The sequence below is a fragment of the Gigantopelta aegis genome, chromosome 6, assembly GCF_016097555.1.
Source record: "Gigantopelta aegis isolate Gae_Host chromosome 6, Gae_host_genome, whole genome shotgun sequence".
Classification (NCBI taxonomy): domain Eukaryota; kingdom Metazoa; phylum Mollusca; class Gastropoda; order Neomphalida; family Peltospiridae; genus Gigantopelta; species Gigantopelta aegis.
In genome coordinates this window covers 23,202,128-23,274,216 of record NC_054704.1, presented here as the reverse complement: position 1 = coordinate 23,274,216, position 72,089 = coordinate 23,202,128, and the positions used below count along the sequence as shown (strand labels likewise).

At 35.4% G+C, this 72,089-nt stretch overlaps 2 protein-coding genes and 1 long non-coding RNA gene across 3 annotated transcripts in view; 1 reads left to right on the top strand and 2 right to left on the bottom strand.

The window, feature by feature from the left end:
• Nucleotides 1-1,150, bottom strand: part of LOC121374430 (uncharacterized mitochondrial protein AtMg00860-like) — a 1,311-nt gene extending 161 nt beyond the window's left edge. The window contains exon 1 of the mRNA XM_041501532.1: nt 799-1,150. Within this exon, the coding sequence (XP_041357466.1) occupies nt 799-1,150 (352 nt within the window). The remainder of the gene's footprint in view (nt 1-798) is intronic.
• Nucleotides 1,151-19,826: 18,676 nt separating this feature from the next.
• On the bottom strand, nt 19,827-24,986 carry LOC121376406. The gene is made up of 2 exons (XR_005958440.1): nt 24,756-24,986; nt 19,827-20,007 (listed from the first exon to the last, which is right to left on the bottom strand). It is a non-coding gene; the product is annotated as an uncharacterized LOC121376406 (long non-coding RNA).
• Nucleotides 24,987-34,533: 9,547 nt separating this feature from the next.
• Nucleotides 34,534-65,426, top strand: LOC121376405 (sulfate transporter-like). Its single transcript, XM_041504270.1, has 16 exons — nt 34,534-34,840; nt 40,155-40,265; nt 41,594-41,886; nt 42,549-42,713; nt 46,100-46,255; nt 47,313-47,395; nt 50,434-50,581; nt 53,023-53,136; nt 53,922-53,999; nt 54,867-54,962; nt 55,735-55,841; nt 58,653-58,722; nt 59,281-59,454; nt 60,536-60,676; nt 61,758-61,812; nt 62,360-65,426. Exons 1-16 carry the CDS (start codon nt 34,534-34,536, stop codon nt 62,581-62,583), a joined length of 2,322 nt encoding a protein of 773 aa, XP_041360204.1. The 3' UTR covers nt 62,584-65,426.
• Nucleotides 65,427-72,089: the final 6,663 nt, after the last annotated feature.

The following is a 72,089-nucleotide window of genomic DNA, read 5'->3' as shown; positions in this document are numbered from 1 at the left end:
CTTCTGTCCAACTTGCACAACTCTTGTTCACTATTCTCTCTCAAAAATAAATCATACTGCCCCAAACAATAACTAAGTCATCTCTTTTATTCACACAGTCAGCTTTTCAGTTACCAACCACTCATTCCTGCTACAAGCTATAACAATACAAATTCCTACCTTGCCTAATTAATCTCATACCAAGAAACCTTTAGTTTCACGATACAAGCTATGGCTAATCTATTCCATTTCTCTCAACTGTACAACCTGTATTACCGTATAATTGATAATAAGTATTATACTATAAACTTCATATGTACAACTAAAAATACCACATGTGTACTAATAAACATAGTATAGTAAATCTACAAATAATTACTTTCAAATTACATTCTGCTCTGACATATCCCCCGACTTAAAATTTTAATTTTCCAAAACAAATTAAAATCACAAACATAATAATCACAAGTCACAGTACGTCAAAGTTAATCTGTAACATCCTAACAACTATACTGCAATGAATCTACTCCTCATCCGTACTGTCTCCACATCTGCTTAAAAGATCGGCACACCAGTTATCCCTACCTGTATGGTTGTAATGCCAGTGCCCATCTCATCACCCTAGCATTGTCAAATCTCGTCTGGTGTAACCATACCACGACTAGTGGTCAGTTTCTAATATAAAGTCTGTCCCGTACACATACTGTGTAAACTTACCTATGGCCCACACAGTAGCCAAACATTCTTTCTCTATTGTTGCATATCTGGTCTCTCTCTCCTTTAACTTCCGACTAACATATAACACAGGAAATAACTCACCTTCGCTCTCTTGCATTAACACTGCACCTAATCCGTTACCTGATGCATCTGTTCTAATAGTGAATCGTTCTCCTAGTTTAGGCAGTTTTAAAACTGGTGCACTAGACATCTTTTCTTTTAACTTCTCAAACGCTGCTGTCGTAGTCTCTGTCCATTGCAACACTTTGCTCCGACTGTTCTTGGTCATATCTGTTAGTGGAGCAGCAATTTCTGAAAAATTCTCAATAAACTTTCTATAGTAACCTATAAGTCCCAGAAATTTTCTCAACTCTTTTCTGTTCTGTGGTTTAGATACTGCCCTGATTTTCTTCAACTTTTTGTCTTCTGATCCAATCTCACCATTTCCCACCATATGGCCTAAAAACTCTAAAGACTTGAATCCTATATAACATTTACTTGGTTTTGCAGTTAACTTTCCATTTCTCAATCTGTTCAGCACTGTCTCAACCAGCTTTAGATATTCTTCCCATGTTTCTGTCTTAACTAGCGATGTCAACACAATATTCACCTTTTCTTCCAGCTTTTCTACTCATTTCTCTTCAATCAATTCTTCCTCTACTACTGCTACACAAACTGTTTCTACCTTTCGGAATTGTTCTCTGGCATACATCACATGATTGACAAAATCTGCAAACATCCCCTTGTAAACCAGGCCAATAAAAATTACGTTGTACTCGATTTATCATTTTCTGCGTTGACACGTGTCCTGCCAAAAGTGTTTCATGTGCAACTCTCATTACTTTAACTCTGAACTTTGTTGGTACTACTAGCTGATCAAATAACTTTCCATGTTCAACATTAGGTGATTGTGACTTTCTTTTAAGGAACTCATTCTCAATAACAAATTTTGAAAAATTGTTTCCTTTTAATGTTTCTTCTCCTGCTTCTGCTAATTTAAATACTTTTTCCAAACCTTCATCTTTCCGCTGTTCAATTTGGATTCGTTCTGAGTCCACACCATCAATATGGTTGGTGTAATCAAAGGCTGCATCTTCAGATCCCTCTTCTTCACTTGGGCTCGTGTCTCCATAATTCCTATCGTCTGTGCTACATCTTTCGTCGTGGCATCTTTGGCTCCTATCACATTTCCAATCAAAATATCATAAATAGGATTCTCTAACATCATAGCTCTGACTTTCCCTACAAAATATGGTGTTTTAATATATGTCTCACACCATGGTGCCTCTTTCACTTCGCCATCTAACGTCACATAACTTCCTACCTCTCCTGTCATGTCACATTCAGGTACTAAAGACTTCCTGATCACTACCGTAGAACATCCTGTGTCTCTGATTATGGTTGTATCCCTTCCTAAACTCGTTCCTACAAACACATTCATATTGCTATCATCTCTATTCCTTGGTCTATCTTTTTTCATAGGAACCATGCATGCAATAATTTCTTTTTCGATCCTAGACTGACCGCGCATTTCCGAAAAAACACCTTTTTATGTCTAAGTAATGAATAAAAATAACATATAGTCTTGAAAAATATTACGTAAATCGAACACAGTACCCTCTTCCTCTACCCCTAGAGCGTTACGTAATTAGTAACACCCCCTTACATGTAACGCGTATGCCAACAGCTGGCCACTGTCAAAATTTCAAGGCAAATCCCCCACTCACCGACCCCTGGAAAGGCGTTGTACCATACCTTTATGGAGATAAATATGTTTTGGAGATATGAGACGACCCCTCAATCAAGACAGTTAAATTTGTTCAAAAATTGTAGAATCTCACGTGATCTCTTGTTGGGGAATTCTATACTTGTGATAAGCCAATGAAAACTGAGATCGGTACGAGCCCGTCAAAAGTGTTCCACTTTCAAAATCATGGCTTTGTTTTTGACCTGGATAAGCCAGCGTAGTGCAACCAATGCGGAGTGCGGCGTTATATATGCACCGAACGTAATTGGATTTTCTGTTCTATATGCTTAAATAATAAAAATATTCCAGGGAATGTAGTTTTAAAGAAAAGGAGTTTTAGACTATTAACTACTCAGTTGCCCCCCCCCCCCCCCCACCCCCCAAACAAAAAATCCTAGCTACGGCCCTGGTAATGCTCCCCATGTTAAATTCCACAACGTCATCATCTTCATAAATCAAGGCTAATATTCGTTCCTCGTACTCCTGAATACGAGGAACGAATATTAGCCTTGATTTATGAAGGTCTCACTACACAGATCACTTCCGCTATAGTTCCTAATTGGGACACATGTTATGGTTCACATATTCACTTCTAGGAAATGGTGAAGAATTAAAACAATATGTATATTTAATGGTAAGCCTTCTGGCTGTATTTTGCCCATGTTATTTTGTAATATTGTGCATCGACCTTTATGGACATGGGTATATAACGCAAGTGACAGCCGAAGAGAATCGGTTAATGAACCACCTGTTCGGACCGGTACTACAGCCAGATGCGGTCATATAGCAAAAAACTGAGACGGAAATGTTCTAAATTTTGGAGTGAAAATAAATGCTTATATAATGTATGTTTGCAATGGTGTATGTTGTTAGTGCCAACGAGAACCCGTTCTATGGGCAATCTTCGCTTGAAGTTGGGCAGTTTAACATGGGTTTGAATGGCAGACGACATCTGTGTAGTGAGACCGAAGATGCAACGTCATAGACCATGCAAGACATATTTATTCCGCATGGGCTGACATCATGGAATGGGTCTGTCCTGCATGACATGGCTAGGGATGGGAGAAATATCTATATCTATCTATATATCTATATCACATGTGTGTGTGTGTGTGTGTGTGTATGGGGGGGGGGGGGGGGGCGATCGTAGCCCAGTGGTAAAGCGCACGTTGAATGCGCGGTCGGTCTGGGACCGGATACGGCACGTGTAACAATGGATTTCCTACAGAATGAGAACATTAATGTGCTGTCATGGCCATCAAGATCGCCAGATCTCAACCCCATTGAACATCTATGGGACGAACTGGACAGACGTCTACGCCAGCGTGACCCGGAGCCTCAGACGCTTCCGCAACTGTCACATGGACTGCAGAAAGAATGGGCTAGGATTCCACGTGCCCGGATTCAGAGACTCATTCAGTCTATGCCAAGGAGATGTCGCGCAGTGATTGCTGCTGCTGGTGGCCACACAAAGTACTGATTTCAGCGCCCTCGTGCGACGCTGTTTGGTGACGAAAACGCCTCCACTGACGTCATTCCATAGCAAGAACATTATCACATACTAGTACTCATGTCAAATTTGACTGTGATACGATCATAAATAACGAAATTATGCCAATTTGTATTAAAGAGATAATTCCATGAATATTTCGGCTATGCGTTTGACAGAGTATATAATATATAAACCAGCAAGGAAAACTTCTTTTAGATTCTTTAAATATTTTTGGACCAGTTTATTTACAATTAGTACTAAATGGCAAAACCATGCTAACAAACACATTTTTCTTTATGTTCAGACATAGCCGTACGGGCTCCCATTTTCGAAGGGGTGGGGTGGGGGTGGTGGTAGCACAACTGATTTTTGCCCGAATTAAACGAAAATGCCCGAATCTGGATAGTAACATTTGTTGATATTAGCATTACTGTAAAACAGCTATATAGGGTTGCAAATGAATCACTACACATTTTAACACTGATGTCAACTAATATTGTGGGTAGAATAATGAAAATGGTGAAAAGGTTTCAGGTTAGCTAATATTTCATAAATATCTCCATCGCTTTCTCCCGAATTTGAGGATTTGCTCCAGAGTGTGTGTGGTCCAGCGTGTTGGTTTTAGCGTTGTTTGTAATCTGAATTCGAACAACACATTAAATCTAGCAAGATGGACGTTGAAGACATCTTTAAACAAAATATGTTTAAAAGAACTACGGCGACAGCAAGCGGGTTTTGGCCAATGAATTACTCGAAGCCTTGCAAATAAAGAAAAATTCCTGAGACCTAAACCCCCCCCCCCCAAAAAAAAAAAAAAAAAAAAAAAAAAAAAAAAAAAAATAATAAAAAAAAAAAAAAAAAATATACAAACCCACCCCCCCCCCCCCCCCCCAAACAAACAACATAACAAAACTAAAGTGTGTGTGGTGTTTTTATGTATCTAGAAAACAAGGACTGATGTAAAAAAAAAAAAAATAATAATAATAATTAAAAAAAAAAAAATCAAACTTTACCTGGACCGGTAGATGTGCACGTAAATGTAGTAAAACAAATTATAAAATAATAATAAACCGACCTGCTATAGATGTTTTTGTCGCGGACCGTCTAAATAATATTGGTATAATACAGTATTAAAATATTTAAAGTCACATCAATCACATCAAGGTTATACACAGAGCAGAACAATATATTTACCACGCCCGGACTGAACTTATATATTTCGTTCAGTGGACGACGTCCGTTTCCCCTGCAGCCTTCCTATGTTTCTCTCTGATATCTCTAAAACCCTAGCTATTTATCATAAAAATCCGAATATCGCCTGGGGGTACATCGCGGCACCGAATCCCTACAAGGGCTATTTCCACAGAGACCAAGCCGGCATATTTTTCTTAGATCGCCAGACTTGTTGACGCCTAGTCCGCCAGCAATACCCCGATCGTACCGAACTAGCGGAGGTATTACGTAACTACTGGCCACATGGCCTCCGCACCTAGTCTGGGTGTGTATTAGAAAGAGCTCGACGACCGTCGCGCAGAGGTATTACGTAACAAAGTGCCCACCTGGCCTTAAGTGCATATTGGAACTGCACACGGCCCTCTAAAACAATTAATATCGCCACAGGCGAAAACAAAATTAAGAGCATGTTCCGTCACACACCCCCACCTCAAAAAGGATATTTCCTCTACTCTAGGAATAGGGAAATATACTACATTAAAACAAAACAAAAGGTGCGTTAATCGACACATCCGGACATTTATAACACATAGTAATAAGGTGACTACCAGTAATCACACTGAGTCTCTGAGTCCCTGGTATACAATAAAATATATAAAAACAAAACAGAAATCAAGAATGTCAACACATTATCATAACGTTCAACTTCGGGACAGGGCATCGGCGATTACATTGGATGTGCCCTTGACATGTTCAATGGTAATTGGAAATTCCTGCAGAAGAAGACTCCACCTCAAAACTCTCTGGTTGGTGGCTTTCATTCTGAGAATGAAAGTGAGCGGATTATGATCAGTAAAGACCACCACTTGATGCACTGCCGATTTCACGTAGATCTGAAAATGCTTCAGAGCTTGTACCATGGCCAAAGCTTCCTTCTCTATAGTGGAATAGTTCACCTGGTGTTTGTCAAACTTTTTGGAGAAGAAACTTACACAGCCAGCTTGAAAGGCATTCGGTAGTCTGGTGCTTCCATCACGGGAGACGAGGAGCGCATCTGCTTGATACGGTTGAATGACTTCTCGCATTCATCTGACAACTGGAACTTCGTTTCCTTCTTTTTCAGTGTCGCGCGTTTTCCAGGTTTTCTCCGATAGGCATGCTGTTGAATCGGTGTAGCGTTGGGTTCCAAGCGCACATCCTGGCTTAAGGTATTGGTAACCGTTGGAAGGTCCTGACAAATGGAAACATTGTCTTGTATCAGCGTAGTCAACTTTTCTCGCTGGGGGTTCAAGTCTGCTAGAATCTGGCTGTTGGTTAATTTGATCTCTGCAGTCTTGACGTCATCACAGGAAATTGAGTGACTCTCAATTTGGACCGGTAACTCTGGAACTATCGGCAGTCTGTCAAAATAACCTTTTAGCAAATTGATGTGACAATACTTACTTTTTCTAACCCTATCAAGAGTGTTTATCACATACCCTGTCTCATTAACCCGATTGTGCACAACATAGGGCCCGAAATACCTGTTCTGCACAGAACCCCGTTTAATGGGAAGGTACAGCAGCACTTTATCCCCTGGTTTAAATTCCCGACTCCTAGTCTTCCTATCAAACACTGATTTTATTTTGCTCTGAGCATGGCTCAGTTGCTTCCTAACTAGTTCGGTCGCCGGCAACCTCCTATCTCTAACTCTCTTATTCATTAATACTCTCTCAGTTAACAATGTAGTGCGAGCTGCCAACAAATTTGGATCAGCCCCCTGCTCTAGGATTAACTCTTGTCTATTACAAGGTAAGTCCCCTCTATCAAACACAACTGGTTCATTTACCCTCTGCGGGAGATCAACACCTCATCCACTCCAATTTCATGGCTCACACACGTATCAGACAAATCACAAATATCCTCTGGGTCTCGTGCTACCCTTCTGGCCATAGCCCTAGTCTTTACACACGCAGGATATCTAATCTCATCAACCTCACTCTCTTCTATTGGTAAAGTGCTGTCTTTAATTAACAATTGGTCACATTTCGGCTGACAACACTGACTAGTCAAATCATTACCCAACAAAACTCCTATGTTTTCAACAGGCAAATCCTTTACAACACCCGTAATGACTGGTCCCGTCACAAACTTCGAACACAAGAAAACGTTATGTAACCGGACAACCATTTTTTCTCCAGTAACCGAGGTTAAAGCCAAACTACGTCCTGTATCTGAATTCTCTATACCAGCTAAACACTTTGACATTATCAGCGACTGACTACACCCGGTATCTCGATAGATTGATATTGCCCTAGGACTCAATTCTTGTTTCACATCACAAACCATACCAGTGGACACATACGGGTTTACTTTCTCTGCCATGGGACTAACCCTTAACTCTCTCGCTAGCGGAGCTGACCTCACTAAACCGACCACTTGCGCATTATCGCGTTTCCTTTTAAAACAGTCCCCGACAAGGTGGTTATCCTTTTTACAGTAACTGCAATGTGGACGAAAAGTTCGTGCATTGGCTGATAATGCAGGCGTATCCTTACTTTGCCCACCAGGTGCATTCCTTGCCTGACTAGCTGACCAACTAGATGACTCTCCCCGATAGTTACTTTCCCGGGAAAAACCTGGCTGAAATTTCTTCTTATCACCCTGTTGTATAGAGCTACCCTGTACTGCCTGAGCTTTGTGTATTAACACGTAGTCATCTGCCACTATGCCTGCCTCCTCTATCTTTTTGACATCACGATCCTCTAAATGAATACGTAAGCTAACTGGTAATCCATTTTTAATGTCCTGTAAGATCAACAACTCCCGTAACTCGGTATATGACTCTACCTGACGAGAAACCACCCATTGATCAAACATCCCTGCCTTCTTAGCCACAAACTCACTATAAGACTGACCCTGCGTTTTTCTCAACTCGCTATACCGTAAACGATAATCCTCAGGTCGTAATTCATAAGCCCTCAACACTGCCGCCTTAACTAGGTCGTACTGACTTGCTCGCTCATCACTCATTGAATTATAAGCTACGCTAGCCTTCCCCTTAAACTTAGACACGGCTAACAATGTCCACTTAGACTGCGGCCAATTTAGCTGCTTAGCGGCCCGTTCAAAAAGTTGGAAGAACATATCTACCTTCTGATCGTCAAATACAGGCACTGATCTATAAGCCTCCGACATGTTAAACCCATTTCCGGCCTCCCGTCTAACTTCTTCAGTATTCAACTTTAACTCATGTTCCACTTTTAATTTTGCTAACTGGACTTCTCTATCCCTATCTCTCTCTCTCTCTCTCTCTCTCTCTCTCTCTCTCTCTCTCTCTCTCTCTCTCTCTCTCTCTCTCTCTCTCTCTCTCTCTCTTCTCTATCCCTCTCTCTATCTTCCCTATCTAATGCACGTTCTTCTCTTTCGTACTCAAGGTTTTTAAAAGCTAATTGTTGTTCCACACTTAACTCATTTATCTCTATCTCTGGAACAATCTCACTGTCTTCCATAACAGGACTATCACCAAAAACGTCCTTATATCTCCTAAGGTTTTAGCTGATGTTAAATCAATTTCTCGCTCACCCGCGACTTCAACTAACTCGGCCTTACGTGCTCGCTTAATCTCCACTACACTGAGCGTAGGCCTATCCAGCAAATTCTTATCCATATTTAGATATGACGCACTTACTATTAATTAATTTTCTAGTGAACAACGTTGCTACTTCTAGTTATTTGTAAAAATAATTTATAAAGGCCCCATTTACAAACAATACTTTTTCAAATATGTGTGTCCCGTTTCAGATCCGGGACGAGCGCCCCAATTTTCACTCCTGTCACGGGGATCCTATAATACCCGTAACTGAATGAAACACGATTATCCAAATATCTCTCCCAACTGTATATCTATTAGATCTCTCTGTAACGGGCAGTTCAACCCGCGTGGCTCGTCTAGGTATGATCAGAGATAAGATCTTATACAAAGTATATATTATTATAGCACGTTTAGTTCACTAGAAAACACGACAAAAACACAATACACTTTGGAATCTGTATTAACCTACGCTGACAAATGTACTGCCGCAGTAGTTAATTAACAACAACAAATAATAACAACCCAGAACTGATCACTTAATTAGTTAATCTCTAGGTGTCTAGTTTACACAATATGCTAATCACTTCACCGTGACACAACACCCACACGTGTGATAATTGAGAAACGCTTCCAGGGGAACTTATTTAATATAGGAATTACAACTCTATTCCTAACTGGTTAATTTTTAATTAACCCTTACTACTCATTCAGTACGTGTGATAATTGAGAAACGCTGCCAGGGGAACTTAATTAATAAAGGAATTACAACTATATTCCTAACTGGTTAATTTTTAATTAACCCTTAACTACTCATTCAGTAACCTTGTAACACAATTAATACTGGTACCTATCACAATAAAGACAATAACCTACAATTTACCTAGGTCCTCTAGGATGACTGGTTGAGCTTTATATATATTAGACAGTGAGCCTACAGTTTACTGCGTCAGATTACCGGCAGCACCGTCTAAATAATATTGGTATAATACAGTATTAAAATATTTAAAGTCACATCAATCACATCAAGGTTATACACAGAGCAGAACAATATATTTACCACGCCCGGACTGAACTTATATATTTCGTTCAGTGGACGACGTCCGTTTCCCCTGCAGCCTTCCTATGTTTCTCTATGATATCTCTAAAACCCTAGCTATTTATCATAAAAAAACGAATATCGCCTGGGGGTACATCGCGGCACCGAATCCCTACAAGGGCTATTTCCACAGAGACCAAGCCGGCATATTTTTCTTAGATCGCCAGACTTGTTGACGCCTAGTCCGCCAGCAATACCCCGATCGTACCGAACTAGCGGAGGTATTACGTAACTACTGGCCACATGGCCTCCGCACCTAGTCTGGGTGTGTATTAGAAAGAGCTCGACGACCGTCGCGCAGAGGTATTACGTAACAAAGTGCCCACCTGGCCTTAAGTGCATATTGGAACTGCACACGGCCCTCTAAAACAATTAATATCGCCACAGGCGAAAACAAAATTAAGAGCATGTTCCGTCACACACCCCCACCTCAAAAAGGATATTTCCTCTACTCTAGGAATAGGGAAATATACTACATTAAAACAAAACAAAAGGTGCGTTAATCGACGCATCCGGACATTTATAACACATAGTAATAAGGTGACTACCAGTAATCACACTGAGTCTCTGAGTCCCTGGTATACAATAAAATATATAAAAACAAAACAGAAATCAAGAATGTCAACACATTATCATAACGTTCAACTTCGGGACAGGGCATCGGCGATTACATTGGATGTGCCCTTGATATGTTCAATGGTAATTGGAAATTCCTGCAGAAGAAGACTCCACCTCAAAACTCTCTGATTGGTGGCTTTCATTCTGTGAATGAAAGTGAGCGGATTATGATCAGTAAAGACCACCACTTGATGCACTGCCGATTTCACGTAGATCTGAAAATGCTTCAGAGCTTGTACCATGGCCAAAGCTTCCTTCTCTATAGTGGAATAGTTCACCTGGTGTTTGTCAAACTTTTTGGAGAAGAAACTTACAGGATGGTCCAGTCCATTTTCGTCTTCCTGGAACAGCACAGCTGGCATCCACAGCCAGCTTGAAAGGCATTCGGTAGTCTGGTGCTGCCATCACGGGAGACGAGGAGCGCATCTGCTTGATACGGTTGAATGACTTCTCGCATTCATCTGACCACTGGAACTTCGTTTCCTTCTTTTTCAGTGTCGCGCGTTTTCCGGGTTTTCTTCGATAGGCATGCTGTCGAATCGGTGTAGCGTTGGGTTCCAAGCGCACATCCTGGCTTAAGGTATTGGTAACCGTTAGAAGGTCCTGACAAATGAAAACATTGTCTTGTATCAGCGTAGTCAACTTTTCTCGCTGGGGGTTCAAGTCTGCTAGAATCTGGCTGTTGGTTAATTTGATCTCTGCAGTCTTGACGTCATCACAGGAAATTGAGTGACTCTCAATTTGGACCGGTAACTCTAGAACTATCGGCAGTCTGTCAAAATAACCTTTTAGCAAATTGATGTGACAATACCTACTTTTTCTAACCCTATCAAGAGTGTTTATCACATACCCTGTCTCATTAACCCGATTGTGCACAACATAGGGCCCGAAATACCTGTTCTGCACAGAACCCCGTTTAATGGGAAGGTACAGCAGCACTTTATCCCCTGGTTTAAATTCCCGACTCCTAGTCTTCCTATCAAACACTGATTTTATTTTGCTCTGAGCATGGCTCAGTTGCTTCCTAACTAGTTCGGTCGCCGGCAACCTCCTATCTCTAACTCTCTTATTCATTAATACTCTCTCAGTTAACAATGTAGTGCGAGCTGCCAACAAATTTGGATCAGCCCCCTGCTCTAGGATTAACTCTTGTCTATTACAAGGTAAGTCCCCTCTATCAAACACAACTGGTTCATTTACCCTCTGCGGGAGATCAACACCCCATCCACTCCAATTTCGTGGCTCACACACGTATCAGACAAATCACAAATATCCTCTGGGTCTCGTGCTACCCTTCTGGCCATAGCCCTAGTCTTTACACACGCAGGATATCTAATCTCATCAACCTCACTCTCTTCTATTGGTAAAGTGCTGTCTTTAATTAACAATTGGTCACATTTCGGCTGACAACACTGACTAGTCAAATCATTACCCAACAAAACTCCTATGTTTTCAACAGGCAAATCCTTTACAACACCCATAATGACTGGTCCCGTCACAAACTTCGAACACAAGAAAACGTTATGTAACCGGACAACCATTTTTTCTCCAGTAACCGAGGTTAAAGCCAAACTACGTCCTGTATCTGAATTATCTATACCAGCTAAACACTTTGACATTATCAGCGACTGACTACACCCGGTATCTCGATAGATTGATATTGCCCTAGGACTCAGTTCTTGTTTCACATCACAAACCATACCAGTGGACACATACGGGTTTACTTTCTCTGCCATGGGACTAACCCTTAACTCTCTCGCTAGCGGAGCTGACCTCACTAAACCGACCACTTGCGCATTATCGCGTTTCCTTTTAAAACAGTCCCCGACAAGGTGGTTATCCTTTTTACAGTAACTGCAATGTGGACGAAAAGTTCGTGCATTGGCTGATAATGCAGGCTTATCCTTACTTTGCCCACCAGGTGCATTCCTTGCCTGACTAGCTGACCAACTAGATGACTCTCCCCGATAGTTACTTTCCCGGGAAAAACCTGGCTGAAATTTCTTCTTATCACCCTGTTGTATAGAGCTACCCTGTACTGCCTGAGCTTTGTGTATTAACACGTAGTCATCTGCCACTATGCCTGCCTCCTCTATCTTTTTGACATCACGATCCTCTAAATGAATACGTAAGCTAACTGGTAATCCATTTTTAATGTCCTGTAAGATCAACAACTCCCGTAACTCGGTATATGACTCTACCTGATGAGAAACCACCCATTTATCAAACATCCCTGCCTTCTTAGCCACAAACTCACTATAAGACTGACCCTGCGTTTTTCTCAACTCGCTATACCGTAAACGATAATCCTCAGGTCGTAATTCATAAGCCCTCAACACTGCCGCCTTAACTAGGTCGTACTGACTTGCTCGCTCATCACTCATTGAATTATAAGCTACGCTAGCCTTCCCCTTAAACTTAGACACGGCTAACAATGTCCACTTAGACTGCGGCCAATTTAGCTGCTTAGCGGCCCGTTCAAAAAGTTGGAAGAACATTTCTACCTTCTTATCGTCAAATACAGGCACTGATCTATAAGCCTCCGACATGTTAAACCCATTTCCGGCCTCCCGTCTAACTTCTTAAGTATTCAACTTTAACTCATGTTCCACTTTTAATTTTGCTAACTGGACTTCTCTATCCCTATCTCTCTCTCTCCTCTCTCTCTCTCTCTCTCTCTCTCTCTCTCTCTCTCTCTCTCTCTCTCTCTCTCTCTCTCTCTCTCTCTCTATCCCTCTCTCTATCCACTCTAATGCACGTTCTTCTCTTTCGTACTCAAGTTTTTTAAAAGCTAATTGTTGTTCCACACTTAACTCATTTATCTCTATCTCTGGAACAATCTCACTGTCTTCCATAACAGGACTATCACCAAAAACTTCCTGGATAATAATTGTCCTAAGGTTTTAACTGATGTTAAATCAATTTCTCGCTCACCCGCGATTTCAACTAACTCGGCCTTACGTGCTCGCTTAATCTCCACTACACTGAGCGTAGGCCTATCCAGCAAATTCTTATCCATGTTTAGATATGACGCACTTATTATTAATTAATTTTCTAGTGAACAACGTTGCTACTTCTAGTTATTTGTAAAAATAATTTATAAAGCCCCCATTTACAAACAATACTTTTTTAAATATGTGTGTCCCGTTTCAGATCCGGGAAGGAGCGCCCCAATTTTCACTCCTGTCACGGGGATCCTATAATACCCGTAACTGAATGAAACACGATTATCCAAATATCTCTCCCAACTGTATGTCTATTATCTCTCTGTAACGGGCAGTTCAACCCGCGTGGCTCGTCTAGGTATGATCAGAGATAAGATCTTATATAAAGTATATATTATTATAGCACGTTTAGTTCACTAGAAAACACGACAAAAACACAATACACTTTGGAATCTGTATTAACCTACGCTGACAAATGTACTGCCGCAGTAGTTAATTAACAACAACAAATAATAACAACCCAGAACTGATCACTTAATTAGTTAATCTCTAGGTGTCTAGTTTACACAATATGCTAATCACTTCACCGTGACACAACACCCACACGTGTGATAATTGAGAAACGCTTCCAGGGGAACTTAATTAATAAAGGAATTACAACTCTATTCCTAACTGGTTAATTTTTAATTAACCCTTACTACTCCTTCAGTACGTGTGATAATTGAGCAACGCTGCCAGGGGAACTTAATTAATAAAGGAATTACAACTATATTCCTAACTGGTTAATTTTTAATTAACCCTTAACTACTCATTCAGTAACCTTGTAACACAATTAATACTGGTACCTATCACAATAAAGACAATAACCTACAATTTACCTAGGTCCTCTAGGATGACTGGTTGAGCTTTATATATATTAGACCACTGTCTACAGTTTACTGCGTCAGATTACCGACAGCACCGTCTAAATAATATTGGTATAATACAGTATTAAAATATTTAAAGTCACATCAATCACATCAAGGTTATACACAGAGCAGAACAATATATTTACCACGCCCGGACTGAACTTATATATTTCGTTTAGTGGACGACGTCCGTATCCCCTGCAGCCTTCCTATGTTTCTCTCTGATATCTCTAAAACCCTAGCTATTTATCATAAAAAACCGAATATCGCCTGGGAGTACATCGCGGCACCGAATGCCTACAAGTGCTATTTCCACAGTGCCCAAGCCGGCATATTTTTCTTAGATCGCCAGACTTGTTGACGCCTAGTCCGCCAGCAATACCTCGATCGTACCGAACTAGCGGAGGTATTACGTAACTACTGGCCACATGGCCTCCACACCTAGTCTGGGTGTGTATTAGAAAGAGCTCGACGACCGTCGCGCAGAGGTATTACGTAACAAAGTGCCCACCTGGGCTTAAGTGCATAGTGGAACTGCACACGGCCCTCTAAAACAAATTATATCGCCATAGGCGAAAACAAAATTAAGAGCATGTTCCGTCACACATCCGCAAAAATTAGGTATGTTTCGTTTCTTCAGTACGAAGACTAATTCCCGACGTGACACGTTATGTATTGCGTGACCACCAGCTCGCCAGAGGGCGTATTCACTCTGATGGTACAAAATGGCTGCGTCCGCTATATATAATAGCCGTCACATTTAACCGTTTTATTAATTAACTATACGATTATACTTGTCACACACATGGTAGGATAAAAATATAAGTTGATGTAATCTAAAATAAAAAGAAGTTTTAATGAATAGTGTAGCTTTAACGTGCTCTGCAAGCGTTACTAAATATAGCATGTACCCATGGAGGAATACCTCTGACGTTTACAAAGTCGGAAATCCCCTTCTGACATCGACCAATAAAAATATAGTAGTAGAAAACACCGCTATCTTGTTTAGTGGTGATCGGACGCTTGCGATTTGAGTTCGACCCTGCAATTAGGTACGGTAAGTATTCCACCGCTGTACAATATTATTTCCAGTTTCGCTGTTTTAGCACACACTGTAATCGTTCACTTTATATATTTTTAAAGTAGTTTTGTGTATAGTTTTGTTTCTTTATTCCGTATGTTGGATCAGTGCCAGAAGTAACAACAGTCACGTTTACATTACGAGTGCTTTCAAGTTACTTCTTGCTATTACCCTAATATCGATTCTCCTGTTTCGAAAAAAGAGAGAAAAAGATAAACGTAGTAAAACTGGCACCAAGGTCGAAGTGAGCACACCAAGGGCAAACGTCGGAGTTGTGCATGTTAAAGAGTCTGGTTTTTCAACTACACAGATTGGTTATTTCCGAGATTTTTGAACCGGTTACAAATTAACATTTTCCTCATCCAGTGACTGATTCCACACAGCATGCAAACACCGACAGTCAAACAGGCATTTCTAATTATATCTGTAATATGGTCGATACTTGGACAAAGATGTTGACGTGTTTGTGACACGAATTGATATTCATTTGTATCATCTTTTCTTTTCTGAAAAAAGTTATACATGTAATGATGTATGATTTTGTTTTTACTTATTCTGTACTATGTTATTTTCAAAATATGCACCAGTAGATGTTGAAATTAATTAAGTACGGGTAACTTGAGTATATTAAATTAACAAATTAATTTTATGTATGTACATGATGAACATACATATGATATCATGGATGCAGAATTGGTAAAATATTTCAGTAGCCTGCCGGACCAGAACCAACTAACATTTACTAGCCCGGCAAACTTTCTACTAGTCCGTCAGCGTATAGAATATATTATTGTTCAGCAATATTATTATATACTCTGTCTTCACTTCAAATGATATTTTTATTTTTTTAAAGACAAAAAATTAAGGACACTTGGTAAGTGATCAACATCATGTAGCAAACGAAAACAAGACCCAAATCTTGACTGATAAATTTTTCACATTCACTAGTTTTGTATATACAGTATTTAAGTTTTTTAACCCTTCTAAACTGGACAATCGGGGAACCAAGTAAAAAGTGTTTTAAAGCGGATTTGATTTAGAGATGTTTGAACTGTTCTATACTGATATTTAAAAAGTGACTGTGAAAAATATCACAGGTTTTGAGGGTTTTCACTGTACATATAAAAGTCCTATAGCAAACATTCTTGAAAAATATTCAGAAAGAAAAAATTAGGTAATTATTTAAACTGTATGGACTGAAGTTACGAAGCCTGTTTTTCTCAAACGCAGGTGTTTAAGCATTGTATGTAGTTAAATACATGTGTGTAAGGCATAAACATGATTTGTAAATTCAGCCCTATAAGTTTTACTAACAAGTTTCAAATGCAAACCTATACATTTTCTGTTTCACATTTAAGATTCATTTGGGGTTACATAATTAGGCACCAGGGGCCTATTTCACTAAACATGGTAAGTTTACATCTGCTACTAGCAGTTATACTGGTTATGCTATACACATGTTTGGCATCTATTTCACGCTGAATATTGAATCATTACGGAAGATGGAATATGTGTATTTCTAACTATATTTGTTTTACTATGATAGTAATAAGAATTGTGGTTTAATCGTAGATTAACGTTTACATGCAAAACTAGGCTTACAATGTTTTGTGAAATTTGGCCCAGGACAATTAAAACAAAAAACACTTCAGATTTTCCAACATCAATATTTTTTTCATTTAGCCTACCTGTAAATGTCCTTTTACTTCTAATTTGGTAAAAAAAATAGGTAGGTAATACTTTTGTAAAGTTAAATATAGAAGTTCTGCATTCACTCTATGAGTATTAATACATATAAAGAGCTCTTTGATGGTTTCCACAGCGTTAATAAGTAACCCATATACACCACTAGTTTGGTAACAAGATCCCTGTATTCAAATATATGAACCTAAATATAGAGACCCGATTTTACAACTGATATAGGTTACTAATCCTGTTGACCTGAAATGTTTCTAAATGAAGCCAAGGTATTTTGTTTTCTAACCCAGTTACTAATGGTTTGGATTTACGGTGAAATCCCTGAAAACTAGACTCTGTAAACCAGAATTCCCTCAAAACCAGACATTTTACACAGTCTCTTTTTAAATATCAGTACAAAAAACAACCTCTTTTAACTGAATACCCCTTAGTACTGAACATTTTGCCAGGTCCCAAGGGTGTCTGGTTTAGAGGGGTTTCACTCTATTAACAATAAACCCCCATTTTATAAAAATTGTTCTGGGTAAGCAAAAACTCTGACAAATTATCTGTTAAAAGTTAAAAAATTGTAGAAAACCACAATTATTTTCTAACAAAGTATTAATTATTACATAAAATTATTTTGCCAAATTAAAACCAATTTTCCAATTGTTTTTAAAATTCGCAGTTGGAAAATTTGGCATGTGTTAGAGCTAGTCCTGATAATATAGCATATTCTGTATACAAGAACCAAATTTCTATAGTGTACTGGTTTTTAGAATAAGAAATTGCATTAATTTTGTTATTATATTTGTAAATTGTATGCATGGCTTGATGGTTTTGAGATAATACAGTTGTTTTTACAGCCTTCTGGTTAAGGCTCCTCCAGAATTGATTACACGATCCAGCACCAATAACAAAATACAATTTTATTTAAACCATGTACACAGAAAAGAACATTGCATCAGATTTAAAATAACGATAACAGTGTCTACTAATCATGTGATCAATTCTGGAATACAGTCCTAATAAATACAACACACAAACATTCACTGAGATCATCTCTTTCCATCCATCCATTTGTCTGTCTGACTATCCATCCATCTATCCATGCATTCTTCCATTCGTCCATCCATCCATCCTTCTGTCCATCCATCCATCCATCCATCCATCCATCCATCCTTCTGTCCATCCATCCATCCATCCTGTCCATCCATCCATCCATCCATCCATCCATCCATCCTTCTGTCCATCCATCCATCCATCCATCCATCACCCTTTCCACTCACTTGTTTAGCATACATGTACACTGTAATTATAATTTTACACTAGTTAAAGTTATTGTCTAGCCTATTGTTGAAATTGTGTATCAGATTTCAGCAAACCCAGTTTTTCCAAGTATGGCCCCAGTCTGCAGATCTTATCTCTTTTAATAATGTAACATATGTTTCTCTCCACTGGTCTGCACTGTGTACAAACGCTCCATATGCATACACTGAGTAATCAGTATAGATCAATTTAAGTGGAAAATACTATTGATTGCTGGGACTGCAATACTTAAGTAAACCGAGGAATGATGTTTAATAACAGTGCAGTGTTAGATACACAGTGGATCAAAAATGTTTATATTCAATTAGGCCAAATAATAAAATATGTTTGGTTTTGGTTAGAATGAAAGAAAGAAATGTTTTATTTAATGACACATCAACACATTTTATTTACGGTTATATGGCATCAAATATATGGTTAAGAACCACACAGATATTGAGAGAGGAAACCCGCTGTTGCCACTTCATGGGCTATTTTCGATTAACAGCAAGGGATCTTTTATGTGCACCATCCCACAGACAGGGTAGTACATACCACAGCCTTTGATATACCAGTTGTGGTGCACTGGCTGGAACGAGAAAAGGTTTTGGTTAAATATTTTTAGGATAGGTGTAGGTAGGCTATAATTGTTTTGTTTAAACTTTGTTGTATTCCAAACATCTGTTAAGCTGGTCTTGGCAAAAAGCAATAAAGTAACATTTCAAACAAATGCTGCATCCTCTCACTGTTTTGAAGATCAGTAAAACAAATTAAGGTAGGCCTGGTAACCAGAACTACACATGTTTTTTATTTGTCCGTACTCATATCTTGTTATGTGGGGTTAGATGTACGGTAGTGCACTTGTCTGCGGTATGATAGTTCAAATAATTGATCCCCCTTGGTGGGCCCATTGGATTCTTCCCATTGCAGTCAGTGCCCTCACAAATAGTCTTTATTTAGTTGGTGATATGAATCTCCTATTTTATGTCAAATCTCCTGCTTTTTTGGCTACAGTCTCTTTTTTAGCCATTTATCTGTATTACATGTATGTACAATGTACATTTTTAGTTTGATCAATCCAGATAGCTTTTAATGCAAAAAAAGAAAGAAAAAAAAAAGCATCAGTTAAAAAAAAGTACAAAAGGTCAGTCACTGGTATCAGTTCATGTTAAAATGTCAATTAAAAAAAGAAGTTAAAGTAGTGTGGGCCTTCTATGTATGTATGACTCCTGTTATATTGTATTTCAGATAAAAATAATGTTTAACTATTTTCTCCATGTATCTGGTTGAGCTGGTTAAGACAAATATTGAGTAGACATTTCTCTGTTGCTCTGGCTCCGTATTCATAAACAATGTATGATACTTAAATACCTTCTTAACATGTACGTAGATAAGTATCATTCTTTGACTTAGGTATGTTTATGAATATAGACTGGTAAATTAAAGATGACTGATTTGTGTAAAACAACCACCCCAAAACAAAAAAAACACACAAAACCAACACTTGTTTCTTCTAATTTTTATTTATATACTTTAATATTCATGTGATAATCCAGAGTGGAACATATCTCCTCAGTACAAATACTGCATGTTAGAGACGTAACACTAACAGCCACTGAATAAACAGTGTGTTGGGGTGTCGCTTAACAAACATTCTTTTCTAAGTAATTTCTGGAAGAAGGTGAACACGACCTGGAAAATAAACAAAAATAGCTTAAGTCTGGGAGAAAAAACCTGCTTGAAGTGTATGAATCCTGGATATACTTCAAACACTGGTGTAGGAAGTGTGGGGGGGGGGGGTGCATGTGCCCCCCCCCCCACACTTTTCAGATATTTTGCTTTATATTTGCTTTATAATACATGTAGTGTAAAAGTGTGTAAATATAAAAGTGTATGTACTATTCTGTCTTTTTTATGAAAAGCTTCTTGTTCTTCTTCAGTAGGAGTAGTCATATATTAATTAATTTTTTAATATTAATAGTAGGAGGCTGTTTGAATAAAAACAGGCAGCTATATCTACTGAAAACAGTGATGTATGTGGTCACACAAGGAAGTAGAGAAAAGTGACTGCTTAAGACAGGTGGCTGCAGATTACAGGTTACCAAATATAGAGTCTATAAAACGTTTGTTGTTCTATTCTTTTTTTACCATCTTTACTGCTAATTAATGGTTGTGTGCTCCACAGTTGACTATAAATCAACTTTAGACATGTTGCCTCCTTCAGAAATAAGGTATGTACTGGAATGTATTAATTTAATTGTTCGCAATAAGTTTATTTTCACTTTCCATTTAATTCCTACTTCATGCAGTGTATTGTCATAGTAAGTTAATCTACAAATATCAAGCTTAGAGTAATGCCCGGCGCAGACAAGCATTTTTTAACGCTTGCATTAAAAAACGCATCCGTATGAACACAGTAAAAATGCATCATGTGTGACCCCCTCTATGTTGTGTTTTTTAGCGCTGCATCAATTTGTCAAATATCAAACATGTTTGATTTTAGACGCACAAACGCATCCGTCTCCTGCCGCATCCGTCTAAAAACGCACGTGTGTGCCTACTTGCGTCTGTGTTGCGTCACATTTTTATATTGACCAATCATCTGTCTATATATCTGTATATAACGAAATTTACAATTACTGGTTTCAGCGATGAATAGAACTGAAAACAGACCCGACCATTAAAAATGACTAACATGTAAATGTTTCAACACAAATAATTTCCAACTGCTCATCTTTGAAACAAAGACTAGGCATGTGTAATTAAAGACATTTCTAAATAGATGAAATTAAAAAATATAAATTATTGCATTCATTGTACTATGTCTAAACAGTGTTTCTACCAGAAAGATATTTTTGGGTATGGCGCTATGTTATTGAATGCAACCACAGTCAACAGGGGCTATGGGGGGCCTCTTCCACAAAGAAAATGGGTTACATTTACAGTTGGGCTTAAGAAAAGCATACATTAATGATAAAGAGTCATTAATTTTGTCAAAATGTTAACTTAAAAAAATAGTGGCTAATAATAATAATTAAAACAAACAATTGTGAAATAAAGATTTTTATCGTAATAGTATAATTGTACATAATGTTTTAAATAAAGTTTATTATGTTTTAAAATGTATTAATAAATTACATTTAATCTTTGTTATTTTTCCTAGAGTAAAGTATAAATAAATTAATTAATAAAAGAAATTGTCAGTGGATCGCAGGAACGCATTGCAGGTAGGCGCACACGAGACACATCCGTCTGTGTTGAGTCTGCGTTTTTTAACGCAGACGCATGCGTTAAAAAACGCTCATCTGTGCCGGGCATAAGTCTACTCAGAGGCAATTAGATGCATGCCAGAGGCACACTTTCTTAACTGATACACAGTAGAGATGTTGGGACTGAATGGGTACTAGTATTCCTAAAGGTGTAAAGAACGGTTATTTGCTACACCAGGTCGCTGTTGGTAAAATATCTGTTTTATATAATAGTAAACATTTACTGTGGCTACTTAATACAGGTATTTTAGTGATTTGGGATCTGATTTAAGTGGCTGCTGGCCACGTTAGACAGATGACCGCTTATTACAGGTGTTTTTACATTAAAATAATTTTGGGAGAGAAAAATGTGGCTGTTTAAGGCAGGTAACCGCTAATTACAGGTGGCAGCTATGACAGACATGACTGTGTATATATATATACTCTTCAAAAAAAGTAGGGGAACCTGAAATATTAATGCTAATATCAACTATTAGACCGAACATACGTTTTGATCACAGACATCCTAGTGAAGAACGTTCAGGTCTATTTATCAACACACCGAAACACATTCCATAGTTTGCACGTGCATCACGCAGTTGCCCCATATACGTGTGTGGGGTGTCATTCTAGATTTTGACAATTTCCAGGAAGATCGATTAATCACTGTGGAACATTATTTCTGTCAATCTGTTTCATTCTGTTGATCATACAGTTGTTATTGTTTTGTTTTTAGTCATTTTTATTGTTTGACTTTGCGATTTACTGATTAAAAAACGTCAAATTTCAAATTTCACTTCTGACCCCAATCATCCTTCAAGATCTTTGGTGGTCATAAAAACCTACTGTAATACTGAACTGCTGTTTGTAATGTTTGCCCAATTAATTCACTATTATATTATAACCATTCCACACAGCTAATATACCTTTCAATTTTGTCAATCTACTGAAAACAGTGATGTGTATACCGGTAACATTAAAATCCCCATGAAAAGAAAGCAGCCATATCAAAAACAGCGGTGTGTGTGTATCCATGTAACAGTAAACATGAAACTAGGCAGCTCAATATCTACTGAAAACAGTGATGTTTAGATAACTGTAAGCATTAAAAATAGGTGGCTATATCTTCTGTAAACTAGAGGAGCAACAGTTAATTGGGGTTTTAGGCCCATGGTTCATACAAGGGTCTGTTTTTTAATTTGCGTGCCAAGTTTTATTTTGATTTTTAAAAAAAGAAGGTACCCGGTACATAGCATTTTCTGCAGCTTGCACTCTGCTGGGAATTGTGATGATGTGAGTAGGTCTTTTAATTAATCACAGTGCACATGACATGTTTGCATGGGCTATCGATCTCCAACACCAAATGCTGTCATGGTGTGGTAAAAATGGTATTTCTGTTTTCTAGTCAAGACATAGTTTTATCCTTTAGTTTTTTTTTTTTTTAATGATACATTTAGTTACAATTATTTACAGGATATAAGTGCTAGACCATGACAAATCTAATTTGTTGCTCTTAAAATAGACTCTTAAAATGTGTGAGAGATAGATGGCCTACTTGTGGAAAGTTCGCCCATCGAGTGAAGTCTGCAGTCATATCTTACAAGCATGATAACTGATATAATATTGTAAGCTTAATGAGATAAGACATCAATCATATTTGACATATAATTTTCTGTTTATTATGTCACTCTTGGCAATTTATGTATATTGTTAAAAAAACACTGGATTATTCTGCAATAGATAAACATTGCATGTAGTTCCATTAAAAAAGAAAACAAATTTATTTCAAATATTATTACGCCAGTAATATCTTGTTTGACATTTTATTCATTTCTTTAAAATGATAAATGAATTGTAACACGGTTTCATATTAATCTAAAATAATATGTCCATGTTTTGCTTAAATTTGGTGGTTTTCTGAAGTTAATAAATTTGTTATGAAAATGGAACAACAGTGAAGAAATGAAAATGGAACAACAGTGAAGAAATGAAAATGGACATAAAGGTAAATTATTTCAACAAATTTATAAATGTTAAAATGTAATAATTGTTTTCTTCATGAAAATGCATATTTCTGTGATCAGGCAATTTAAGAACTTGCTTTATAGTTCTATAGCCAGTAGCAATAATATGATTTAGAATGAAAAATGACTGTTACACATGTATCTTCGCTATTATATACCTGATAACACTGTTATTTCACTGATACTTCCAGATAAATATATATATATATATATATATATATATATATATATAGCTACATGTTAAAATATACTGAAGAAATATTTGACAGAAAACATAAAATTTTCTATTTATTATATAACTGTCGGCAGTTTATGTTTATTCTGGGAAAAACAAGAGCCGATTCCAGCAGATCTGTTGATTCCATCAAGCAGCTGTGGTTGGTTTGAGTTACTCTAAAACACTGGATAATTCTGCAAAGGATATGGTTCCTGTGTGCAAAATACTAATAAAAAACAACAAAAAACTATGTTCAACAACCAAAAAAGAATGAAAACCACCACCATTTATTTCAAATATTATTAAGTGAATGATATCTTGTTGGACATTTTATTCATTACTTTAAAGTGAAATTAAAAAAAAAAATTGATACCAATAAAAATGAAAAATGAACTTAGACACGGCTAAAACAAAAGTCCACAATTTGCTTGAAGTTAGGTGATTTTCTCAAGTTGATATTTAAATTTATTATAAAAATGGGACAACAATTAAGAATTGAAAAATGGTCACAAAGGTAACATTTTTGGACAAATTTATAAATGGTTACATTTCAGTTTGTTTCTTTGACAAAAAAGCTTATTTTTATGATCAGGCATTAAGCACTTGCTAAGTTCTGGCTTCTTCACAGTAAAGATACATGTACAAGTAACAAATTCTACAGTAACAATAATACATTTTAGAATGAATAATTTTTAACTTCATTTATAACTGATCAGGGAACATTTTGTTTTTGAAATCTTGATTAGCGATATTTCTAAAATAAATTGATTAGCAACTACTGTTTAATGTTTTAAGATTGTGCAGCGATCTCTGAAACTTGCGTAGTGAATTGCACCACGATACTGAACAAAATGTTCCCTGCTGATAACACTATTGTTTCGCTGATATTTTCAGATATTTAACTAAATGTTAAGTCGATGTTAAAAATGTGCTGAAGTGTCGTAAACAAACCTCTCATTTTTTCTTTCTTTTATCAGTGTTAATAACATAACACATGTTTTACTCCACTCATCTGTGCATTGAATGACCCGTGGAAAAGCATTTATTGTTAAGTGGAAAATACTATTGATCGACACTGAGACGTAATTGTTTGGTAATAAAATGAGACTCGTGGGATCAATAGAGAATGAAATCATTGATTGTTATGTTTGTTATGTGTCAAGAACATAAAGTACATATAGGGCGGGATGTAGCTCAGTTGTAGATTGCTCATCTGAGGTTAACTTTTGTTTTGTTTAAAGACACCACTAGAGCACATTGATGTGTCAATCATCGGCTGTTGGACATCAAACATTTGGTAATTTTGACATATAGTCTTAGAGAGGAAACCCGCTACATTTTTTCATTAGTAGCAAGGAATCTTTTATATGCACCATACCACAGACAGGATAGGACATACCATAGCCTTTGATATACCAGTCGTGGTGCACTGGCTGGAACTAGAAATAGCCCAATGGGCCTACCGACAGGGATCAATCCTAACTCCTGAGATGTAATAGATCATTGGATCGATCCTTGTTTGTGGATCTATATTCAAGTAAATGTCCTGAGTTGTGTTTGCTATTATGAACATATTTCCGACTGACAGAGCATTTGTAATGACTAAAATTACATACAAAATGCATTTTCGTGTTTAGAATATATATCATTGTTTCACAAGGTAGTTCAGATTGCCTGAATGTTTCTAGATGTTTGACATCCAACAGCCAATGATTCATAAATCAGTGTTCTCTAGTGGTGTCGTTAAACAAAACAAATATTTCAACTTTAGCAAATTATTCCAAGACTAGATTTTTATCTCCAAATAATTTTGTACAAATGAAAAAATATATATTAGGAAGTAAAATAAAGTTTGAACTACTATATACATTAGCAATCTTTCTGCCAGAAAGAAGTGTTTGTGTATGGGACTATGGGATTGTATGTAACCACAGTCAACAGGGTGTATGGGTTAAGTTTAGGGTTAGGGTTAGGGTTGGGGTTAAGAAAATCAATCAGTAATGATAAGAGTAATTAATTTTGTCAAAAAGTTAACTTAAAAAAACCAACCAATTTGCAAAAATATTTGGGTATGGCACCATACCTATTTTACCCTCTAGCAGAAATCCTGATTAGGATCTCAAAGAAACACATTGAATATACTAGGGGTGGGAATTCTCCTCGGATCAGCTGTTTTCCTCTCATGGAATATTGCGTTTCCTCGCAGTTCCTCACATTTTAATCGTCCTTTCCTGCAAAATGTGTCAGATGGCACAGATTTTAACCTAGGATTTTAAGAATTTCTGGGCCCCCTCTAGATTTCCTTTTTTTACAGTTCACCAATTCCCACCCCTGATATACAGACACTAGGTATTTTACACAAGAAAATGTATTTAACATGTTATTTTAGTTGTTAAAAAGGTTCTCTTAGTCAGAAACATTTCACAATGGCAGCAAACTCAGGATAGTCCCTGTAAAGGTTAACTTACAGTTTAAATCTATTTTATGTAAGTGCTGTCAGGCTTTCTGCCAGAAAATAATTTGAGTGTACATAATAAAAACAAAACAGACCATGCCGTACACCTACGAGGAGGTTATGGGTTTGTAATGTTTTTAAGTGGACACTGCATTTCATGTACTCTGTCAAATTTTGTACAGCAGCTCTTTTACTATAATCAACCGGTCTCGGTGGCGTCGTGGTTAGGCCATCGGTCTACAGGCTGGTAGGTACTGGGTTCGGATCCCAGTCAAGGCATGTGATTTTTAATCCAGATACCGACTCCAAACCCTGAGTGAGTGCTCCGCAAGGCTCAATGGGTATGTGTAAACCACTTGCACCGACCAATAATCCATAACTGGTTCAACAAAGGCCATGGTTTGTGCTATCCTGCCTGTGGGAAGCGCAAATAAAAGATCCCTTGCTGCCTGTCGTAAAAGAGTAGCGTAAGTGGCAACAGCGGGTTTCCTCTAAAAAACAGTGTCAGAATGACCATATCTTTGACGTCCAGTAACCAATGATAAGATAAAAAATCAATGTGCTCTAGTGGCGTCGTTAAATAAAACAAACTACTTTATACTCTTACTATAATCTATCTAAAAATTATAAAAATGTATCTATTAATTTCCCAAATTTTAGGGTACATAGAAACCCTGGTAGTTCTAAAAGTGTTTTACAAAATACCTTTGCTAAGTGTTCCAAACGTTATTCAAATACAGTGTATGACATCATTATGAATACATGATGTCATTCGTGAGCATTTTCAATATGGAATACCGGCCTCGATGGCGTCGTGGTTAGGCCATTGGTCAACAGGCTGGTAGGTACTGGGTTCGGATCCCAGTCGAGGCATGGGATTTTTAATCCAGATACCGACTCCAAACCCTGAGTGAATGCTACACAAGGCTCAATGGGTAGGTGTAAACCACTTGCACCGACCAGTGATCCATAACTGGTTTAACAAAGGCCATGGTTTGTGCTATCCTGCCTGTGGGAAGCGCAAATAAAAGATCCCTTGCTGCTAATCGGAAAGAGTAGCTCATGTAGTGGCGACAGCGGGTTTCCTCTCAAAATCTGTGTGGTCCTTAACCATATGTCCGATGCCATATAACCGTAAATAAAATTTCTTGAGTGCGTCGTTAAATAAAACATTTCTTTCTTTCTTTCAGTCTAGGAAAATCACAGAAATTACATAACTATTCAAAGGAGTTAAAGAAAATTAACTGAAGGTTTTTTTCCTTGAGCCATGCACAAAGCAATTACAATGCATGATTTTCAATATTTGCTTTATAAAATTGAAATGACCTTTATTGCAATTAACGTCACTGCCTGACATTTGACTAAGACTTGGCAAATGTTTATTTTTTGTCTTGTTTTAACTGTATTCATGATAAGTTGACCTTTATGGTTTTCTTTTACTCCAGTCTATTTTTCTCTCACGTAATGCATGTATGTCTAGACCAAGTGGTTACAAATTAGTAATAACGACAAGATATTTTAAAAAAGAAAATCCATTAAAAGTAATTTTATTGATTATTTTTGTCTGCTAAATGCTTTACTGCAAGCATTCAATATGCTGGTGGGAATACCCGTAATCCTGAAGCATATAGACAGGAAATCCAGTATTGGTTTGTATCCTTATTGTCTTAGTCATACAGTGTCTGTCTGAACCATTTATAGACATGTATGACAGGGGCAAATGGACCTTTCTGCTAATGGGTGGCAAAACATGTCCCGGTAATACAGATTTAGATTTAACAGTGTGTCAGGGTTACGTCAAATAGAAGCTTAATTGACACTTCGGGAAAAAAATCAATATACAATGACAATTTAATAGTTTTGTTGTTAGAGGTAATTAATTTGTTAATGTGTAGAATATCGGTCTTAGTGTTTTCCTTACAAATTTGGCAAGGCATGGTAGACTAGACACTTTTGAGGCATTTTCACTTTTTTCAGGGCATGTTTTTTCATTAAAGAAGAAGAATGTTTTTTAATTGAAATGAAGATAAATGTAATTAATGTGCTTGCTTTAATAAATGAATTACAAAATATATAACAAGAACATTTTATTAATTAATCATATATATTTTTTAGTGTTTTATAAAGACAATTTTAGAATTAATTATTGAAAAAGGCTTGTTTAATCTCAATTTTAAGACAGCATGGTGCCGATCAAGGCAAGATGGTGCTAGACTACTGAGGCATGGTGCTGCACCATGCTCAAACAAGCTAGGGAAAACACTAGGTCTTATATCATACAACCTCTGAATGACAAAATCGTGTGTTGTGATCAAGCTTGTATCTCTACACAAGGTAGAGTCGCAAGAATGTTTAGGGTATAGTTGTGACTGCTTCCATTATCAGGGCTAGCTAGCTCTGGCTCTCGCCAAGTTTGCCAATTGCGAATTTTCTAAATTATTGGCAAATTCTATTTTCATTTGGTGAATAAATTTCATGTAATAAGTGTTTTTATTAGAAAATACCTGGGTTTTTGTTATTATTGAAGTTTAAATAGATGATTTGTGTAAATTTTCTGTTCACTCAGAGCTTGCCCTGATAATGCACTATCAGGTGCTCATCCTTAGTAGGACTGTCATTCTCCTAAGAGATCCGTAACAGGATGTTTCATACGCCTGCTCCACCTGTGAGAGGACTGTCACTCCCAAGATTAGCTTAGAAACATACTCCATCACTTTTTCTTTGCACATACATGTGACAAAATATAACTTACATGAGCAGGTAGACAATGCATTGATTGTTTTAACCTTGAAACTAACACAGATCTAAAGTCAATTAATATTTGATGTCCAGCATTTGAGAAAACACAAAATCTTGATAAAAATATTCATTGTTTGTTATGCCGAACATAGCACCAGGTATCTGCAGTATGTCTGTAAAGTAGACTGTCTATGGCAGACGTTGCCAAACTCTTTAGATGAAGCAGACAGAAAATCCGTAATCTGAGGAATCATTACGACCAAACTGTATGGTTCTGTATTTAGCCAGGGAGCGGGATATAGCCCTGGTGCTAAAGCACTCGCTTGATGCGTGGTCGGTCTGTGATCGATGCCTGTCCATGAGTTGATTGGGCTATTTGTCGTTTCAAATGCCATGGTATGTGCTATCCTGTCTGTGGGATGGTGCATATAAAAGACTCTTTTCTACTAATGGAAAAGAAAAGAAACGTTTAAGTTAAGTTTAACTTTTAACTGTATTTAACCAGGATTATATAGCTAGCTTGAACGTGACAATTTGTTACCTGCAACAGTTGTGAAATGTCTTCTTGTGGTGTCATTAAACCAAACAAATGTTTAAGTTAAGTTTAACTTTTAACTGTATTTAACCAGGATTATATAGCTAGCTTGAACATGACAATTTGTTACCTGCAACAGTTGTGAAATGTTTTTGCTGTAGGCAAAATGCTTATATCTAGTTTACGCCCACTTACAGCAATTTTAAACCAGTAACCTTTGCAACAAATAAACACAATTAAAAATGGAAAAAAGTTGTCCCTTCATCTGATGGCAATAATGTTTATTCAGTGGCACAAAGCTGCCATCAGTAAAAGCCGAGACCTACAGCAGTTCATTGATGCCACTGTTAAGTTCGAGTCCTATTTGAAAGTAAGGAAATGTTTTATTCAGTGGCACAAAGCTGCCATCAGTAAAAGCCGAGACCTACAGCAGTTCATTGATGCCACTGTTAAGTTCGAGTCCTATTTGAAAGGAAGGAAACGTTTTATTCAGTGGCACAAAGCTGCCATCAGTAAAAGCCGAGACCTACAGCAGTTCATTGATGCCACTGTTAAGTTCGAGTCCTATTTGAAAGTAAGGAAATGTTTTATTCAGTGGCACAAAGCTGCCATCAGTACAAAAGCCGAGACCTACAGCAGTTCATTAATGCCACTGTTAAGTTCGAGTCCTATTTGAAAGGAAGGAAATGTTTTATTTAACAACACAGTGGCACAAAGCTGCCATCAACTACAGCAGTTCATTGACACATTGTATTTACGGTTTTATTTATTTGACGTATTTCGGACATATGGTTAAGGACCACACAGATATTGAGAGAGGAAACCCGCTGTCGCCACTTCATGGACTATTCTTTTCGATTAGCAGCAAGGGATCTTTTATATGGCATAATATGCACCATCCCACAGACAGGATAGTACATACCACAGCCTTAAAATTGTTACTCCAGCTGTGGAGCACTAGCTGGAATGAAAAATAGCCCAATGAGCCCACCGACCACGCATCAAGTGAACGCTTTACCACTAGACTACATCCGGTACCAAAGAGTCCTATATGGTCTTAGAGAAGATACCCACAACATTTCTTTATTGGTAGCAAAAGATCTTTTATATATACCTTTCTATAGACGGAGCAGCACATACCATGGCCTTTGATATATCAGTCATAGTACACTGATGGAGACAGGAAAACCCCCCAATCAAAGGTTGGGTCCACCGAATGCTTCTATTGAAAAAGTCACACAGTATTTAAATTAATTTTCATTTGACTCGTCCGATCAGACGTGTTGCTGGAACAATTTACTTGTCCTATACACCCAAAACAACTTGTCCTGGCCATGGTATGTGCTTTCCTGTCTGTGGGAAAGTGCATATAAAAATATTCCTTGCTGCTGAAGGAAAAATGTAGCAGCTAGGTTTCCTCTGATGACTACGTGTCAGAATTAACAAATGTTTGACATCCAAATAGCTGATGATCAATGTGCTCTAATGGTGTCGTTAAACAAAACAAACAAACTTTTGATCGAGAATGGGGAAAAAACCCAATCAGAGTTTGAGTCCATCAAATGCTTTATCGACCCAGTTAGATTCCTCTCCTTCTATTGAAAATGTCATGTAGTATTTAAATTGATTTTAATTTGACTCGTTGCTAGAACAATTTACTTATTCTGTATCCAAAACCACTTGTCCTGGACAAACAGTTGACCGTTACTACTGATTCCTGTCACATTTAAAATGTACTTAAATTGCATGCAGCAAATTCTGCCCACCTGCTGTGAGTGTTATAAAAGTTTTAATTTCTATACCCTACATTTCTGGACTGTATACAAATGTAGGTGTTGCATGAGTATGAGATAGAACGGTATCTATATTTGTGTGTGTTAATCATGCATGCATACCTGTACAATACTGTTGGTGACACAATATTCTGACAGCAATCTAAAACTGATTCGTAACTACATTGAATTTATTTCTATTAACTCTTGTTAATCTACAGTGTGCATAAATATTTAGAGCTTAATGTGTAATGTCGGTATCCAGACTGCTCAATCCATTTTGAAAGATAGTTACATTTCAACACTGGCCGTGCCTGGTTACCTTTATGTTTATACAGCACAGATGAATGAATGAATGAATGTTTAACGACACCCCAGCACGAAAAATACATCGGCTATTGGGTGTCAAACTATGGTAATGCAAATAAATAAAGTGATGATCAACATCAATATAAAAATTCAAGACAAACAAAAACAGTGTAAAGAACTGTGCAAAAACACAAATATCACAGAATTTTACGGATACTGAATTTTACTCAAAACTTCAATTTTGTGCTGTATTGGCCATTCTCAAAGAGAATGTTACACCCCTGCACCACGGTGAGGTTACAGCACACAGGGGAGCACAGATGAATGGAGTTATACATGCACTGTATATTATACTTCCAAATAGAGCTGGGCTGTATTGAAATTTCAGGTTTGGTATTGATATCAGTATTTTTGGGATGATTTACCTTGGTATTGGTACGGTATTCAGTATTGATATCATACCGATACTGATATTGAGCGGTATTTTAGGTATATTTGGTGTTAAATTAATGCATGAGTTAAGTCTCACCCGCTAATTTCATCTAAATAAAATTAAATCCCATACACAAGGCTCTCATCTCTCACGTTTTTTTCAGCAATTTTGAGTTCATCAGATATATTGTTAGTACTTTACTAAATGGCAGATAACATTTTTCAATACCAAAACTTTGATATTTTGAAATTTGCTCAGTATGGTAAATCGGTATTGACATGATACCGATAGCAAATGGTATATACAGTATACCCCCCCAAATCTACGTCCAAACCTGACCAATTAACTTCTTATGCATGACACTACATGTATTTTTACTGGGTACTGAGAATATATAAATACATTAAGTGTAAATTGTATGAGCCTGTCTATTTTTCGTTTATTATATACTTTAATTTTTTTTTCATTATTTTGTTATTTGTAATAGCTTGCAGAGGAAAAATAGCACATTGAAATCATTCAGCATCATGTTAATACATCAATGTGCATCAAAAACACTTATCAGTATTTGATAACAAATGTTTAATGCCACTATAATAGAATTTGGTATTTCTCTAAAGAAAGAACTTAACAAGTAATAAAAGAACTCTGTGATTGTATTACTAATTTGTCATTAAAACCTGTAACTATATACATGTATCTACATCATATAAATACAATGTTTGGATATCTAATACTAATATGCTAAAAACTAGTGTCGGAATTGCTAACTGTTTGAGATCAATAGCTAGCCAATGATTTATTAATACGTTTGCCCAAACTTTAAAGCTCTAAGTGGATGCGATTATTTTAGAAAGCATTGATTTCAGTTGCCGTATGGTGTGACGGATAAATCTGTCACGCTGCACGCGTTTGGTTAAGATACAGTGATTGAAATCCATGATTTCTAAAATAATCACTTGCCTCGCTCGCGTCTGGTTAGAATGAAGCGTAACGTTTTAACTACATGTTGTATTATGCAGCCACCTACTTATGTCTAAAGCCAGGTTTCTCCCAGTGCTGCAGGGGACAATATTTAAAAATCTTAGGTAACCAGATGTCAGTTCATGTGAGTTTTACTTAGGTAACCGATTGTTCGGTTACATGAATATAGTTCCCTTTCATTACTGATATATGGTACTTTTAATTTTAGAATGTAATTGTTCATCACGTAACCGATTGGCGGTTCTCGTGATTTTAAAGTTGCGTAACCGACACGCGAACAGAACAACAGTTCTCGTGAAATATTGTGCCTTGGTGCTGGTTACTGTTTATAATGCTGGTGAACACCATTATCTTAGCATAAAAGATTTACAAATAGCAAATTTTTTATGCACATTGTTTTTTTCTACTCGGAACCCTGTACCATATTAATTAAACAACCCCTCTATTTCAAACAGCCATTTTAATGGTTCTCCCAAACTGCTTAAAGAAATTATAGTCTGTCCTGGCCACCTCAAAAGTATTTCTTGTCGATAGCTTCACTTTGCTTCAGTAATCCATTTCGAGGGCTAGACCATATTTCAATTGATTTCTGCCTGTTGAGTTTACATAGTTTATTCATGAGCTAATACAAATGATGCTTCAACAGTCAGTTGCATAATGTTATTTTACTTTTAATGCCAGATGCTGGTGTTGTCTAAACTGGAACTAGATGTATCTCTGATCCTGTCGCATGATTTTGTGGAGCCAGATTGTTGCTTCAAAGACTGAGCATTTACCATAGTTTGACACCCAATAGTCGATGTATTTTTCGTGCTGACTGAGTTAATTGACACTTAATTATTATCTGTGAAAAGGTTGTTCAAACATACCACAGCTTTCTTTAAGTTCTTCACCATTCACATGCAATTATGTACAAAGCAAGTGACACCTACCTTTTGTGCAAGGTGACAGAGATTTTATTTCAGAGACAATGATAGGGCAATATCAACCTGATCAAAGCAAAGTTGTCTTTTTAATCACTTTTCCTAGTACTGTAGTGTGAGCACATGGCTCTTATTAGTCCCCTAGGCTACCAGTCCAACTGGAGGGAACTATAGGTTTCATTTCCGTTCATCTGTCAGTCTGTCTTTCTGTCTGTCCATCTGTCTGTCCCACATATACTTTTCTGGATTTTTTTTTTCAGAATGCCTTGAGATATTGACCTGAAATTTTGTGTAGAGCTTTATCATTTCTGTTACAGATCAAGTTCGACTTTCATGGTAATTTACCCATTTTTCACAGAGTTATGGCATTTGAACTTTTGTTTATAGCTTTATCATATATACTGTTACTAGTACAGATCATGTGTAACTTTCAAGGCAATTTACCCTGGGGGTTTTTGGCCCATGAATTTAGGAAATAGAAAAAAAATTCGGCCCGGTAGGGGAAATGTAATGCTTTAGCAGTATACTCTCAGCATGCTTGTTAATTATATAATTATGCTCTTACATTTCAGGCCCGATATGTCTGATTCGGAGGAAGAACCTGATGCTGAGCTTACTGCCACCAGGAGGCGCCACATTCACTGTGGACATGCAGGCTACAGTCTCATCGAGTTCGAGGAGACGTACAGGGACAAACCAGAGAAGAAAACTGTGAGGGACAGACTAAACACTTGTACGAGAAAATGCTGCAGTCTTGAGAGTCTAAAGAAAAGTCTTTTGAAATTGTTTCCGTTCATACAGACGTTAAAATCGTACAAGATAACTGAGGATCTTCCGAACGATCTTATTTCTGGTCTGACAGTTGGAATCATGATGATCCCTCAAGGTGGGTGCATGTCTTCATCTGCTACAGTTAACATCATCTCTTCATTTTCACAGTCTTCACAGTAAATTGGTGCTACCTTATGATGTATTGTTTTTAGCTCCACTTTGACATTGGTCAGTGAAACTTCTCTGGGGTAGGGCGTAGCCCAGTGGTGAAGCACTCACTTGATGCATGGTCGGTCTGGGATCGATCCCCGTTGCTGGGCCCATTGGGCTATTTCTCACTCCATCCAGTGCACCACAACTGGTATATCAAAGGCCGTGGTATGTGCTATCCTGTCTATGGGATGGTGCATATCAAAGATCCCTTGCTATTAATAAATTTTTTTTATCGGGTTTCCTCTCTAAGACTATATGTCGAAATTACCAAATTTTTGACATCCAATTGTACTCTAGTGGTGTCGTTAAACAAAACAAAACTTCTCTAATATAGATTTGTCAGGAGTCCATCCCATCCATCTGTGAAGTCTACATGTATCTTCTCCTACAGTTTTGATACAATGACCCTCAACAAACTATTTTTTATCAGATAGTTCTAAAACTTGGTACTGTGATTCTTTGGGACAGTCTTAATAAACTAATAGAGAGATCCTTTGGAAATTTTGAATTTGTGAATTATTATTTTTTTTTTTTATAAAACAAATACTTTTAAAATAATGTTTATAAAATATTTTAAACATTTTAAATAGAAAATTAACATTGAACATTTAAAAGTCTGATTTCTCCTATAGATTTAATTGGATAGTTCTGAAACTATGTATTTATAAATATTCTCAGAGTCTTCACCAACTATTGGAGAGATATTTAGAATTTTTATTGTATTAAAATTTTAAAATAGACATTTAACATTGAACACTTAAAAGTCTGTCTTCTCCTAGAATTTTGATCCATTAGTTCTGAAACGTGGTAATATGATTCTATGATAATACAATGTAAGTGAGAGATATTTTGGAATTTTAAAAAATTTAACTAAAAATTTAACATTGAACATTTTCAACGTCTACTTTCACCTGGAGTTTTAAACTGAAAAGTTTTTAATAGAAATTTTACCTCTGCTATAACATTCATCAGTGGAGCTTTCCTAATACATGTACTGATTTGTCTGCTGTCTGTCAATCCATCAACTTGTACTTTGCAGTCTATGTATCTCCTTATAGTACCGATTGGATTGTTCTGAAACTTGGAACAACGGCCCTCTGGGGCACTTTCCACAAACTAATAGAGAGATATTTGGGAAATTAAAAAAATTTCAATTTTTTAATAAAATTTTATAAATATAAATTGAAATTTGAAAGTCTACATCTATCTTCTCCTAGAGTTTTGATGGGATAGTACTGAAACTTGGTACTATGATTCTCTGGGGGCAGTTTTCACAAACTAATAATCGGATGTTTTGTAGTTTAAATAAAACTAAATAATTAAATTGTAAAAAAAATTAACATTGAAAGTGTTCAAAGTCTATCTACTCCTTGAGTTTTAACTTTAAGAGATTTATATAGAAATCTACTATTGAAAATTTTAAAGTCCATCTTCTCATAGTGTTTTTGGTCGGACAGTTCTGGAATGTAGTACGTACTATGACATTACATAAATAGTGCTATACTTGGTATAAATGCTGGCATTGTGTGAATGTATACCGCTGAGTCATTGAGATTTTGTATTCAAGCTGATCAGATAAGGCTTTGGAGCCTTATAATTTGAGCACAACATATTTTGTGTCTGACTTAGCACAGCAAGGTCTTTTTAATGCAGTTAAGTTATTAATAGCTGCTGAAAAGCGTTGTGGATTTAGAATGAATGAATGAATGAATGAATGTTTAATGACACCCCAGCACGAACAACACATCAGCTATTGGGTGTCAAACTATGGTAATGACAACAAATAAGATTTAACTAAAAATAGTGTAAAGAACTGTGCAAAAATACAAATATCACAGATAGATACTGACTTTTACTCAAAGTTTCAATTTGTGCTGTATTGGCCATTCTCAAATAGAATGTTACACCCCTGCACCACGGTGAGGCTACAGCACGCGCAGGGGTGTGGATTTAGTAATGCATTTCAAGATACATGTATTTTTACATAGTTACAGCTGAATATTTCACTGGTTTCAATGTGAAATGTTTAAGAGGTCACCTTGCTTGTACTTAATTTTGGCACAAATATTTTGTGTTTATGTATTTTGGGCACCACATTCATTACCTTGTCTTTGGTGCAACTGAGAGCCCAAAGACATTCAGACAACTCTATTCCCAAATGATAGAAATCAGTATGTAAACAGGGAACAGCTGCCAAGTAGAGTTTACTTCAGCAGCCAAAATACATGTATATCAATCCTTGGCTTTTGAAAAACCATGGCGAGTGAAAAATCGCACACCTCAAAATGCTTATGCTAGTGAAAAATTGCACTCATCAAAATGCTACAGTAAGTGAAAACCAAGCATTATTAATTTATGAAGTAATTGGTACATGTCAATGCAGAGACATGTTGCAAAAAGGAACCAATAAACCAATAATGTGTTCTTCTAATTTTATGTTGTTTGGTTCATTAGTGTAGTCTGTCTTCTATTCCCTTTCAGGAATGGAGTTATTAAAATAATTTCAGGAGCAGTGTTAAAAAATATAATTATAGCATGCACTAATGCAGACAATTGGATTTTTTAATTACAATATGTACTATTCAAATAATTTGATGCACACAATTATACATACCTTTTCAGTGTTAGATGGTTTGATGAACATTCAGCTAAACATGTGCAGGAATAAACTTGTCTTGAATTTCATTATTATATGCAACGAACATGATTAGGATAGTTGGGATTGGAAGCATCTTATGTGTGCACTATCGACTGAATTAGATCCCTCATATTATTTTATTTTTTTAATAACTCGTTAAACATAGGCCTACAATTAGTTCAATTAATAGTGTTGGTTGAGGCATTGACATTCAAGTGGCATTTTTAATTCAACAATTACGCAACCAGTCTCCCTTCCTCAACATTTTGTTACATGTCATTTGACCTACCACTACCAGTTACGACCAGCTGTGACATCTGTATCAAGTCAGTGTTATGTTATTGATCTAGAACGGTTCTAATATTGTTGTTAAAAAATATACAAACTCAGACAAAATCTGTCGTTACAAAGGATTTTTGTTCCAAATGTGGGATTTCATAATAAAGATAATCTAAAAAAAAAAAACCCCATAATTTTAGACATCATCATAAATGTGAAACAAGTTGTCAAGTTCCAAGACCGTGATAGCTCTGATTGGTCAATATGTCACAGACTACTGCTCATCAAATCATGTTCCAGTCACAGTGGTCTGTGACTTTCTAACAAACGTATTGAAAAAAAAATTAAATAGTCGTTACTATATTATGTACATGTATACATTATATAAATAACAGATATACATGCATTAACTTCTGGCTGAAATACAGATATTTAAATGAAGTTTTATTTGAATTTTTTTAAAGAAGAAATAATAATAATAATAATAATAATAGACGTAAAAAGTAACTTTTTTTTTGTAAACAAGACCTGAGGCTATTCCTACATACCAATTATCATTTCTTTCCTTTCTTTTTATTATTCTGTCAACTTTTGAATTGTCTTTGTCTCAATTTCATTTCTTTTTTAAAGAAAGTAGAAAGTTACATGCTTGCCATATTCGGGACCTTGCGTAAGTTTTGTAGGCTAACAATTGTGAACTAATCAAGACAATTTTACCGACGTCGCTGATTTCCGTAATGAGTTCATTTATGTAGGCTCAGAAGCTACTATTTAATTCAATTCCAATTTTTTTTCGTAACTATATAAACAGTATAAATAAGTTGGCCCTATCAGACGTGATAATAAATTAAATAGGCAAAGGAGTTTTGATCGGATTGGTACATCTTCGAAGATGTCTATTAAACAAGTGTGTTCTGATTTGTATAGCAAAGATAAGTACCAGTCATATATCAAAAGCTTGCATGGATGCTACCGTTGTCATCACATTTTTTTATTTTTTATTATAAAATGGGTCTTTCTATCAGTTACATAAGGTAAATAGTGGCAATCAATATACAAAATTATTTTACACGCGCTGTTTGTTAAGTGTAACATGTGTTATTTTTCACACTCGCCAGATTGAAATTATGTGCGCTGTACGAGCACGATCACACTCTCGCACCTTAAAAGACAAGGTCTGATAATAGTATATTTTATCCAAAAATCATTCTCTCTACACAATTTGAATTAATTTTGTGATACTGAACTATGCTAAAGTTACATGACCTGAGCCTGTTTCTTCTTTAACTAAATATATACGAAATGGACACATGTGCTAAGTATCCGGGGCTAGTAATGTGGCTGTCCAAATGTTAGTTAGCTAAAACCAGTGGTTCACATAAATTTAAAGAGGAAGGAAAATGTTTTAATCAATATATTGTAAAGTAAAACAAATTAGATATGGCACTGCTAATGTTATGCATATTTGTTTGATTTTCACTAATATTTGAGTTTTGAAAACTGCATAACTCTCTAGGGCAATACTGACATTTATGTCATGATAAACAAATTGTACACGTGTTAAATCTGTGTAACATGTTATCAGTGAGTCTGTGTGGTTTGGATATTCCATACATCGGCATAGTAACCCATGACTAGTTAGATATGTCATCCATCAAACACAGTAAAGTTTGTTTTGTTTAACGATGCCACTAGAGCACATCGGCTTTTGGACGTCAAACATTTGGTAATTTTGACATTTAGTCTTAGAGAGGAAACACACTACATTTTTCCATCAGTAGCAAGGGATATTTTATATGCACCATCCCACAGACAGGATAACACATACCATGACCATTGATTTACCAGTCGTGGTGCACTAACTGGATCAAACAAAATAAATGCAGTTGCTTTACTTAACATGTTTTTCAATATATCCCAAGAAAAAGTTGGAGTAGTATATACATGACTAGATTATTACTTAATTATGATTAGCATGGGAAAGTTTAGACGGGGAGTAGTGGCCTTATACTGTCTCTCCCCCCTCATAATATGACCACCGTATGAATAGTCATCCCTCAATAGCCGATGCTATATATACGGCCACTATATATAGCCACTTTTATATTGTGACAAAGATGGCGGCTTCCATTAGCATTGTATTTTTGAATTGTATGTGTACAGTAGTCAACTGCATGGTCCCGAGTGCGAAAAAATTCTTGCGATATGCAGCATCAGGTAGATACAAAGAAAGTGGTCTGTATGATCAGAAACTAAAAATGGTCTTGTGTATTATGTTAAAAATTATCATATGTTTCAGGAATGGCATTTGGAGCCCTGTCCACTCTTCCTCCGATTGTCGGGCTATACATCTCCTTATTCGCACCACTCACATACTTCTTTTTTGGCACATCAAGACAGTCTTCACTGGGTGAGTATGTTTGGTTTCGGTTTTATTTATTTGAAACTACATGTACATATACTGAAGCCGTTATAATGGGCATATTGCATAGCAAAAACCTTGTTCTTGCAGGAACCTCACAGTGATTTTATTTAACTGGAGGGGACTATAGCTTTGATCACCATCCTTCTGTCGGTCACCATCCTTCTGTCGGTCACCATCGTTCTGTTGGTCACCATCCTGTCGGTCACCATCCTTCTGTCGGTCACGTTCTGTCTGTCACCATCCTTCTATCTGTCACTATCCTTCTGTCTGTCACCATCCTGTCTGTCACCATCCTTCTGTCTGTCAACATATTGAGCTGATATTTTGTATACAGCTTTGTACACTGTGACTGATCAAGTTTGAATTTAATGTTGATTTACGTTTTTTTAAGAGTTATGGCCTTTGAACTTAGGAGATACAAAAATGTATTGGGCCTGCATGGTAGTGGACATGTATTGCATTTAGCCATACTCTTAATATGCTTGTTTCAAATTGTCAACTGATAGTGGATGTGTTCTGTAATGTGATTGGATAATTACATTAGAAAGTGACATTAAAAATTAACGGGCCTTGGTGGTGTTGTGGTTAAGCCACTGGACATAAGGCTGGTAGGTATGGGGTTCACATCCCGGTACCAGCTCCCACCCAGAGCGAGTTTTAATGACTCAATGGGTCACAACACCCTCTTCTCTCTCATTAACCACTAACAATTAACAACTAACCCACTGTCGTGGACAGACAGCCCAGATAGCTGAGATGTGTGTGCCCAGGACAGCATGCTTGAACCGTAATTGGATATAAGCACAAAAATAAGTGGAAATGAAATGAAAGTGACATTAAAAATTAGGAAATGAAAAGTTAACTGTTCAGTGGTCCATAGTTAGATTGTTACCAGGTAGTTTTTTTAAAAAAGAAATATGAGTCATTCAGTTTTCTCTGGGAAAACATTTCAGTTTACAATGGACATAAGCATATGGAGTCTTTAGAGTTGTAGGTGTCATTGTTTATTTGATGTCTTCAGATGTTTTATGTCTGACCTCGACCTAATGCAGTCAGTCAGAAATGACATTTACAGGCATCAAATAGACAATGACATGCACAAATCTAAAACTTCCATATATATATATGGTTATCTACTTAATGAAGTACAAGGCAAAGTAGTGAAAATTGAAGATGTTACTTGTTGACCAGTAATGTTTTTAATTATGTTTAAAACAGCATTTACTATTATATAGGTAAAAGATGCAATTATTTGTATGTGATTGAAGTGGCGAAACTGTTAATACTGGGTTTTATGTATATATTTTGCCCAGGATGCATAGCTGTTCTTAGTTTGATGATGGCAAGTATTCTCGATAAGTATGATGAGAATGTGAAGGAGACGATGATACTCAGTCAGAATGTGTCTGTTGTTACCATGACAACCGCCGTACCAACGGCTGTCCTGATGTCGGCATCAACAGGGAGTGAGTACAATATCATTGGCAACCTCACCACTGTTTCTGGTGTTCTGTCTGAAGACACATCTCCAGAAATGACAGCCGAAGCGGTTGCTAAGCGAGTTGAATTAGCAGGGGCAGTCACTCTTGTAGCCGGTCTTATCACGGTTCGTATTATATAATAAAGCATCAACAATCAATAGATAGAGTTTTTAACATTATGAAATTTATTAAAGGGCGTCCAATGCCATATAACCGTAAATAAAATGTGTTGAGAGCGTTGTTAAATAAAACATTTCCTTTCTTCCTTTATTAAAGGCCCATAACTCTGTCACAAATGGAATGTATCACTGTTTGACAGTTATGGGCCTTGAACTTGGGACATCTGTGGGGCCCAGTAGGGAACACGTATTAATTTATTGTTATTATTAGCAGTACTCTCAGAATGCTTGTTTGTATCTGTTGCATCACTACCCATAATTCCCTTCAGTGGACCAGAAATTGTCTTAGGACTTAAAATAATTTCCAATCTGAGCTTGACATACAAATTATATTTTTCCTACTATATTATTGTTGAGTGTTTGCACTGATGTTCCTCTGATCTCTTTTTTGTATGAATTATTTTGGATATACTGATGTTTTACCTAATTTTGAATGCATAATAAGGGTTGTTTGATAAATTAATTATTGTTATGCGCCCTCACCATCTTTGTTTACTTCACAGATGATTGTGGGCAAGTGTGGGTTTGAATAATAAGGGATCTTTGATAAATATATGATTGTGTTGTGTCCTCACCAGTGATGCCACATACCCTGGTTTCTTTCACAGATGATCATGGGCAAGTGTGGGTTTGGTTTTGTCATTACGTACATGTCGAATGCCCTGATCACATCGTTCACTGTTGGGGTGTCCATCCATGTAATCAGCAGTCAGCTGAAGAACGTCTTCGGTCTTAAGCTGCCACGACATACTGGAATCGGCAAGATTGTCTTGGTAAGACTGTAATACCAGTGTTTGGATGACAGTAAGATGGATAACATCATAATAACTATCTGTATTTTTATGTTAATAACTACTATACGAATTTTTAAAGACACAAAAATATATCAGATATTGCGTGTAACATTAGTAAAAGCATGAATTGATGATCAACATCAATATAATTACAAACTTTCCACTTTTATACGATTTCCTCAATTCTGATTGGATGTCGTTAAAGAAAAACTGAATGTTATCCTTCGATAAACCTCAGAAAATCACGTCATTATGCCAGCTGAGACATCATTAGAAAAGGACATATTTTGCGAATTTATACAATTTGTGACTGTTATACATCAATAGATTTGCAAAAAATGACGAACAATTCTTATATAAAAATTCCAATGTTGAATCAAAACTGTAAATTATAAATATCACAGTATATTAAAATTTCATATATACATGTATAAATATCACAGGTGAGCATTTAAAATTTCAAATAAAAGTCAACATTTTGTTAAAATAAAAATACATGTACGTTCAGGGTGGAATTGAATTGAAATCATATACATGTAATTACAGCCAACATATTAAAATACATGTACGTTCAGGGTGGAATTGAATTGAAATCATATACATGTAATTACAGCCAACATATTAAAATACATGTACGTTCAGGGTGGAATTGAATTGAAATCATATACATGTAATTACAGCCAACATATTAAAATACATGTACGTTCAGGGTGGAATTGAATTGAAATCATATACATGTAATTACAGCCAACATATTAAAATACATGTACGTTCAGGGTGGAATTGAATTGAAATCATATACATGTAATTACAGCCAACATATTAAAATACATGTACGTTCAGGGTGGAATTGAATTGAAATCATATACATGTAATTACAGCCAACATATTAAAATACATGTACGTTCAGGGTGGAATTGAATTGAAATCATATACATGTAATTACAGCCAACATATTAAAATACATGTACGTTCAGGGTGGAATTGAATTGAAATCATATACATGTAATTACAGCCAACATATTAAAATACATGTACGTTCAGGGTGGAATTGAATTGAAATCATATACATGTAATTACAGCCAACATATTAAAATACATGTACGTTCAGGGTGGAATTGAATTGAAATCATATACATGTAATTACAGCCAACATATTAAAATACATGTACGTTCAGGGTGGAATTGAATTGAAATCATATACATGTAATTACAGCCAACATATTAAAATACATGTACGTTCAGGGTGGAATTGAATTGAAATCATATACATGTAATTACAGCCAACATATTAAAATACATGTACGTTCAGGGTGGAATTGAAATCATATACATGTAATTACAGCCAACATATTAAAATACATGTACGTTCAGGGTGGAATTGAATTGAAATCATATACATGTAATTACAGCCAACATATTAAAATACATGTACGTTCAGGGTGGAATTGAATTGAAATCATATACATGTAATTACAGCCAACATATTAAAATACATGTACGTTCAGGGTGGAATTGAATTGAAATCATATACATGTAATTACAGCCAACATATTAAAATACATGTACGTTCAGGGTGGAATTGAATTGAAATCATATACATGTAATTACAGCCAACATATTAAAATACATGTACGTTCAGGGTGGAATTGAATTGAAATCATATACATGTAATTACAGCCAACATATTAAAATACATGTACGTTCAGGGTGGAATTGAATTGAAATCATATACATGTAATTACAGCCAACATATTAAAATACATGTACGTTCAGGGTGGAATTGAATTGAAATCATATACATGTAATTACAGCCAACATATTAAAATACATGTACGTTCAGGGTGGAATTGAAATCATATACATGTAATTACAGCCAACATATTAAAATACATGTACGTTCAGGGTGGAATTGAATTGAAATCATATACATGTAATTACAGCCAACATATTAAAATACATGTACGTTCAGGGTGGAATTGAATTGAAATCATATACATGTAATTACAGCCAACATATTAAAATACATGTACGTTCAGGGTGGAATTGAATTGAAATCATATACATGTAATTACAGCCAACATATTAAAATACATGTACGTTCAGGGTGGAATTGAATTGAAATCATATACATGTAATTACAGCCAACATATTAAAATACATGTACGTTCAGGGTGGAATTGAATTGAAATCATATACATGTAATTACAGCCAACATATTAAAATACATGTACGTTCAGGGTGGAATTGAATTGAAATCATATACATGTAATTACAGCCAACATATTAAAATACATGTACGTTCAGGGTGGAATTGAATTGAAATCATATACATGTAATTACAGCCAACATATTAAAATACATGTACGTTCAGGGTGGAATTGAAATCATATACATGTAATTACAGCCAACATATTAAAATACATGTACGTTCAGGGTGGAATTGAATTGAAATCATATACATGTAATTACAGCCAACATATTAAAATACATGTACGTTCAGGGTGGAATTGAATTGAAATCATATACATGTAATTACAGCCAACATATTAAAATACATGTACGTTCAGGGTGGAATTGAATTGAAATCATATACATGTAATTACAGCCAACATATTAAAATACATGTACGTTCAGGGTGGAATTGAAATCATATACATGTAATTACAGCCAACATATTAAAATACATGTACGTTCAGGGTGGAATTGAATTGAAATCATATACATGTAATTACAGCCAACATATTAAAATACATGTACGTTCAGGGTGGAATTGAATTGAAATCATATACATGTAATTACAGCCAACATATTAAAATACATGTACGTTCAGGGTGGAATTGAATTGAAATCATATACATGTAATTACAGCCAACATATTAAAATACATGTACGTTCAGGGTGGAATTGAATTGAAATCATATACATGTAATTACAGCCAACATATTAAAATACATGTACGTTCAGGGTGGAATTGAATTGAAATCATATACATGTAATTACAGCCAACATATTAAAATACATGTACGTTCAGGGTGGAATTGAATTGAAATCATATACATGTAATTACAGCCAACATATTAAAATACATGTACGTTCAGGGTGGAATTGAATTGAAATCATATACATGTAATTACAGCCAACATATTAAAATACATGTACGTTCAGGGTGGAATTGAATTGAAATCATATACATGTAATTACAGCCAACATATTAAAATTGTGTCTTAGGAAGAAATTTAAATAGGTATCGTAATCTATTCTAAATGCATATTTAAAGATTATGAAATATTCTTGAGATTGCAACTTAATTTTTAATCAGGTTAGTTTGAATATATATATATCTGGGGTTTTTTTACTTTCAGACATGGTATGATATGTTTGCTAATATCTCAAAATCCAATCCAGCCACTGTGATCATATGTTCAACATGTATCCTGATCATGTATCTGGTGAAAACACAGGTTAATCAGAGATTCAAGTCGAAAATGAGAATTCCTGTTCCTATAGAGCTCATAATAGTAAGATTATTGCTCTTCGTATTTTAGATTATGTTGATTTCGTAATACCCAGTAGCAAGATTATTTGTATTAATATTTAAAAAGCATGTATAGAGTTCTTCTTATTGATATTATAAAAATTATATTTATTGAAGCTGGCACATTTACAATGAGTTATCTTCTCCAACCAGAGTTCATAACTGGTATATCAAATGTTTTGGTATGTGCTATTCTGTCTGTAAGAACAGGCCCTTAAAAATTGTGAGAACAATCATTTCTCGTTATAAATAAATATAATTTTGCCTAACGTATATTTTTCATTTGTACATTAAATTTAAAACATCATTTACATGGAAATAATGAGTTACTCAGAAAGGAAATGGGTTACCGGAGTTTATTTTGTGTAAACCATAAATGGGTTACCGGAGTTTATTTTGTGTAAACCATGAATGGGTTACCGGAGTTTATTTTGTGTAAACCATGAATGGGTTACCGGAGTTTATTTTGTGTAAACATTGAATGGGTTACCGGAGTTTATTTTGTGTAAACCATAAATGGTTTATGTAAATTTTCAATCCCTGAGGCCGGGATGAAATTGTTGGTTTACAAATCAGCCTTAATATGGTATATAAAATAAATAATTTTATCCTGCAACCAACGTTTCTATTGACAGAATATGATGCCAGATAAAGCAAAGTCATATCCTGCTAGTAACAGGATATGACTTTTGACATCACTCATGTGATGTTATATGCATAGCTACATTACAAAATCACTCATTTGACCTCTAGGTCATCGTACAAGGTGGCTGAAATAACAGAAATAATAGCTTTTCCCTTTAATTTTTATGGTCTGCAGGACAAAGACAATAACTAGTTAATGATGTCAGATATCTGCTTTATCCTGTTTAGGCCGAATGAGAAATTTCCCATTGTTACCTTCACAGGATAAAGCAGATATCTGACGTCATTAACTAGTTATTCTCTTTGAATATGTTCCATTATGTTTAACATACATGCAATGTGTTCACTCACAGATAGCTGGATGATTTCTTCATCTTCTTGTTTCTGATCTCTAGGTAATAGCTGGCACACTTGCTTCACATTATGGATATTTTCAAACAAACTATGATGTTCCTGTTGTTGGCAACATTCCTGTTGGGTAAGTTCTTGTAATGTTAAAATATTCCAATATTATATGTACTTGAAATACAAAATTATTTGAATTCAAAACTTTTGTTTTATGATATACTTTTGTCACGTTAATAAAAATAGCAATGAAAAAGAGCAAAAATTGTACAAATAAACATAAAAAACAAATGATCTTAATTAGATACACAGGGTGGTACTCAGAGTATTTTGTTTTATATCAAGCTTCAAGTTATGTTTATCTGGTTCTATATTGAGGAAGGAAACGGAGTACTGTAGATCCTGAAATTAATGCAGTCATAATATTAATGGGAAAAAGGCGAGTTGGGGTTAATCGCATTAATAATATGACATATTTATTTCTATGTTATGTCCAGCAATAATCCAGCAAGCTGTGTGTCACACGTTTTTAAAACAAAGATTAAAATTCTAATACATTTATAAAACAGGAGCACAATTCATCATAGGGAAGACAGATTAATTGTCCAATAATCCAGCAAAAGCCGACACGATCCATCTCGCATGAATGGGTCCTTAGCATGCTAATCCCGAGGTCGACTGTTTTTTCTTTTTATTGTTCAAGTTCACTGCAATTTTGTCGGCATATCATAGAACGATACAGTTGTAATGGTACATGTATGCTAATGTTTAGCCAGATTTAGGTAACTATACATGTTAGGTAAATGATTGCTGCAAAAATATGCTTTGAGTTGACTTAACCAAAAACACTGGAGACTAAACAGGTTAAATTGATGTGTAGACATATATGTAAGTGAGTTGATCTTATTAAAGATGCCTGTAACTCGGATTTAATGAAAAACTACACAGACGTGTGTTATTAAGAAAGTAATATTTCAAAGGGAGGCCACTTGCATTAATTTCATGTCACATTCTAGTCTACTCTTATTGATTTAGGAACACGTTAATTTCAGGATCTACAGTATTTGTTTGTGGCCTCAAGCACTTTAGGCTGTGACTATGGATAGTTTGGCACTTGGTCTAGAGTCCAATCACAACATACATGTAGGTTACTCCTTCCAAATAAACAGGGCGAGACATAGCCCAGTGGTAAAGCGCTCGCTTGATGCACAGTCGGTTTGAGATCGATCCCCATTGAGCTATTTCTCACTCCAGCCAGTGCACCACGACTGGTACATCAAAGGCCGTGGTATGTGCTATCCTGTCTATGGGATGGTGCATATAAAAGATCCCTTGCTGCTAATCAAAAAGAGTAGCACATGAAGTGGCGACAGCGGGTTTCCTCCCTCAGTATCTGTGTGGTCCTTAACCATATGTCTGACGCCATATAACCGTAAATAAAATGTGTTGAGTGCGTCGTTAAATAAAACATTTCCTTCCTCCCTTCGTTCCAAATAGCAGCAAGAGATATCCAGGGCTCAGAGTAGTGAAAAGTGAAAAGCAGTCAATTTTTTTTTAAACCTGGAAGGTAATTATTTAAGAGACAGATGAATGTACGATTATGACATCTGCTATTTAGCTCATAATTCCATAATGCTTTAAAATATACCTCAGAGGTCCTAATTTCTCACACTATCCCAAACCCTCCCATGCCTTCTTATTTTCAGAAGGCCATAATTATTTTATTTTAGCGGAAATAATATCAGGCCATATTGTATTTCCTGATATTTCATATGCACTATCCCATATGTAGTTTGTTTACCACTCACTGGACACTGGTTGAAATGGCAAAAAATTCATTGAGTCCATTGAAGGTGATGGATCCTATGACCCATTGCAAGACTGGAAAGCATTCTATGCAGGACTAGCCCCGACATTCGTCAAATTCACCACAGGGTGGGATTTAGTTCAGTTGGTTAAGTGCTCGCTCGAGGTGCTTGTGTCGCAGGATTGAACGACCTCGGTGGATCCATTCAGCCGATTGGGTTTTTCTCATTCCAACCATTGGACAAAAGCCGTGGTATGTGCTTTCCTGTCTGTGGGAAAGTGCATATAAAAGATCCCTTGCTGCATTAAAAAAAATGTAGTGGGTTTCCTCTGATGATTAATTAATCAATGTGTTCCAGTGGTGTCGTTAAACAAAACAAAACTTCTTCTTCAGTTGCAAATCTTAAAAACAATAGGTGAATCTGCATGTTCTATCATAATTATTTAAGAATTGACCGCAATTATGTTTTGGCTCATGCAAATATGAACCTAAAAAACAATGTGTACACCGTATGACTACATGTAGAGGGTCATACAAAAGTGTCCACATCATATTTTTGGTTCATAGTTGCATGAACCAAAAAATAATTGCAATCAAATCTTATAATTAAATTTATATGCCCACTATAACAATACATAACTGAATTTATTTTGTTTAGCTTAAATATGCCTTTAGTATTGTTTGTGTAAACGTCATTGATACTTATGTCGCATGAGAATACAAACATTCATTCACTATTTTTTAAAGGATGTCATGATGTAATTTTGATAAGTGACACCATTTTCTCTAGCTGCTGTGTACATTTCTACAGATCATTTAGATATATTGGAAGAATTGTCCGATTCATGTTTAGTTTATATTTTTTGAATATGAATGAAGGGAATGTATCAAACATTTCCACTGTCGACGGAACCGGTTAATTTTCGCTGACAGCTGTAGAACAATGCTTACAAGTAAGTTTCAGGCGTGAAGTTTTCTACATTTCGTTGGCCACTGACCGAGTCTCATTTTATTAGTTAAGAGTTTTTTGTTTTTAATCAATGCGTATACATATCTATTCTGTTATAGCATTTTCTATTAATTTATCATATTACATGGTATCTGTGTCACAATATTATTGCTTTTGTATCTAAATAATTCGGCTTGTTGCACAAAAATAGTCTGAGTCAGCTGGGGTCGGGGTGGGGTTGGTGGTAGTAAGCGTGGCTTAAATTTTTTCAGTTCATCGAGATTTGAACAAAAAAAAGGTAAGCACCTCTGGACCAATCTGATTGCTGTAAAGTGTATAGATGCAAAGAAAATTTAATTGTTTGAGTTTGATGTACGAACCGTTATATTTCATATAGCAGTACGTTCTCTTGTAGGGTTCCTGTACCACGTCTTCCCAACGTTCTCCTAGCCAAAGATTACATAGCAGAAGGTATGATTATTGCCATTGTGGCGTATGCTCAGACTGTGTCCATGGCAAAAACATTTGGCATCAAGCACAACTATAAAGTCGATTCCAACCAGGTAATGTTTCATTCTAATTCAATCTGCATTGTCTGCGAAAAGTGTGGGACTAAAACGATCATTAATGTGTTGGGAATAATGGGAAATCCCTAAGATCCTGTCTACATACTCGTATTCATAAACTACATCTTGCTGTTTAGTGGACATGTGTAAAATTAAAAATATCACTGTTGCAAGTTTTCTGAAAAAAATGTGTGTTCCACTCCACTTTATATGACCTAAATACTGTTTATAAGGCTTTATGTGACATCAGCGGGCGGGACGTAGCCCAGTGGTAAAGTGTGTTCCACTCCACTTTATATGACCTAAATACTGTTTATAAGGCTTTATGTGACATCAGCGGGCGGGACGTAGCCCAGTGGTAAAGTGTGTTCCACTCCACTTTATATGACCTAAATACTGTTTATAAGGCTTTATGTGACATCAGCGGGTGGGACGTAGCCCAGTGGTAAAGTGTGTTCCACTCCACTTTATATGACCTAAATACTGTTTATAAGGCTTTATGTGACATCAGCGGGCGGGACGTAGCCCAGTGGTAAAGTGTGTTCTACTCCACTTTATATGACCTAAATACTGTTTATAAGGCTTTATGTGACATCAGCGGGCGGGACGTAGCCCAGTGGTAAAGTGTGTTCCACTCCACTTTATATGACCTAAATACTGTTTATAAGGCTTTATGTGACATCAGCGGGCAGGACGTAGCCCAGTGGTAAAGTGTGTTCTACTCCACTTTATATGACCTAAATACTGTTTATAAGGCTTTATGTGACATCAGCGGGCGGGACGTAGCCCAGTGGTAAAGTGCTCGCTTGATGTGCGGTTGGTTTGGGATCGATCCCCATCAGTGGGCCAATTGGGCTGTTTCTCATTACAGCCAGTGCACCACGACTGGTATATCAAAGGCTGTGGTATGTGCTATCCTGTCTGTGGGAAAGTGCATATAAAAGATCCGTTGTTGAATTAGAAAAAATGTAGTGGATTTCCTCTGATGACTATATGTCAAAATATATATGTAATTGTTTTATAAGATGAATGATTTTTAACACAATAGGAGTGATGAGACTTTTGTTCATGTTGCATTCTTTCTGGAAAATGTTTACTAATATTTACACACAAACATTTTTTTCAAATTGAATGTGTGAGTTTAATAACTTTTCTGACTTTGTTTTTTGTTTGACATATCAGGGTCGGAACATAACAATAATGAATTTCTAAAGACTAATTTTTCCACTGCTGTTTTACCATATATTTAAAAGTAATTTATATAATTTGTATTTGTTTACATTTATGATTTTATTTAAGTTGATTTCTGTCATATCTTCAGACTTTAATAACAACCTAGGAATTTTTAAAATTCTTTTTGCTGAAATTTAAATAGTTAATCAGAGGTCATTTCCATTCAAAAATACACTGCGCCACATATTCTTACGTCATTTGAATATCTAGTATTGGCAGACTGGAATTAAAGTTGCGTGTACAGTTTACAAAAACACGTATTAAGCTTGAGCTTATATGATAAAGAGATTATTACCCTCGTGTATTTCGGTATTGTCAGTATCATATATTAGGAATAAAAATAATGTATTATGCTCGCCAGAGACTCGCATAATACAGTTTTATTCCTAATATATGATATTGACAATACCGAAAAATACTCTGGTAATAATATATATATATATACTGACTAACTCACTCAGATATTTCACCCTCAACATAATTTTAGCAATATTTCTGTGAAATACTTTTTGGTGCCAGTACAGCGTAATCTCATGCATCTATAATAACATTGTTCCAAACAGTGCTCCACGACTGGGGTAACAAAGGCCGTGGTATGTACTATCCTGTCTATGGGATGGTACATGTAAAAGATACCTTGCTGCTAATCAAAAAGAGTAGTCCATGAAGTGACGACAGCGGGCTTCCTCTTTCAATATCTGTGTGATTCTTAACCATACAATGTATGAATGATGCCATATAACCGTAAATAAAATGTGTTGAGTGTGTCGTTAAATAAAACATTTCCTTCCTTCTGTAATAACATCTTTCGGAATCAGTTTTGTGCATGTATTGAATTTGTACATTATGTAGGCCTATGCTGTGGCTTCTATTACACTTCAAAATGTTATATTGTTTTGGTGTATTGCTGGTAAGTAGATAAATGGATATTATCATCAATTGTCTTAGAAGAAAACCTTCCTTTTGAGGTGAAGTTACCCATGCGGTTGCTCACTAGACTGATTTTGTACACCTAATGTTAAATGAATGTTGATGTGATAGAGGATGATCATTCTAGTCAAACTGAACAAACCACAAGTGTTGCAGTGCTTATACTGATATTAAACAAAAACCTGAATTAGGACTTTATAATCATTATAATATAACTACAGTCACCTGTGGGTTTGTCTGAGAAATATCTCACCTTGTTTAACTATTTGTTTCAGGAGATGTTTGCAATTGGTTCGGCCTGTCTTGTGTGTTCTATTTTTTCGGGATTTTTCACTGCAGCGTCAGTGTCACGGTCCATCGTGCAGGACGGCGCTGGAGGTCGCACTCAGGTACGGATGGCTGCATGCTGGGTAGTTGTAGTAGTTGGTGTTGTCTTTACAGGAGATGTTGGCGTCCGGAGTGGCGGGAATCGTCTGTTCACTGTTTCCTGGCTACTTTGCATCGGCCTCCATATCACTGAGCTTAGTTCAAGATGGGGCAGGGGGGAAGACACAGGTATCCAATTCTCTGTTTCCTTAAACTGCCCAGCCTTGCCCTGCCCTGCACAGTCCCTTGTATTTTCATCCCTGTATCTTCCCTTGCCTTCCATTCCCTGCATCTTTCTTCGCTTTTCATTCTCTTCATCTGCCTTGCTCTACCTTTTTATTGCCCTGCCCTGCCCTGCCCTGCCCTGCCCTGCCCTGCCCTGCCCTGCCCTGCCCTGCCCTGCCTTTACATACCTTTCCCTGCCTTGCTCTCTTTATTAAGAAGTGCTCGTTTATCGTACTACATTTTAGGTAGTTTATTTTGAAAATTACTTTATTTCTGCTGTTTTGAAAAAGCGTAGTAGCCATAGATTCCCTTCCTATATTTGAAATTTCCCCACAAAAATATTTATCATACTAGAAACTACATTATGTACTAAATAATAAAACAATTAAATAACTATTTATAAATAAGTTGTAATGGTGTCATCAAATGAACATTGCATTAATGTTTGGAAAATTATAGTGAAAGGAATATTTGAAATAACACATTGTTGTAATAATGACACTTGCACGAAACAAAACCTGTTGCATATATTTTTTTTTATTGAACATACAAAATAGTAACAGTTTTAATTACTGTATTTCAGGTGACGTCGCTGATTGCATGCTCAGTTGTTTTGTTAGTCATCATGGTCATTGGTCCTTACTTACACGCATTACCACTGGTAAGTTGATTCTCGTATATTCAGAACTTGAAATTCACATCATCTGGTGTCAGCAATTTAGTACAGATAATAACAAAGTAAATACTTCATAATGATAAAAATGCTGACATTGCAGATTTATTTTGCAACTTGGACATCAAGACAGTAATTTATTAATATTCACATACACATGTATAAGCAAATCAGAATTCCTTTATAATGTTTAAATAATAAATAAAGTTTGTTTTGTTTAATGACACCACTAGAGCACGTTGATTTATTTATCATCGGCTATTGGATGTCAGATACACATGTATATGGTCAAATTGACACAGTCATAGAGAGGAAACCCGCTACATTTTTTCCCATTAGTAGCAAGGGATCTTTTATATGCACCATTGCTTTACCACTGGGCTTCGTCCTGGCACTTTATAATGTTTAATGTCAACTGTGTACATTTTATCATTTACTATTGTTGACAATATATTTGTTTTTTCTTTCAATTTTACAATATTAATGACTTGGTTAGCTCATATAAGTATATTTTTATTTTTCAATTTGATATTCGATTCCAAACTGCAGAATGAAATTTTTGAATATAGATTGAATTAACCATCTCTAAATTTATGCTGACCACATAACCTTATTTTCCCACAATTGTTTAATTATAAAAGTCCTTTTGTAATTTGTGTTTCTCACTTAAAAGTTGTCTTTTTTAATTCAAAAGTTTCCATTTTATGTAGCTGAAGTCAAGACTGTATATTTTAGTGTCCTGATTACTTTGTTTTACTGGCCCCACAGTTAGTTTAAGTCAATTACAGCACTGTGTTTTTGTAATAATAGTTAATAAATCTGTACTTTTGTAACTATACCCTGTTTTAATTTCAGTGTGTCCTGGCAAGTATTATTATCGTCAATCTCCGTGGGATGTTCATGAAACTGTTTACTTTGAGAGAATTGTGGCGCAAGTCACGATATGACTGTGTAAGTAAATAACCCAAGATAAAGGATTGATAAATTTAGGTTGTAATTTTGTTTTAGTTTGAATGTATTTGCAAGAAAAGAAATGAATGTTGAGTTAACGATGCTCCAGCCCATATATTTAATCGGTGGGTATTAGGTAACTGCACCTAAAACGGACTCTTAACTACAAAGGTATATATGTTCATCATCATTGCAAGCCAAGGGTCCTTACCACACATAGTCAGGTTCCCCCAGTGTCACAAGTAATGTCCCTTGTTGGCTATCAGTTTGAAAAACCGATTATGTCCCTTGTATTATTAGCACTGCTAAGGTAGATCAGAATGTAATATACTTAGAATATTGATATTTCTCAGGAGAAAAGTCCTCTGGGCAGGAAAAAAGATGGTTTGATCAAATATTAAGAGATTCCTATAAAATCGGGTAGAGCTGTTAGGTCTGCATATGACTTTTTTCATTTTTGATATTAAATTAACTTATTTTTGCATGGAAAAAACATTGATTGAAAATATTTAGCTCTTTACTCAAGAAAACAAAATGAAAACTATTAAAACAAATTTCTGTATTGTTGTATCAAGTATTTAAAATATTTCCAAATGTTGTTCTTTATATTTGGAGCTCATTATAATGACTATAATATATATATATATATATATGTATGTGTGTGTGTGTGTGTATGTATGTATGTATGTATGTATGTATGTATGTATGTATGTATGTATGTATGTATGTATGTATATATATATATATATATTACATGTGTATTAAATTTCAGACCGTGTGGATTCTGACATTTCTAGCCTGTGTTCTGCTTGATACGGACATTGGTTTACTGATTGGTGTTTTGGTGTCCTTATTTATTGTGGTTGTGAGAACACAGATGTGAGTATAATAATTCTGCTTATTATTTATGTCTTAAGTCATAAGAAGAAAAAAATACCCACAACGCTTAATATGAAATTGTTAGCAACAAAATATCATGCCCCATTTAGTATGCCATTAAATGTTTAGAATTACAGTTAAGATAAAATAAAAAAACTCAGTAAGATAAAGGAACATCATAAACATGTAGAAATTGTCATAAAAGTATGAAAAATGTACCTACTAAATGGTGTAAGAAAATACTGTTTCTTACACACCCGTGTAGGAGATCACTGTTGAATATCATAATTGTATGTTGGAGATCGTTTTTGAGAGGTCATGACCCAGTTTGATGTTATTGTAAGGAGACGTAAAGTAACGCCATTGGAATACTGATGTCATTCAAATTCAAATTTAGGTGTATTATTACAATGCTTTGCCACATTAAAATGCTTGCTTTTCATCAATTTCATTTTCCGAGTGGTTGGCAAATGTATTATTCCCTTTGACACCCTTCTGAACCAGATACCCATTGGATCTAGTAAACAAATCTGGTTTTAAGGGGTATCCAGTATAGAGAGGTTCTGTTCTGTACTGATATTTAAAACGGGACCATGAAAAACATCTGGTTTTGATGGAAATCCAGTTTACTGAGGGTCTGGTTTGGAGGGAATTTAGGTTTACTGAGGGTCTGGTTTTGAGGGTATTTAGGTTTACTGAGGGTCTGGTTTTGAGGGTATTTAGGTTTACTGAGGGTCTGGTTTTGAGGGTATTTAGGTTTACTGAGGGTCTGGTTTTGAGGGAATCCAGTTTACTGAGGGTCTGGTTTTGAGGGTATTTAGGTTTACTGAGGATCTGGTTTTGAGGGAAATCCAGTTTACTGAGGGTCTGGTTTTGAGGGTATTTAGGTTTACTGAGGGTCTGGTTTTGAGGGTATTTAGGTTTACTGAGGGTCTGGTTTTGAGGGAATTTAGGTTTACTGAGGGTCTGGTTTTGAGGGAAATCCAGTTTACTGAGGGTCTGGTTTTGAGGGAAATCCAGTTTACTGAGGGTCTGGTTTTGAGGGAAATCCAGTTTACTGAGGGTCTGGTTTTGAGGGAATTTAGGTTTACTGAGGGTCTGGTTTTGAGGGAATTTAGGTTTACTGAGGGTCTGGTTTTGAGGGAATTTAGGTTTACTGAGGGTCTGGTTTTGAGGGTATTTAGGTTTACTGAGGGTCTGGTTTTGAGGGTATTTAGGTTTACTGAGGGTCTGGTTTTGAGGGAATTTAGGTTTACTGAGGGTCTGGTTTTGAGGGAATTTAGGTTTACTGAGGTGTTTTACTCTATTATCGGAAAATATGTGCATTGTTATATCCAACTTAGTATAAATTTTTATATAAAACTGAATTATGACTATGTGGCATAAATTAGAAAAGGCAACTGGACAAATTTCATTAGTCATTTAAAATATTTATAGATCATAAAACCTTGCTTGCAAATACAGCTTGGGATGGCAGATATTGTGCACCATAACTAGGTCACCGTGACCTAACTAAGTTACTGTGATCTACTTTTCACACATTACTGCACATTAAAGGAAATCCTTGTCTGGGTCATATCTTTCTTATCACTTCATATAGGATCATCAAACCTTGCATCCAAGTACAACTTGGGATGGAGGTGTGTTATGTACCATAACTAGGTCACCATGACCTACTCTTGTAGCTATAGGCACATAATCACTGAGGGTATTGAGTTAGAATTTCCTATGTCCACGGTCAACAAAAATATATTGGGCAGTACAGTAATGGTGTCTAGTATCCCTAATAAATATCATTTACATTAATTTTATAATCAGGTATTAGACAAAAATGAATAAGGGCTGTTCATCAATCACTTAAAGGTTTTGGGAAGAAAGGGGTATCATAGAATACGTTACAAAATGGTATGGGGAGAGGGAGAGTTTTTTTATATGCCCGTCTATGATGGGTCGTATTATGGTTTGACGTTGTCCGTCCGTCTATTGACGTTTTCTTGTCCAGACCATATCTTGCATGCAGATGCATACAGGACCATCAAACCAAACATGTAGGAACAACTTGGAATGGCGGTGTGTCGCATACTATTACTAAGTCACTGTGACCTAGTTTTCATGGTCTACTGCACATAACATTAAATCCTTGTCCAGATCATATCTTGCATCAAACCTCACATGTAGGAACAATTTGGGATGGTGATGTGTCACATACAATTACTAGGTCACTATGATACAAATAAATCAAATAATTTGTCTATATTCTGAACATCATAGGAAAATTTTGAAAAAAATGCTAAACAAATTTTCCCTTCTAATAAAGAACAATAACTTCATTAATCAGACAGCACCTTCTCCAATGGATACAGTATCATCAGTAGTTGGTCCAAAACAGATTGTTCATCCATCCCATTGCAAAAGTTTCTGATAATTATAGAACTGAATCATACCCATAACATATTCATTAATATCTATGGTTTTCCATCACTCCTGACGGGCATATCATGTACCTCACAGGTACTCTTTGTTGTCAGGAGTTACGCAATATTTTCAAAACAACTGTATCATTTTTTTAAAATAAATTAAAATTCAGCCTGTCATTGCTAAATGTATTATGTTCTTTAACATATGATATTCTGTCCAATATTTATTACCAAACCAAATTTAAATACAAATTTTGCATTCCGTAATTGTTGAATGGCCCTTAATGTGATCCCTGATACTGTTGTTTGTTAATGTAATTTATATATATGTTTTACCAAATAAGAGTTTCCTGTTGTAATTACATGTAGCCCTCTCTGTGTTTGCCATTTCCAGCTTATCCTCGATGACAGTGGGTATTGTGAGCCAGACATCCGAGTTCAGATCACTCAAGTATTACAAACAGGTAACTTGCACTAGACACACAGTGTCAACAGAGACCGCGTTTTAAAAAATAATTTTGTTATAGAGTGAAACCCCTCTAAACCGGACACCCAAGGTTCCTAGTAAAAAAGCCAATTTTAAGGGGTACCCGGTTTACAGAGGTAACCATTATGTTTGGAACTGATATTTAAAAAGGGACTGAAAAACGTCTGGTTTTGAAGGAATTTTGGTTTACAGAGGGTCCAGTTTAAAGGGGTTTCACTGTCTTTATAAAAATGGAATGGATTATAGCTCTGTGCTTGAGGCCTGAGTTGCAATGAATAATTGGATTGGATGAATCAGTAGAGCACATTAATTTATTAATTATCTGCTCCTGGTATCTATTAATTATCTTCTCCTGGTGTCTATTAATTATCTGCTCCTGGTGTCTATAATTATCTGCTCCTGGTGTCTATTAATGAACACTGTGCACAAGCTATACTAAGGTTTGCAAAAACATATTAAGGTAAATATCAAATAGTCTTATTTTAAATGATGTTGAAGTAGGTGTCATTAACTAAGTATTTCTTTCTTATTTCAGGTTGCTGAACTCCCAGGTATTAAAGTTATCAGACTGGATGCACCACTTTACTTTCCAAACTCGGAAATGTTTGTGAAAAAGGTTCACAAACTGACCGGGATCAACCCAATAAAGCTGAAGAAATATCTCCTGAAGAATGGGCACACCATCACAATAGATGACCAGAGAACAAATGTTAGTAACTTTGTCTCTTAAAGGGACATTCCTGAGTTTGTTGCGTTGTAAGATGTTTCTGACTAATAAAATATTTCTACGATTAAACTTACATATTAAATACTTTTTCTTATTTAGAATGTCAGTGTCTGTATATTCAATATGTTTCTAGTCATCTTAATATTTGTAAGAAGCCTAAGCCGGATTTGTCTTCAAATAATTTTGTATGTACCAACATTTTTTTTTTTAAAGAAATAAAATGAAATTTAACCTAGTACAAATATTAGAACGATCAGAAACATGTTTAATATACAGCCACTAATATTTTATGCAGAAAAATGTATTTGATATTTAATTACAATCGTTAAAAAGTCTCTATTAGTCGATAACGTCTTAAAAATTGCAGCAAACTCAGGAATGTCCCTTTAATACAGATTCTTGTATTCAGACATGATTATTTTATTATTTATATTATTTTTGGGTGCGCAAATAAACTTTTTAAACTCTCCAAAATATTTAGTTTAATAATTTATATTTAGAAAAACCTAAATATTTAGTTTAATAATTTATTTTTAGAAAAACCTGGCCCAAAGCCACAGAAGCCGAGTCGGTCATTGTCAAAATATAGAGCTTGTGCTATGTATTCTGCTACCAGATCTGTAGTTCATGCCAACACAAACGCAGTGTGTTTTGTTACATTCAATTCAGTTTCAGTGTCTTTCTTTTTTCAACTGGTACCATAATCGCCAGACCCTAAAATCGATGGTCACGCAATAGACTACCTTTGTAAAATTCTTAGTTGCCCTTAGCCAATAAAGGTCGCTGCAGGCGACCGGGCGACTGCTAATTTTCAACCCTGAAGTACATGTAGTGACATAATGAAGGATAGAAGTAATCTGTTTGATTATATTAGTCATGTTAAGATTTAGTGAGGTCTTCTGATTTTAATAACCTAAGTATAGTATAGAGAGTAAAACTGATAATTTCCAACTTATTAAATCAAGAAAAGGTTAAAATGGCAAATGCCATGAAGTAGGATAAAATTTGGATGTCTTTCACATCAAAATTAGATAAATTCCTTGTGTTTGTTTTTATGATGCAGACTGAATCAGTTCAGGCCAACTGTGTTGCCAACTCCAACATGGAAGAATCAGAAATGATAAGCTCAAGACCTCAACATATCATTCTGGACTTGTCGGGGGTCACCTTCTTTGATATGATGGGTGTCAGTGCCCTGCACCAGGTGAGTTGTAGGTAGCATAATGTTGTTAACACAGGTACTGAAGACAGTAAGTAACCATCTGTAGTCCTTAACCATATATCCGATGCCATATAACTGTAAATAGAAATGTGTTGAGTGCGTCATTACATAACACATTTCCTTCCATCCTGACTGAATATTTATCAGGTGTATAACTAACCTCAAATTAGTTGTCAGTAAAACTAACACCAAATATGATAATGCAGTTATTTTTTATAATAATATATGACATAAATATCATATAAGTGACATTTATTTGTTGATTGCTTTGAGTATAGGCAGAACTTTCTTTTCTCTCTTTTCATTGTCTTTTTTTAATGATATACATGCAGTTATGATCCTTCCGTAATACTGATTTTTTAATAATAATTTTGATTTTTTATATGTGATTATGGAATCTGCCAAAGTTTACTGTTTACAAAACCCAAATACTGTTTTATTCAAAATACTGTACTCTTCCCCAATTAATTTGCCTTTAAAGTCCAGTGCCATTCTGCATGTCTGTGGAAGACACTAGTAATGATACGGCATCATCTGTAAATGTGCTTTTCAAAATGCATAGTTCTTTAAAAGTTTTGTACACAATGCTTATACTAAAATCAATACATATTGTCCTGTATATAACGACAAACAATATACCAGTACACACATAGAGTAATAAAGTGGTGGTGGTGATGGCATAAATTTTTGCATTCAGGTCTCGTGTTTAGATCCTAGGTGAATGAAACCTGCTTTATAAATGCACCTATGGATGTTCCTCACATTGCACCAAAATGTTTTATGGTAGGCGAGACATTTAGTTCAGTGGAATTCTTATTTTGTTTTTGAACACTGTTGCTTGACATTATATGTCACATATTATATACATACAAGCAGTTCACACCAACAGAGGCTTGCCCTGATTGGAGAATGCACAAGGTAGCACAATACTGCATTTTTGTGTCTGTGATAATTCACTTTGAATAAAATTTGTCAAACAGATTATTAAAGAAAGCAGGTTTAAATACTTTTATGAAGAATATGTCTCTAAATATTTTCAATTTGTATACATTTTTTTTTGTAGATTATAATTGAGTTTGAAGATATACATATCAAGGTTTTTGTAGCGGAGGCTAGAGGTAAGTATTTGCTTCTTTATTTCATTAAATTTTCCTTTGATGGGTGATAAGATCCCTTTGGTGAATGGACTAATTTGAGCGTTTTCTTTTCCAATCAGTGACCATAACTGGTATATTAAGGGTTGGATTTCAGACCTCACCATTTAAGGGCAGGTATATATAACTGCTCTGTTCAAACTACATCTAATTAAAATTATTGTTTAGCTCCTCTTAGCATGTAAATTTATATGGTATCGGTGTGGTAATATCTTAAATGGCTCTCCATAATATAAGTTATGGGAGCAATTAATCATTCCTTTCAAATTTATTCACATCAGTGTTGGGGATTTAGTTCTGACTGGTATAACAAATACTGTGGCATGTGCTGTTTTGTCTGTAGGAAAGTGTATATAAAAGATCTCTTGTTGCAATGGAAAAATTACGCACGTTTAATTTGACATCTATTGCCGAGGATTAATTAATCAATATGATCTAATGATATTAAATAAACTAAACTTTAACTTTGATATTTTAAAATATATATATATTAACTACTTTGTTGTTTCAGAGAGAGTTATGGGTGTATTGAGATCGAATGATTTCATAAAGAATCACGGACATCTCATGTACACGACACTGGATTCTGCTGTGGCAGCTGCATCTGCTACCAGTACTACTCCCCGTACATCAGTCACAGATACCGGCAGCACTCAGGTGACATCGGGCCTGAATAACAACCCGACTCGCGTCCAAACTACGCACAGTGATATTGAAGCAAACAATGAACTATAATGTTTTTTAAGTCTGTTCTGGTAGTCATTATAGATGTATTGTGGTCAATTCAAAGTATTTTTTGCAGCCCATTACCTCATACATCAACACTCAAGGTTTCTGTTACAGTTAAGAGGCTGTTCATAATTAGAAACATTTTCATGAGCATGCAATATTTAAAAACCAAAGCGGGCATTGAAATAAGTAAAGTGTGTGGCAACCCGGCCATGTATAGGTAGCCAATAATTAGGGACCTGTTAACATATAGATTGTGACACATTCATCAGGTTTACAATAATTCTCATTATAGTTTACTATAAAACATTTCATAGATCTACGGATACTTTGTGCTTCATTCAATGTTCTAATTGTAATGATACTTGAATGGGAGTAACACAGTTTAGGTGGTCTAATTGTAATGATACTTGAATATGGGAATAACACAATTTAGGTGGTGTTACTGTTGTTTAAAACAATTTTGTGGAGAACAAAATACATAATGTTAAACCGTTTTCTACTTTTTGACTTTTAGTTCTCAACTTATTTCGATGCCTGCAAAATGTCATTTGGCAGAATTCAAACCTACCGCACCAATTTACATGGCATTTGGCAGTCCTTAACTTTAACTGCTTGTCTACCAGGACCATATATTGGATAGGTGTGTGTGTTAAAGCCAGGGTACACTTCTAAAACCAAAATGTTGAATTTGCATTATTAGGAAGTTTGGGTAGGGGGATACAAAAAAAAAGAAAAAAAAAGCTTATGGTTTGCATACTTGTGAAAATATTGATAATTATTAATGGCCTTTTTTACCTCTGTCTTGGTCCATATCAGTCTAGACTCTACCCACTGACTCATCCAGCTTGGGTGTTCCTAACAGAAGCCGAAGCTTCCACTGGCATAGCCGTTAGGATATCTGAGATATGCAAATCCCCTTATCACATCAAGGGATGGACCTAGACCAGGGACCATAGTTATAGTTCCAAAGCTATCTTAGCACTATGAAATCATAAAACCATCGTAAGATATGACGTCTCTATGGTGCGATATCGTAGTCTGAAATGATTTTACGATTTCATAGTGCTAAGAAAGTTTCGAAACAAATATGGGCCCAGGACCGTAGGAATGATATCTGGGGTGGGGTGGGCACAACCTCTAGTGGTGTGTGTGTGTGTGCAAGCCATATTTTTACCTTTATTTATGTAAACATATATTTTCGTCCTCAAATGGGGGCGCAGGTTCCCCCCATCACATTTCCTACGAGTTTACAGATGGGGTATGTTTCAGTGGATTTGTTTTGTAAACATATATATATACTTGCACAGCATTATGTATGACATTTCAGGATATACATGTAGTTGTTATAGTTTATTTTAGTGTATTTGTTTATTTTGTAGTGCTATACAGGTAGTGCAATATTAAGTTTAGAGTATAGCTTATTTTGGTTATACAGTCATGTACAAGTAGTGCAATATAAATTTCAGAGTATTGCTTATTTTGGTTATGTAGTCATGCAAATGTAGTGCAATAGTAAATGTAGAATATAGTTTATTTTTGAGTGATATAAAATTGAAGGTACAGTTTAAGTATATTTTTGCTATGCAGTTGTTTACATGTAGTGCCATTTATATGTCATGGTATGTGAATTTACATGTACATGTAGTATTATGATATTTGAAACTCAGTTTATTTCATTTTTCTTTGATGTAGTCACTTAATTGTAGTGCAATATACCATTTAGTCTTTTGTTTAAGTTTATTTTAGTGGGTGTTTTTGTTTATGTTAATTTACAGTTCAATTGCTTTACTTATTATTGAGCTAGTGAAATCTACCATGGAAGCAGAAAGGTTCGTGAGATGTAGGGTTGGACGTAATGCTTTTCAGTAATAATTAATTAATCAGGCCGTAATCTGTGGTGAAATGAACGTTTTCTTCGATGAAATTCGGCTCAAGTCGCAGAGTTATTAGCAATAGCGAGAAGTTGAAGTTGCCGTGATATTTGACCTAATCTGATTTCAAAAATTAAATAACACAACAGACGTCAAGACACTAACTTGTTTTTAGTGTCATAGTTCATTTGGCACCTTGATGTCCATGTCTTTACTTTGGTGCCAGAGTGTACATCGATGCATGTCGCACTGTTTGCAGTAACCAGTTAAGCGTTTGATAATTCTCGGCAACATTCATTTCAGTAATACCAAAAATACTAATTATTACTTTCATTTTAACATAACAACAACTTAATAATATCAAATGTTTAAATTTTATTACTGGAAATAGTAGTATTTTATATTGAAATATTGAGAGTAGAATTGAGCAGAGATTGGGCGATTACTTGACAAAAGTAATCGATTACGATTATGATTACTTGAGAATGTCATGATTGCAATTATGATTATGATTACAAGAAAATTGAAAGTAATCAATTATGATTACGATTACTTGAGAATGTCACGCTTACATGTATGTATACGATTACAAAAAAATTGAAAGTAATCAATTACGATTGCCAATACATTTCCACAAATACATGTATACACAAATAGTGAAATGATGTTACCAACTTGAAAGTATTCACTTTATTTCACAACCATACTGATTTCATTCATTAAAAGACAATGGATAATTTTGGATTATTTATTAAATGATTTCAAAAATTTATGAACTTATGCTGCAGGGTGGGAATCAGTTTCCAAAATGAGATTTATTATTCTTAATTTGGATTATTGAAGAAAAGGTATCCATAACCATAGGTATAATTACAGTATCAATGAATAAAATATATATTATTTTTTATTATTGAATTAAGCCATAATTAGTAATTGCAAACTGTCTGATCACTATTACTTGTCGTATACCATTTAATATCATTCACAAATTAAAGTAAATGAATTTTTTTTAAATCTATAAATGAAGAAAGAATGAAAGAAAAAATAACAACAAGTAAATAAATAATTAAACTGATATCTACATGTATATGTGCACGAGTTGCTCATTGCATTTACTTGTTGACATTTTAAAACTGACCATTATTAATCAATCAATTTGCAGTCATGCTTTTATTAAATTAGACATATATACCTACATACCTACATACAATGTACATTGATTAAACAGTGTTGCAAGTTTGCTTTGTGCCATATTATAAGGATCCAATTGTATCGGTGAAAATTACATGAATTTTTGTATGGGTGTGTTTATTTTGGTATCATTAGAAGTGCGGCGTTTCATAGAACATCCATTAAAATCATCTGTTGGGAATTTTTATGAGGAATGTTTATATTTTAAGCTATTTTAAGGGAAAATAAACCAAGGTTTATCTTGATAGACTACTTTCAACTGGGTGTTTGCTTAATTAGTTATGTTTATTTGTAGTTGTGTCTGTGACAGTGTAAGGATGACTGCCCATGGAATCAAGCTTGATACGATTGGATGGCTGCCCATCTGCAGTCGGAACCACTAATAATAGAAAAGAAATCTTGCTGTTGGTGGACTTTCACACCTGTAATAAACGAGATATTGTCAAGTATTTCTTTGTTGAATTTGAACCAGTGATAACGCTGTATATGCATTAAGAATAACGCAAGTGTTTTATTATAAAAACAAATATATATATATATATATATATATATATATATATATATATCTTCTATGAGAGTAGTAGACAATAGGAGATCAGTTCTACTGACTGACCAGTACTGCTTCTAACTAGACACTGTTACTGGAGTTGATGCTAAACATGTATAAGTTTAGTAAGTAATTATGAGTAATCATGAAAGTAATCACTGATTACGATTACATTAGCAATGTCATCTATTACGATTGCGATTACATGACATTCTCAAACACTGTAATCGATTACGATTGCAATTACATGAAAACATGTAATCGATTACTAATTACAATTACCCCATCTCTGGAACAGAGTGTATAATTTGAAATTTTCCCAGATGAATGCAGAACATGGAGAACGTTATGAAATGTACCGATAAATATTCACTTCGCCTATTTTTCATAAAACTTCTCCTCTTTTTTCCTGGGAGGGAGAAGTCACTTCTCCTCCTTTTTCAATTCTAGATTAGGGCTTGATTCATGACATAAATACATGTACATGTATTTGTTTATCCTGTGATATGAATTCTGCAATCTGTTGACCTCATTCTGCATGAATGCTGTGAAAGTTAAAATAATATTTTTCATTAAATGAACACTGTTAAAGTTATAAAATAAAACATATTTTGTCAGGTTTCTTTTTATAAGATAAATTATACTTATAGAAAATGACAATGATTACAAATCAAAATACATGTAATTTATGAATTAATAAATGTGACAATTCAGTTGTTATTTTTTTTTTTAGATAATCACCATAATTATGAATGAGAATTTTAAATGAATAAACCTGGTGCTTCAATTGTTAAAATGACTGAGAAAAATCATAATTAGTAGGAATGAAAAGATAAACTTAACTGCGAAAATCACAATTATTATGAATAGAAATAATTTATAAATGTCATATCTTAACGGATAAGATTAATCAGAAAAAAAATCACCGATATTTTGAAGGAAATAATTGGACTCTTTACTGAAAAAAAAAGTTATTATGAATCAAATTAATTTAAGAATGACTAACATGTGACATCCTACTTGTTACCATAATGAAGAATTTTTTTTTCTAAAATGCTGACTGTAAAATCATCAATTTGGTTGATAATCATGAATAAAAAGTCATCAACCATTGTTGTACTTACCAGTATCCATGACATTTTGCTAGCATTTGTGCAATATTAAAATGCAAAATGAGAATTTTAAACACTATAGTCTGAATATCTAGCGGGTATAGTTTTCTTTACAAAAATATTATACAGACTGCTACTTTCCACAGTATACATGTATTAATAGTTTTTAATACATCCTGGTACCAATATGTTTGTATAAATACTTGTATATGTCCGTAATATAGACCATTTTACATAACATACTTGTCTTAAGAGTATTTTGGAATAATGATATTTTGTTACCTAAAATGTACAGTTGTTTTTACATACTTCTGTACTACATAAAGAATAACTAACAATATCCAAGGAGTTGATGGATTCTGAGTGAATTAATGTTGTAAATCCGAGCCTACAAGAAAGGTGCGTTATAAAGCTGTTTTGAAAGGTGCGTTATAAAGCTGTTTGGACTGTATACTGAACATACTGCAAGCATAAAATGTTAGCGTATTTAGTGAGGCCACACAAGTCGCTCATATTTCATGATGCTAAATTTAAAGAGACGTACAACAGACCTTTTTGGAAAACATTTGTGTGATTGTTTTGTCAGTGATTAACAGAACACACAGTGGTGCAGTGGTGCAGTGGTTAAGCCATCAGACTAGAGGCTGGTAGGTACAGGGTTCGCAGCCAGGTTCCGGCTCCAACCCAGAGCAAGTTCTTAAGGGCTCAGTGGGTAGGTGTAAGGCCACTACACCCTCTTCTCTCTCTCTAACCACTAATCAACTAACAACTAACCCACTGGCCTGGACAGACAGCCCAGATAGCTGATGTGTGTGCCCAGGACAACGTGCTTGAAACTTAATAGGATATAAGTTGAAATGAAATGAAAATGATGATAAACTAGCTATTGATTAAACTAAAAGGATAGCAACAATAGTAGTTTGTCAGAATGCACATTGCTGAATGTTCTACTAAATTTAAGTTGTCTGTAAGCTATATGATGTCAAAACTGATCAAAAGTCTTATTTCAGCTGATCTTACAGCTTAAAGCTATTTATGTTTTTTAGTGTTTGATATGATGACCTCCATAAAGTTTTATGTCACTAATATGTCACTTATTTGGATTTTGCCCAATTTTAAGAACGCTAATATTTTATGGTTTACAGTATCCTCAAGTGTCATAAATTTAATATGGGCTGTTCCATTTCTGATTATATGAGGGGACGGGGTGGAGCAGGCATGACCAAAATTAGTTTATGCCCGGTGGTTCAGACACATCATTTCCCCTATGTACATGTACATTGTATGCATGATTTCAATAAATATTTTATTATGTAGGTGGTGGATATATTAAAAAAATCACCTCCTATACCACACATGTGATAGACTCTAATTGCTCCATTGTTCTGGCGTGTTATATAATAAATATATAACCCTAATTTATTGAGAGAGCATAAACGTTTTACTTTACCCTTTTAGTTGTCAATTTGTTTTTGTTTCCTCTCTATAAATCCTGAACTTGGGTCGATGACCGACTCTTTCCATTTTGTACACAATAAATATAATATATTTCACTCTTACCAGTAATTTCACTTCATATCCACATTTTGTAAATAATATGTACAATTTGTATCTTACAAAATTTTCTTCGAAAATAGCAAGATGCAGCAATAGTCTTAAAAAATAAAATAAAAATAATATCCATAGCATGTTTGCTTTGAAAGTGTCATGTACCCAATTTTTTTCTATTGCAGAGGGATGCAAAGTAATGTCATTAAAATAAGGACATTTAAATTTAATACCAGTTATATTTTTACTGTGCTTCACCATATTAGCACCAAAAACTTAAAAGAAGAACAAAAAAGGTCTAGTTACATGTATGTTCTAGCCTGTCAAAATAATTTCTGTGTTCTGTATTCAGCAGACGATACTGTGTATACTTGTTAGTATGTTTTTATTTTTCATCATTTTATGTTTAAGTTTAAAAAGATTGAAAGGAAAAATGTACCATTCATGTATCATACATCAAATACATGTATATCACATACAACATTTACCATTGGACATATATTTATGATATAACAAGCCAGAACGATGGAGCAATTAGTGTCTGTCATTGACCTTAATTCAGTACACCTGTGTATATGCAGGTGTCACACATCATTTGATTAGAAGTTGATTACTTGTACATAGACCTACCGTATTCATGTAAAATGTATAAGTTGCATTTAGATATGAAAATTCTAACTTGTATATCTTTTGTTGAACTGGTGTGAAATTAATTTTGAAATCTTGCTATATACTCCACAGGACACAGCACCTGCTAATGGCTCTAATTGTATTTTTGAATACCAAAATTAAATATTTATATAAAAATTGGAGAAAAGATTTATATTTAATGGGTTTTTGCTAAATTTGTATATTTTTTCAGGTGTCATTTTGTTGCTGTGACAATCATATGTTGTAAGAAAGGTTATGAAATAAAACAGGTTATTTTGTATTTTAAGTATATGCCTGTATGTACATACTATTTGTAATGTTTAAAAAGAAATTATTGTGTTTGTTACACATTATTATTCAATTCAGCAGCAAAAGTGAAAGCTTGCTCATTATTTTCTATCAGTTTTAATTTTCTGATATATCTATAACATCAGTTGTGGCTCATTTGAACTCTTTTAATTTTCTGATATATCTATAACATCAGTTGTGGCTCATTTGAACTCTTTTAATTTTCTGATATATCTATAACATCAGTTGTGGCTCATTTGAACTCTTTTTTTTGTTTTTAATTAGTTATTTTATGAGTTGTTTGATGGGCACAAAATTTAATTTAATAACTGGTGTTTTATGGGTGAAACAGCTTTTTTCTGCAACATCCATAAATGGTATAAAATTACCTAAAATATTTTGTCTTTACTATGAATAAAATCAAGGTGAGTTGAATATCACTCTCCTGAAGTGGTGCTAAGTGAACAATCACACAAAGTTTGAAATAAAAAGTATTTAAGACTTTATTTCATGGCAAATAATTGTCCAATCTCTTAAAACGTTAAAGGCCTGTGTGGAGGGGTTCCGGAATGATCACTTGCCTTTCCTCACAATGACTGTGTGACAATGATAATAGTTTGAATGACAGTATTCAGAGATTGAAACGTATTTCACATGTATTATGAGTTGAGAGTTGGCACCAAGGAAAAATATTATATATCAGGTGTTTAATTTTTTTGTGTTGTTGTTCTTTCTCTTTTTTTACTAAAAGTACATATTTGAGGTTTCATTATAGTTATCTATTTGTAAGTTTGTATATTTGATGATGACATGCAAATTATATATATAAAAATATGTTGTACATTTTCGTAATTTTTGATGATGCTATAGTATACGGTTTGTAAACAGTTTGAGAACACATTTAAAAAAAAAGCATACTGATAATGATTGCACAGTTACGAAGTTTTGGTGAAGATCTAGTTTGTTATTTATCCATCCATTTTTTTTTACTTCTTCATCGAAATATGTTGATGAATTGTTCAGGGATTATCAGAGAATTGTTGGTTATTTTTATCTCAGTACACTGTCTCAAATCTGGTTTTACTTTATGCTTAGACTTAGCTTGTTTGTGTTCAAGTTGAATTCTATAATTTCGACATATCTTGTACATACTGTATTATGTGTACACTATTTCGTTTTTTGTCTTCAGTTTTACTTAATATTATGTTATATTGAAGTTGAATTCTAATTTTTTGACATGTCTTGTACATACTATGTTATGTATATTTAGGTTTTTTTTAGTTTTACTTATTGGATTATGTTATAGTAAGTGTTTCTGTTCATTAGATTTTTAGATGGGTCAGCGTAATGTATTTGTCTTAGTATGAGAAAGGAGTAATGGTGATTATGTCATACTAGTAATGTATTTAGTACACCTGAAATTTTATTTCCATCGAATATTGTATCCAAGAATATAGGGTACACTGGAATGTTTATTCTAAATCTAAAACTGACTAAAACCCTAATCTTAACCATAATTCTAATGTTCAAATAAAAGGACCCAATATTTCTGCTGCAATAAAATTACACTTAAGCATATGAGACGGGAGCAGGGGGTGGGGGTAACTGCTAGAGTGCTGGACCAAAACCTAAAATTTGGGCAAAAATGATAGAGATATTTGGACAAAATGTGCTAACCCGAGATCTTTTTACCATGTATTTGTGTGATTCGTTTGCAGCCCTGTATAGTTTGGTAGTAATACTAATATGAATAAATGTTGTAATCTAGATTCGGGCACGTTTGTTTAATTCAAGCAAAAAATAGCCTCCCCACCCCCTACAAAAATGCCGCCTGTACGCCTATGCACTGAAAACAGAATATATTATATTCCTGGAACATGTCAATGTTTGCAATTATTGTTCATCTTTGCTAAGCATGATCTTTAACATTTTCTGTAGAAATGCTGTTTGTTTATGTGCACCTGAAACAATGCTGAGGAATAATTTTGACAGGTTAGCTCAAATTTTAATGGTGGTTCATTGCCATCTCGCATTCTCTGAAGATACCCAGAGAGTAACTAAGGGAGAGAATTTGTTACCTAATCTTATCATCACAGATTCATTTATTTTATCTTGGTTTCCAGTAAGGATAAAGCATGTTGTTCTGAGTCGAAACCTTAGCTGTATGTCCAGGAGAGGAAGTAGTGGTTAGTGGATCAGTGGTGGCTGTAATGGCCGTACACCATCCCAAGGGACGGGACGTCGGTCTGGGGTCGATCCCCGTCAGTGAGCACATTGGGCTATTTGTCGTTCCAGCCAGTG

What these genes read in the sequence shown, in the direction of transcription:
- LOC121376405 (XM_041504270.1), top strand. Translation starts at nt 34,534, where the DNA reads ATGTCTGATTCGGAGGAAGAACCTGATGCTGAGCTTACTGCCACCAGG. An exon ending in TTCCTATAGAGCTCATAATA is followed by an intron (nt 46,256 to 47,312) that starts GTAAGATTATTG and finishes TCTGATCTCTAG; the next exon opens with GTAATAGCTGGCACACTTGC. An exon ending in ATAAAGTCGATTCCAACCAG is followed by an intron (nt 50,582 to 53,022) that starts GTAATGTTTCAT and finishes TATTTGTTTCAG; the next exon opens with GAGATGTTTGCAATTGGTTC.